Below are 72,089 nucleotides of genomic sequence, written 5' to 3' on the forward strand. Positions count from 1 at the left end.
TCATTTTTGACAGAAGAGTTCATGTGATTTGAAGGGTTTCACTAACAAATTATTTCAACATTTACTCATTGACTTTGTATTAAATATAATCCTGATGTGGAAATATGGTATTGACCACAGCTATCAAAAATCCTTGCGCTTGTTGGATTTCCACATAGTGAGGATAGACAAATAATAAATGATAACAAAATGATAGATGAATGGTATGCCAAGCGTGAGTAGAGAGGAAAAATGGTATCAAGTATAATAGATTAGTAATAGCTGTGTGTGTTGTCATCTCTGAGAGATGCTCACAGAAAATCTCACTGACATTTAAGTAAGAACACCTAATTGGGGTATTGCACCAAAGTAAAAGACTCTGGGGGTGTGTGTGGGTGGATGTGCGGTTCAGGTCATGGAACATTATGGCAGAATGGGGGTTGAATTGTTATGTGGAAAACTGAAAAATGTTATGAGGGTACAAACTATTATATTTTACTGTAAACTGTAAACCATTAATCCCGAAATAAGTTAAAAATAAATTTTAAAATATCTAAAGGGTGTGAAAGAGAAATCATGTAGAAATTAGAAGGGATGGACAGAGCACCAAAGTAGGAGTATGCCTGAGGGATAACAAGGGCACCAGTGTAGGCAGTGTAGCTGGAATGGTGATGTGGTCAGAATGGGTGATGTGGTCAGAATGGGTAAAGTGAGGCAGATTCTTGTGGACTTTCACAAAAGCTCAAGTAATACATGAAGCTACCAAATATTCAAGCAGAAATAATTTGTAGCTTCTATTTTGAGAGTAAATTAGTGGAAAACAAGGGTGGCAATAGGAAGAGTTGAGAGAATCACAGTCACTCTAGTGAGAGATGATAGAAAGGACTTAGTGGGTAGTATGATAGAAATAGGAATGAATTCTGTGTGAATCTTGAAAGAAAAAAAAACAGACATTGGGGACATGGAAAAACAGAAAACTAAAAGTCAGGAATAACTTCTTGACTTCTGATTTCAATTATTGAAAAAACAGAGTCTCCACTTACTAGTAAGTACTGCAGACAGACTCAATCTTCCAGTCAGGACAAATGTAGACCAAGTTTCTACAAAGCCCATTACCCTTCCCTTCAGTGCAAGTTTAACTTGACTCAGTGAAGCCTCATGTAGCTTATTGGAATATAAAAAAAAAAAAATCTCAAAGACAACTGGACCTGAAATGAATGCAGCCTAGAATTCCTAGCTATGCCCATTAAATGCAAGCTCAGACCTATAGGGATGCAGAGGTTACATAGGCTCCTGTGCTTAATATGGGTCCTAGGTCAGATGGATGGAGATTACAGTTAATGGTATTTATATACTATTCCCATATTTGGGAGCTATTCTCTGCCCTAATTCAGCTTTCTAGTCGTATTTCCAACTCTAACACTCCAGGTATTGTCTCCAGACAATACCTTTATCCCACCTGCATGGTAGCTATTGGGCTCAGGCAAAAGTTGTTAAATTCATGGGCCCAGTGAAATGTACATAAAACATATTTCCTAGAACCTTCCAACATGAAGACCCCAATTCTCATCTGTTATATTCTTACATTTTTCCTAACTTTTTTTTTTCAAGAATGGAAACAGCAAATCTCACCTTCTATATTCTTACCTTTAGGTTCCTGATTATTAAACAGTTTGTTTGGCTTTATATCTTAATGCTTTTCAATCACCAAATTGCAGATGCTACCATGACACCAAACATGACTTCCCTGGGCAGATGACCTCACCAATGTGTCCTGAAGCCCCACGTCTCCAGAGCCCTGCTCCACTAGGGAAAGATAAAGACAAGTTGGGAGTATGGATTGGTCTGCCAATACCCATGTCTAGAGGAGAAGCACTTATAGAAGCCATACCTTCCACCTTCTGCTCCCTATAATGATCCTGGGTCCAATACTCCCAGAGGGATTAATAATAGGAAAGCTAATGGGAATTTTGTGGAATTGTATGTCTCTTGTCAAACAAACTTGTTGATAATAATTGAATCAATAAAATAAGAAACAAAAATCTCTGGAAAATCTTGCTAGAAAACTACAAGAATCAGTGGAGCCAGAGACTTTAGGGGAATTGGTCCTTTCTTTGGGTCCTGGGCTTCTCATGGTTACTGTGAGGTGCACCAGCATCTTTCTTTGATTCACTTCATTTTAGCAACTCTTACAGTATATTGCTGCTAAAGGGCTTCATCATAACTGAGAAAGCTTAGAACCAGGTTTTCTGGCTAGAACCTGCTCTTTTATATTCAAGGAGTCAGAAGAATGGAACTGTGTCTTTTGGGGATAGAAATAGTTGGGAATGTTTCAGTTTGTGGGGATTTTGGGGTAGATTGCGATATTTACTGAAGAACGAAAAGTCCTTGGCAGAATGAATACCTATCTCTGAAATAAAGTAGAATTTGAGGCTGTGATTGTATTTCCTTTGACATCCCTACCTGCTTCCTTATAAGCCTGGTGAGGCAAAAAAGGAGTATATTCAGACCTGACTTGTTTATGACTACAAATCAAAGTTTATGATTACAATTCAATCCTGGAAAGACATCTATCATTCTTCTGTGTTTCAGAGCTTGCTGTACTCTTCCTTAGTAAAGATCACCAAGACATTAGTCCCCACTTGATCTAAGAATCAGGATCATTTGTTGTGGCCCCAGCAATAAATATGCATGAAATTATTTTCAGTCTCTCCCATTACCTTGGCACTTAGGGCAAGATGAACTTTAACAAAATTCATGTTTATTTATTGAGAACAATTTCTGTGCCTTTCATGGTTAACCAAGAGTTTTTCATGCTTCTCTTTTAAATAAGATGCACAGGTTATATGACAGCATACGTGGAAATTTTAAAATAATCCAACAGAAAACTCATGGACTTGCTAGAAATGTAACAAGGTTACAAAACATATGCAAAATATGTAGTATTTGTCTATGCAAGTAATAAACTAAAAGGAGAAGAAATCAAGAAGTCAATCCAATTCACAGTAACAGCAAAAACGACTAGTTATCCAGGAATAAATTTAACACAGGTAAAACACTTATGCAGTGAAAATCCTGTCATTACTAAAGAAGAAAAACACAAAGAAACAGAAGAATACCCCATGCTCCTGGAATGAAAGAATTGACACTGTTAAAGTGAATATTCTACCCAGAAAAATATAGTGAGTTAAGGTATTCCCTATCAAAGTACCACCAAAGTTAGTGAGAGAATAGAACAGAAATTGCATCTGTAACTATAAAATACTCAGAGTTGTTAAAGCAATCCTAAGAAAAATGGAAGCATCACACTGACTTTGAATTATATCACAAAGTATTGTGTGGTACTGGAACAAAAAGATAAACATAGATAAATGTAACAGAGTTGAAAGCCCAGAATAAGCCACCACACATACAAGCATCTGATTTATGACAAGGCAACCCAGAATGTTAAGTGGAGAGATTTTTTTTAATAAACGGTGCTGGGGAATTGGGTTGGGACATGCAGAAGAATGAAATAGGACCACCAAACACACAAAGTCAACTCCAAATAGATTAAAAACAAAGAAAACTTGGGCATTAAATCATCAAATGCATAGATGAAAATGTTGTCAAAACACTTCATGCCTACTTTAGAAACATCTTTGAAGACTTAATTCCAAAAACAGGGGACACAAATCCTATTGAACCAACTAGAAAAGGAGCAACAAAAATAACTAAAAACTAGCAGGAAACAGAAAAAATCAGACCATAAATCAATGGAATAGAAGAAAAAGAAAACATCAGAAAGCTTAAGGAAACCAAAGACTGGTACTTTGAAGAATAAATAAAATAAACTAAGAGAAAAAAAAAGTATCATAAAATAAGGGGGCCGTGCAGTAGGACAGCCAGTTAAAGCGCACATGGCATGAAGTACAATAATTACCCGTTGTAAGGATCCCGGTTAGAGCCCCCCCCCCGCTCCCCACCTGCAGAGGGTCGCTTCACAATCAGTGAAGCTGGCTTGCAGGTGTCTATATTTCTCTACCCCTCTCTGTCTTCTCCGCTCCTTTTCTCTCTGTCCTATCCAACAACAATGACATAAATAACAACAATAATAGTAACCACAAGAATGATAAAGCAAAAAGGGCAATGAAAGGGAAAAAAATAGCTCCAGGAGCAGTGGATTTGTGGTACAGGTACTGAGCCTCAGCAATAACTCTGGAGGCAAAAAAAATCACCTACAAACAAGAGAGAAGAAATAACAACTGATATAAATATACAAAGAATCAGGTGACACTATTATGGAAATCTATATGGAAATAAATTGACAACCTACAATAAATAGACACATTCTAAGAGTCATATGAACTGCCAACCTTGATACAAGAACAAGTAAATAAACTCAACAGGCCAATGACTAGTGCATAAATTTAAAAAGTAATCACAAGATTTCCCAAGAACAAAAGCCCAGTTCCAGATGGCTATACTAATGACTTCTCTAAGCCATTCAAAGAACTATAACTCATTGTTTCAAACGCTTCTAGAAAAGTGAAGACGAGGGAACATGCTCTATAAGGTAATATCATCCTGATCCCCAAAAGGAAAATATTCTACAAAAAAGTAGATAAATAATGTCTATATCCCTGATGCAAAGACCCTCAACTCCTTTGGTTTAGTGAGATCTTTTCTAACACACAGGACCATCCAATTCCGTTTTAGCTTGGCTGTTTTCCAAAAAAGTTATAGATCAAGGCCTAAACAGCTGGTCAAATAGTGATAGTCATTTTGACTATCAGGGTCCTTCATCACCTGGGATCATAATTAGAAAATCCTTGGATTCCCCTATAGTTACTGTCCTCTAACAGATCCCTCCTTTTTTTTCACCTCCAGGGTTATTGCTGAAGCTCAGTGTCTGCACTGTAAATCCACTTCTCCCGGAAGCTATTTTTTCCCTTTCTGTTTCCCTTGTTATTTACTGTTATTATTATTTTTGTTGCTGTTGTAGTCATTGTTGGATAGGGCAGAGAGAAATCACGAGAGGACAAGAATGCAGAGAGGGGGAGAGAAAGACACCTGCTGACCTGTTTCACTGTGAAGCAAACCCCCTGTAGCTGGGGAGACGGGGATTCAACCTGGATCCCTGTGCAGGTCCCTATATTTGTCTAATCTATTCTTACAAAAGAAGCTGGTGCCTCACGAGAAAAGAAAAGATATTCCCTGATACAAAGAGGTCTTGGCAGTTGTGAAAATTCCCTTTATAGAGTCAGTTAGAGGCAAGCACCTGGTACACATCTGGTGGTTGTTACCACTCTCAGTAAAGTGATCAGGTAGCCCTGGTTCATTTCCTCAGCCAACTATTACCAATTGGGAACTGAGAGAATTAAAGTGCCACAGGTACTCAGTTACTTCTGTCTGACTTATCCAAAATCTGATACAGGATGGAAGGTTTATTGCTTGCCACTTGGAACAGTCAACTATCCAAGAGCATGATTGGGTTCTAGTAAAACCTGAGATGGTGGCAGATGCATATCTCAAAAAATCCATCTTGCGTTCTTGTTGGGGTTCAGGTTTTACAGAGGGTAGTGAGTCAGTGGGAGGAAAGTGATCCAATCGCATGGACATCTGACTGATGTAAAGTGTCTGTCTGGTTGGAAGAAGCCCTTCTATAAAGAATAAATCATCAATACCTTGTGATCTTTATCTTGAAAACATTGGAGATATCATTAACCAAAACTTTTTTTTCCAGGATGTGTATGAGTCTCCTAGTTAGACTTTCTTTAGACTCAGGAGACAAGAAAAAGGGGCAGAAAGTAGTGAGAGCATATAAGAAATATATGGAGAACCAGATGGATTCTGTAACACTTGCTCACTGACACTGAGGCAACCCAGATTCTCTTTAAGGCCTTTCCTGGTAAGGTCTGCAATCCCAGGAACAAGACAGGATAAGTGGACTCCCATACAGTTCACAGTAGCCTGGGAGTAGAGGGGATTGCCTCTAAGACCTAACCCTGCACCCTAAAGCCTTCTGTTCTTCACTTCTTCCTGACATCATTTTTCTCTATCCAGTCTTTCTGAAATACATACCCTCTTCTATTCAACAGCTTTCATTTCTGCAATGTCCGTTAAACTACTCAACAGACTCTCCTTCACATTGTAGCCACTAGACCCCATGGTTTCCTCTTCCTTTGCAACAGAGCTAGAGTGGAAAGTAAACAGACTTGGAAGTCTCAGTTGAAGTTCTTTTGTATTCCAAGACAAATTTCCTGGCTTACCAGATCTCTATCTGGGAACATAATGCTGCTTATACCTTACAAGGGTTATTTGATGTTGACACAACCCTTGTGAAAAAAAATGAAAAGTATAGTGCCTGGTATAAATGAGAGGTTCAATAACCATTCTTTTTCTCCTGGATAGTGAGTTTACTGCCATCCTCACTCACTCTACCACTGGGTCTTCCAAGCTACCATGTCCTTGTCATCCCTAGTCCCATTTCAGGCATTCACACCTATATCTTTATGTGCCAGCACACACATATATACTCAACAGTATCCAGCATACATTCCCTGATCTTGCTAACATTCTTTCCTAGTACCTGTCCTTGATTTCACAACTTAAGTGTAGTGATAACAATGGGACTTGCTTCAGGAGCTTAAAGGCGACTTGATTAGGAAAAGATGGCTGGGAATGAAAGGGTAAGTATATCTGAAGACCATATAAAGAGTGAGAGCTTAGAGAATAAGGGTTTGAAGTGAACAAGGCACCACTCAGTCTATGTCTTTGACTGCACTAGGTACCATGCAAGGTGCATACGAACAAATATAGACATTCCTGCACCCATATTTTATATTAGATTTTACACTTCTAAAAGTGGGCAAGGAATGACTATCAAAATGCAGTCTTGACATATACATGTGCCTACACCCATTTTTAAAATGAGGAAACTGAGGCTCACAGAGCAAAAAGGTTTATTCAAGTTAATATTCCTATGGCTTGGCAGAATTGTGTTGCTTACAAGTTTAGGTTATTACAAACTGTTCTTATACGAACATTGTTGTGCATAGGTGTTTTTTGGATATATGTTTTTGTTTCCCATGGAAGAGAGATTGTTGGGTCATAAGGTCAAAACTCCATTTATACAGTTCTGGTGAATCTCCATACTGCTCTTCACAGGGGTTGTACATACCCCTCATCAATGCAGGAGAGTTCCGTTCCCCACACAGTCTCTCAAGTAGTTGCTGTTTCTGTCTTTTCATTTATTTATTTAGAAAAGGAGACATTAACAAAAACATAGGACAGAGAGGTACAACTCCACACAATTCCCACCACCCAATCTCCATATCCCACCCCCTCCCATGATAGCTTTCCCATTCTCTTTCGCTCTGGGAGCATGGACCCAGGGTCATCGAGGGTTACAGAAGGTAGAAGGTCTGGATTCTGTAATTGTTTCCCCGCTGAACATGGACGTTGACTGGTCGGTCCATACTCCCAATCTGCCTCTCTCTTTCCCTAGTAGGGTGTGTTTCTGGGGAAGCTGAGCTGCAGGACACATTGGTGGGGTCTTCAATCCAGGGAAGCCTGGCCAGCATCCTGATGGCATCTGGAACCTGGTTATTGAAAAGAGAGTTAACATATGAAGCCAAACAAATTGTTGAGCAATCATGGTCCGAAAGCTTGGAATAGTGGAGAGGAAGTGTTAGGGAGGTACTCACTGCAAACTCTAGTGCTTTCAGGTATATATTTTGCAGTAGTTTACGGATACGTATGAACATAAACTCTCTCTCACAGAAACTGGTGTATATCTAGGTTTTGAGACTTTGTTAGATAGTGAACCAACTGAGATGAAATTAGTGTGTACTATAAAAGGAAAGGTCTCACCCGAGTAATGAAGCGGAAGGGTAGTCATTCCACACGTGAAGTCTCTGGACACAGTCTGAGGTGAAGCATGTTGAGGTGGCAATTGTTGCGTTGGTTAGGTTGTGATCGACGGATGCAATATTATTTGGTATGGATTGGGAGAGGCATACGGGAAAGTGGGCCCTATCCAAGGGTTCCAGGACTGGGGGAAGTAAGGGCTCTATAGTGGAGATGTGAGGTTCCTGCTGTCTTACGGTTCAAAAAGACAATCGATAGTTAATGTTATCATCACATTATTTGGTAATTGGGTTAACTTTGAAAAGTCTTTTTGTTAGGGTTTGCTGTACAGTATCCAGTATCTTGTATATAGCTTTGCTATTGGATGCTTCTAATCTACTTGGTCTAGGCTTTTGAGAAAATCTGCATATCAAGTACACAGCCTACATATTAAAAAGATTCAGTAGTTTGTGTTTTGAAAAACTTTGAGACATACAATTGATTTTCCCCCTCTCATATTAATTAACTACTGATTTATATGTCTACATTTTGCTAGGAGTATACATAAACACCATTCCCACCACCAAAAGACTGTGACCCATCCCTCCCACCCACTCCCACCCCCCCACACACTGGCTCAGAAAGCTAAATGTCTACCCCTCACCACAGGGTTTTTACTTTGGTGCCCTACTTACAATTTGATCTGTTTCCCTTTCAGATCTTAATCAACTTCTGTTGATGAGTGGGATCATCCCAAACTCATCTTTATCTTTTTAACTTAGCTCACTTAATATAATTCCTTCTAGCTCCATTCAAGAATGGTCAGAGAAGGTGGGTTAATTGTTCTTAATAGCTGTATAGTATTCCGTTGTGTATATATACCACAGCTTTCTAAGCCACTCATCTGTTGTTGGGCACCTGGGTTCCTTCCAGGTTTTAGCTATTATAAACTGTTGCTATGAACATAGGTGTACAAATATCTTTTTGGTTGGGTGTTACGGAGTCCTTAGGGTATATCCCCAAGAGAGAAATAACTGGATCATATGGAAGGTTCATGTCAAGCCTTGTGAAAATTCTCCAGACTGCTCTCCAAAGAGGCTGGACCAATTTACATTCCCACCAGCATTGCAGAAGGGTTCTTCTGTCTCCACAGCCTCTCCAGCATTTGTAGCTGCTGTCATTTTTGATGTATGCCATTCTCAAAGAGTGAGGTGGTATTTCAATGTTGTTTTTGCTTGCATTTCTTTGATAATAAACCACCTGGAGAAATTTTTCATGTGTTTGTTAGCCTTTTGGATCTCTCCTGTAGTGAATATTCTGTTATCCTCTGACCATTTTTAGATGGGGTCATTTACTTTTTTGTTGCTAGGTTTGCTGAACTCTTTATATATTTTGGTGATTAGTCTCTTGTCTTATGTTATTGCATGGGAAGATATTCTCCCATTCTGTGAGAGGTCTCCTTGTTTGTGTGATAGTTCCTTTAGCTGTTCAGATGTTTTTCAATTTGATGTAGTCCCATTGATTTGTTTCTGCTATAGTCTTCCTTGTAATTGGGTTTGTATCATCAAAGATGTCCTTGAGGTTTAGGTGGGACAGTGTTCCACCAATGTTTTCCTCTATGTATCTGATAGTTTCTGGTCGAACATCCAGGTCCTTGATCCATTTGGAGTTGATTTTTGTTTTCAGTGAGTTAAGGTTCAGTTTCATTCTTCTGCATGTTTCAACCCAGTTTTCCTAGCACCATTTATTGAAGAGCGCCTCTTTCCTCCATTTAATACTTTGGGCCTCTTTAAGATTAGATGTCCATAGGTGTGGGGGTTTAGGTCTGTTCCACTTGTCTGTGTGCCTATTTTTGTTTCAGTACCAGGCTGTTTTGATGTTGATAGCCTTATAATATAGTTTATGATCTGGGAGTGTGATGTCTCCATTTCTGTTTCATTTCCTGAAGAATCCTTTGGCAATTCTGGGTGTTTTCTTGTTCCAGATAAATGATTGTAATTTTTGTTCTATTCTCTGAAAGAAGCTTGCTGGAACTTTGATAAGTATTGCGTTAAATTTGTATATGGCTCTGGGGAGAATATTCATTTTGATGATATTTATTCTTCCAATCCATGAGCATGGGATGTCTTTCCATTTCTTGGTATCATTTTCTATTTCCTTGAATAATGACTCATAGTTTTCAGTATATTTTCTGTCTTTTCTAATATGACATTCTTACTGGTGTAAAGTGTTATCTCATTGTTTCAATATGCATTTCCCTAACCATCATTGACTTTAAACATTTTTTCATATATTGGTTGGTTCTTTGTAACTCTTTTTTGGAAAAGATTCTTCCCATATCTTCCTCTCCAGTTTTCACTGCAGTTGTTTATCTTTTCATTGTTGAGCTTGATGAGTTATTTAGTTATCAGTTCTCTGGCCAATGTATAACACATAAAGACTATTTCCACTCCATGAGTGATCTCTTTGTTATGGTAGTGATTTCCTTTGTCATGTAGAAGCTTTTCAGTTTGATATAGTCCCATTGATATACATTTACGTTTGTTTTCCTTGAAATTCGATTTGAATCTGTGAACATTCAAACATATGGAAGACTTTTTTGCCTATGTTTCTCACTAGGTATTTAATGGTTTCTAGCCTAACTTCTAAATCTTTAATTTATTTGGAGTTGATTATTTTATATGGTGAAATATGGAAGTCCAGTTTTATTGTACATGTTCAATCCAATTTTCAGGACATTATTGAATAGGTTCTCCTTTTTTACATTTTATTATTTAGGCACCTTTGTCATAAATTTATTGACTATAACTGTGGGGGCTGATTTTTGGACTTTTGATTCCATTCCACTAGTCTGTGTGTTTATTTTGTTTCTAGTACCAGACCATTTTGATTTTAGTGGTTCTATAGCATGTTTTGAGCTCAGGAATTGTAATGCCTCCATTCTTAGTTTTTTCCCTCAGGGTTGCTTTGGTTATCTTGGGTAAGTTTCAGTTAAACTGTTGTATCTTTTGTTTTGCTCTATTGAGAAAATTTGGTGGGATCTTTCATTTAATTTGTATATGGCTTTAAGTAGAATTGTCATTCTAACCATGTTAATTCCCGCAATTCATAAACATGAATGTCTTTCCATTTCTTTGTATCTTTTTCTATTTTCTTGAGAAGTATCTCATAGCACCAGACGTGAATTTAATACTAGTGAGGCTCAAAGCCACTGACCCTGTACATGAGACACACTTCAACTGAGCCTATAATCTCAGAAGATAAGCACACAATCAAAATGAATGTAGTTATTTATTGTTCTGCAGCTGGTTCATATGTACTATTCATATGTACTCTTTGCCTTCTCCTTTTATTTTAAGTCATCTGACCTCCAAGGCTCCCCAACCTGCTATCTTACTTACAACTTATGGTAAAGTCATGAGATGACAAATATATGTGTGTATATATATATATGTGTGTGTGTGTGTATCTATATATCTAACTATCTATATGTACACGAACTCAGATTTATATTATGATATAAAACAGGTTTAAAAATCACAATATTAGTGGGGTACCAATTTAACTCGAGTTTATTCAGCCAGAAAAATAGTGCACTAATTACCTTCTGAATGACCTTTGACTTTCCATATGTCCTGTGATTAAGATAAATTAGATTTGGATTGTGCCCCACTGGCAGAGATCACACTAGGCACCATCTTAACCAAGAGCAAGGTCTCTACTTGAAGGAGGTATTATGTCAACCTGCTACTGCAGGAAGAAAGAAAAAGAAAAGGGATGCTAGCACAGCTTAAGTGTCTCTGTCACCATCTGCTTCTACTTGCTTTACATGGTTGGAACGAACCGGTTTACTCATAGAGAAGGCAATGCATGACCACAGACTATATGGGACTCCATAGAGTCCAAGCCAGATGAAATTGTCTCATTGTTCTCTTAAGAATTAAGAAATGGCACCCACTTGCAAGTCACCCAACTCCATATCACATATTAGATGCCCATCAATATCCACTCTCTCAGTCTCATAAAAACGATCGTCATATGTATATAAACTGAACAGATGAAGCTACTCAGTGCTTTGCTCTATTTCAAGACAATTCCTCTGAAAACCAAGCTCAGGATCAATGTTAGGCTCAAAGACAATAGTAGAACCTCCTGTCAAAGTGTCAATGGACCATATCATCAAAAAATAATGGCTCTATCTAATAGAGACCTGAGAACATAGTCCTCTCCATGTCTTCCCATGCATGTTAGGAAGTCATTGATGCTCAGGTCATCTCTCCTCCCCAAAAAATATATATAACAACAGTTTAGGAATAAAGGAGTAGATGGGATACTGAAATTCACTCTTCCTTTCTGGCTGTACAGAGGAATTTTGAGAGGTATGGAGGACAGTTAATGGAGGCTATGAGGGCCTGACTCTCCATCTAGATGCAGAATCTGGGGTCTGCACTTTGCTCACTCTGCTTATACCCTTAATGCCAGAAGGTCAGGGTGGTGCAATTCTGGGGACCTAACAAGTCTCACAACTTTGTCTCAGGGCAAGCTGTCTGCAGGGTCACAAAGTAGTCACGAATCTTTGCCACATCCATGGCAAAAAAGTGCGCAGTTTGTCATACCAGTCAGGAGAACGGCCCCTAGGGAATAAAAGCAAGTAGGCATTAATAATGGGCTCTTCCTTAAAGAGAGGAGAGATGCAACGGAGGCAAGATAGCTACTGAGAAGCTGCTAGTGGCTTGAGTGCCAACAACATCTGCTGGAAATGGTAGGATTTTTTACCTTTAGCAGGATAGTAAATAAGGGGCGCTAGCTGTGACACCAAGAATGTGACTATAACTCAATTTGGGTTAGAAAATAGAGGAAAAAAAAGGAAAAAAATTAAATTATTATTCACAAAGTGCGCCCTTGCCAGCCCCCAACCAGACCCTGGGGGCCAGAGGAAAAAAAAAAATCAGTGTACAAAAATCAGGCATTTCTTTATGCAAACACCAAATCTGAAGAAGACATCCAGAAATAACTCCCATTCACTGTTGCAGCAAAATCAATAAAATACCTTGGAATAAAGCTGACCAAAGATGTGAAAGACTTGTATACTGAAAAGTAAGTGTTGCTCAAGGAAATAGGAAACCTAATCACAGACAAATAGAGTTATTAAGACTCTAGCCAACAACAAAATTTCCGGACAAAATGGCTTCACAGATGAATCTACTAAACCTTCAGGAAACATTACTCATACTTCTAAAGCTTTTCCTTAAGATCGAAGAAACAGGGGAGTCGGGCTGTACCGCAGCGGGTTAAGCGCAGGTGGCGCAAAGCACAATGACCAGCATAAGGATCCCGGTTCGAACCCCAGCTCCCCACCTGCAGGTTAGTCGCTTCACAGGCGGTGAAGCAGGTCTGCAGGTGTCTATCTTTCTCTTCTCCTCTCTGTCTTCCCCTCCTCTCTCCATTTCTCTCTGTCCTATCTAACAAAGACAACAACAATAATAACTACAACGATAAAACAAGGGCCACAAAAGGGAATAAATAAATAAAATAAATATAAAAAAATGCTTTAAAAAGATTGAAGAAACAGGAACACTCCCTTCTACCTTCTATGAAGCCAACATCACCCTGATAACAAAAGCAGATAGCAACATGACAAAAAAGGAAAACTAAAGACCAATATCTTTGATGAACATAGATGCCAAAATATTAAACAAGATCTTGGCCAACCGAATACAGCAGCATATCAAAAAAATTATTCAACATGACCAAGTGGATTCATCCAAGGAATGCAATGCTGGATCAACGTACATAAGTCAATCAATGTCATTCAGCACATAAATAAAAGGAAAGCCAAAAACCACGTGAATATCTCAATAGACGCAGAGAAAGCCTTTGACAAAATTTAACACCCGTTCATACTCAAAACTCTACAAAAAATGGGAATAGATGGGAAACTCCACAAGATAGTGGAATCAATTTATAGTAAACCTACAGCCAACATACTCAATGGACAGAAGCTGAAAGCATTCTCCCTCAGAACGGGGACTAGATAGGACTATCCGCGATCACCATTACTCTTTTTAAAAATTTCTTTATTGGGGAATTAATGTTTTACATTCAACAGTAAATTCAATAGTTTGTACATGCATAACATTCCCCAGTTTCCCATTTAACAACACAACCCCCACTATATCATTTATCATCCTTCATGGACCTGTATTCTCCCCACTGACCCACCTCAGAGTCTTTTACTTTGGTGCGATATGCCAATTACATTTCAAGTTCTACTTGTGTTTTCATTTCTGATCTTGTTTTTCAACTTCTGCCTGAGAGTGAGATCATCCCATATTCATCCTTCTGTTTCTGACTTATTTCACATAACATGAATTTTTCAAGGTCCATCCAAGATAGGTTGAAAACGGTGGTCACCATTTTTTTTTTACAGCTGAGTAGTATTCCATTGTGTATATATACCACAACTTGCTCAGCCACTCATCTGTTGTTGGACACCTGGGTTGCTTCCAGGTTTTGGCTATTACAAATTGTGCTGCCAAGAACATATGTGTACACAGATCTTTTTGGATGAATGTGTTGGGTTCCTTAGGATATATCCCCAGGAGGGGAATTGCAGGGTCATAGGGTAGGTCCATTTCTAGCCTTCTGAGAGTTCTCCAGACTGTTCTCCACAGAGGGTAGACCAATTGACATTCCCATCAGCAGTGTAGGAGGGTTCCTTTGACCACACACCCTCTCCAGCATTTGCTGCTGTTACCTTTTCTGATGTATGACATTCTCACAGGAGTGAAGTGATATCTCATTGTTGTCTTGATTTGCATTTCTCTGACAATCAGAGACTTGGAGCATTTTTTCATGTGTTTCTCGGCCTTTTGGATCTCTTCTGTGGTGAATATTCTGTCCCAGTCCTCCCCCCATTTTTGGATGGGGTTATTTATTGTCTTGTTGTTGAGTCTGGCAAGCTCTTTATATATGTTGGTTATTAAACTCTTTTCTGATGTATGGCATGTAAAGATCTCCCATTCTGTGAGGGGGTCTTTTGGTTTGGGTAGTAGTTTCTTTTTCTGTGAAAAAGCTCTTTAATTTGATGTAGTCCCTTAGGTTTATATTTGCCTTAGTCTTCTTTGTAATTGGATTTGTTTCATTGAAAATGTCTTTAAAATTTATGCGGAAAAAGAGTTCTGCTAATATTTTCCTCTAAGTATCTGATAGTTTGTGGTCTAACATCGAAGTCCTTGATCAACTTGGAATTTACTTTTGTATTTGGTGAAATACAGTGATTCAGTTTCATTCTGGGATGCAATGGATGGACCTTCTAGTGGTGCATCCCGTGAGCACCCATTCATTGGGGAAACTGACGATCCTTCCTAGCCGACTGAATCCACATGGATCCCAGTCACTTTCAAAGCCAGCAACAAGCAGCTCCTGCCAGCTTTCAAGCTGTTGGTCCTGCTCTTCGAGTCCTCCAACTTAATGTTGAGGGGCTGTCCACTGCCAAACGCGTTCTTATTAGTCAATTGGCGATACGGCATCAGGCAGATGTTATCTGCCTACAAGAAACACATATAGCAGTCGATGAAGCTGCTCGATTTACCATCAGTGGATTCGATTTAATACGCTGTAATCTCCATCATAAACATGTCCGAGCTATCTACGCCAAATCGTGTCTTGCGGACGTTTACCATACGGCCTCTTCGACCTTCTACGACACCATTACTGTTGGAACTATTCAGCTCATCAACGTATATAAGCCTCCCAGTGCCTCATGGGATAACGAGGTCCTGCCTAGCCCGAATCACCCAGCCGTTTATGTTGGAGACTTTAATAGTCATCACCAAGACTGGGGATTTTCTTCCACTCGTGCTGACGGCTCTAAGCCGACTGGGCTTCAGCGAATGACCTCTCCCTATTTAATACGATCCCAAACAACCAGGCTCTTTTCACAGTGTTAGATGGAATAAAGACTCGTCACCCGACCTATGCTGGATTAGCACAGTCAACGGACAAGCCTTTCCTGCTACGAGACAAGTTCTCAGATCTTCCCGCACAGTCATCACCGCCCAATCATCCACATTGGTCTCCAGCTCCCACTGATTCTGTGCTCGGAGAAACTAAGATGGAACTTTCGGAAAGCAAACTGGCGTCTGTTCAGTGATCTTACCAAAAAATCTATTCCTGTAATTCCAATTAACTCTATCCCCTCTGAAGATTCCTACAGTCGCTTCCGCCAAGCCATCTTCAAAGCAGCTTCCCAAGCCATTCCTCGTGGGAGACGTGCTAACTATATGCCTTGTCTTGATGCTGAATGCGAGCAACTACTAAAGCAGTATGTCGGTCGACCCAGATGTGGCTGACCATCTCATTACCTCCCTGGATGCAGCACGCCAAGCCCGCTGGCAACAACTCATGGAAAGTCTGAACTTCACCCACTCAAGTAGGAAGGCCTGGAAGCTTCTTCACAGACTGGGTGCCGGAAGCCGGAACCCCTTCCCGTCTCCCATCCTCCCGTATCTCCAAACTCAGTGGCCAGTCACCTAACTCAAGTTGGACGTGCTAAGATCGACCCAGTCTGGAAAAGAGAAATTTTCCATGAGTGGTCATCCCACTTCAGATTATCTTGTCCATCTCCAAAACTCTCTCCCTTTTACACTGTCTGAACTGGAAGACGCTTTGAAGAGGGTTAAACTGGGAACAGCTGCTGGCTATGATAACATCACCCAGAACTCATTCTTAACCTGGGCCCCGCGGCAAAGAAGTGGCTCGCTTCATTCCTGTCCCACATCTTGGAATCTGAGTCTATGCCCAAAGTTTGGCGTCGTGCGAAGATCATAGTGGTTTTGAAACCAAAGAAAGACCCAACACTGGCTGCCAGCTATAGACCAATTTCTCTCCTCTCCGTGTGTTACAAACTCCTTGAGAGGCTGCTTCTATCACGTATTTCTCATCTTACAGAGAAATTCCTATCACCCGCCCAGGCTGGTTTCCGCCCAGGAAGATCTACCTGCGAACAAGCCCTGGCCCTCTCAACTTACATTGAAAATGGATTCCAGAAGAATTTAAAGACCGGTGCTGTCTTTGATGATCTCACAGCAGCCTAAGACACGGTCTGGCACCGTGGTCTCCTGGTCAAGATCTCAAGATGCCTGCCGCCATGGGTGGCCAACACTATACCGTTTCTTCTCCAAAACAGAAGATTCCGGGTACATCTGGGTGACAAGTCTAGCAGATGGAGACTTGTCTCAAGTGGCCTCCCCCAGGGCTCTGTTCTGGCTCCTACGCTATTTAATATTTACATCAATGACCTCCCAGAAACTTCTTCAAGGAAGTTCATCTACGCCGATGACATCTGCTGTGCAACTCAGGCATCAAAGTTCGACATCCTCGTGTCTCTGATATCTGATTACTGTAAAAAATGGCGACTAATTCCTAACACTGCTAAAACGTTATCATCTGTTTTCCATCTACACCATGCCTCGGCGTCATGTGAGTTTAATGTGCAGCTTGGCGATACGAGAATCCGGCATGAAGCCCAGCCAGTCTATCTTGGCGTTACTCTCGATCGCACTCTGTCATTTCACAAACATCTCATAAAAACTGCAGCAAAGGTGGGCGCAAGGAATAACATCATTGCAAGACTGGCCAGCTCCTCATGGGGCGAGAGAGCTTCCACACTACGATCATCATCTCTGGCATTATGCTATTCCACTGCTGAATACTGTGCCCCAGTATGGTTCCGTAGCCCCCATGTCCACTTGGTTGATTCCAAATTATATTCCTCCATGAGGATAATTTCTGGAACCATCCGTTCCACCCCGGTTCCATGGCTGCCAGTTCTTAGCAACATCGCCCCGCCAGATATTCGTCGGGATGCGGCATCATCTAAGTTCATTTCCCACGTCTACGCTCGACCGGACCTGCCAATATATGTGGATATCTTCGCCCACGTCAACGCTTGACGTCTTGTCACCCAATCTGGTCCCCTACGCCTTCACTGAAGTTCTCTGTTCCAGTCTCTTGGAAACAGAGCTGGCAGTCAGCTGAGGTAAAGAACAAACATCTCATCACAGATGAGAATGGCAAGATATCTATCGAGAGCTCAATAAGAAAGACTTTCAACCAAGACTACTGTATCCTGCTAGACTGTCATTCAGATTAGATGGAGGCCTACAAACCTTCTCAGACAAACAGTTGAAAGAATCAACTATCACTAAGCCTGCCCTGAAAGAAGTTCTGAAATGTCTCCTATAAACAATCAGACCACCATAAATAGGACATATATAAGAACACTCTAAAACTCTACAAGAATGGCGTTAAACTATCTTCAATCTTTGATACCAATAAAGGTCAATGGCCTGAATTCAACAAAACATCAAACTTCTACTGAAAGAGCTACAGCAATATATTAACAGCAACACAATCATAGTAGGGGACTTCACCACACCACTCTCTCAATTTGACAGATCATCCAGGTGGAAAATCAATAAATACATAAGGGAGCTAAATGAAGAGATAGATAAACTAGAACTATTGGACATTTTCAGAGTCATTCATCCCAAGAAACTGGAATACACATTTTACTCAAATCCACATGGGTCATTCTCAAGGATAGACCATATATTAGGCCACAAAGACAGCATCAGCCAATTCAAGAGCATTGAAATCATCCTAAGTATCTTAAATCAAACCGGCTTTGACCTAGCACGTTATGATTGGGCCCTCCTCAATCGCTATCGAACAGGCCATGGCGGGTGCGCCGCTATGTTCCATCACTGGGGAGCCAGAGACTACCCGAACTGCCCCTGTGGCTACAGACAGACTATGACCCACTTAGTCAACGACTGCCACCTCTCCACATTCAAAGGAGGTCTCAAAACTTTACATCAGGCTCAACCTGATGCTGTTGACTGGCTACGGAAGAAGGGCAAACGCTAGAAGAAGTTTCATTCTTTTGCATGTTTCAACCCATTGTTTCCAACACCATTTGTTGAAGAGACTCTGCTTTCCCCATGTAATAGTCTGGACCCCTTTGTCAAACATTAGATGTCCATACGTGTGGGGCCTCATTTCTGGGCTCTCAATTCTATTCCACTGGTCAGTGTGTCTGTTCATGTTTGAAATCTGGGAATGTTATGCCTCCGGTTCTGTTATTTTTTTTTCCTCAAGATTGTTTTGGCAATTCTAGGTTTTTTTCTGGTTCCAGATAAACATTTGTAGCATTTGTTCTATTCTCCTAAAAAATGTGCTTGGGATCTTGATGGGGATAGCATTAAATTTGTAGATGGCTCTGAGTAATATATTAATTTTGATTATGTTAATTCTTCAAACCCATGAACATGGAATATCTTTCCACTTCTTTGTGTCTTTTTCAATTTCTTTGAGTAGTGACTCATAATTTTCAGTATACACGTCTTTCACTTCTTTGGTTAGGTTTCCTAGATATTTTATTGTTTTTGTTGCTATAGAAAAAGGAACTGATTTCTGGATTTCAATTTCTTCTAACAGTGTTTGCATAGAGGAATACCACTGACTTTTGAATGTTAATTTTGTAGCCTGACACCTTACTGTATTGCCTGATGATTTCCAAAAGATTCTTGCTGGATATCTAAGGTTTTCCATGTATACTATCATGTCATCTGCAAATAAGGAGAGTTTGAATTCTTCTCTTCCAATCTGTATCCCTTTAATTCCTTGCTCCTGATTGCTATGACAAGAGCTTCCAACAACTATGTTGAACAGTAATGGTGATAGTGGGCTGTACCTGATCTGAGGGGAAATGCTTCCAGTTTTTCACCATTGAGTATGATGTTAGCTGTAGTTTTGCTATACATAAACTCCACTATCTTCAGGAATTTTCCATCTATTCCCATTTTTTGTAGTGTTTTGATCATAAGGGGATGTTGGATGTTGTCAAAGGCTTTCTCTGCATCTATTGATATGACCATGTGGTTTTTGGTCTTGCTTTTGTTGATGTGGTGGATCACATTGATTGATTTATGTATATTAAACCAACCTTGCAAGCATGCCTGGGATAAACCCCACTTGGTCATGATGAACAATCTTTTTGATATACTGCTGTATCCAGTTGGCTAGAATTTTCTTCAATATTTTCGCATCTATGTTCATCAGAGATATTGGTCTGTAGTTTTCTTTTTTGGTTGTGTCCCTGTCTGCTTTTGGTATCAGAGTGATGTTGGCTTCATAGAAGCTGGCAGGGAGTATTCCAGTGTCTTCAATCTTCTGGAAGACTTCTAAAAGTAGAAGTATTAATTCTTCTTTGGAGGTTTTGTAGAATTCATTTGTAAAACCCTCTGGTCCTGGACTCTTATTTGGGTGGATATTTTTGATAACTGTCTCAATTTCATTAGCTGTGGTGGGCCTGTTCATGTTATCCACTTCCTCTTTACTTAATTTTGGAAGTTGGTAGGTATCTAGGATATCGTTCATTTCTTCCAGGTTCTCTAGCTTGGTGGTATATAGTTGTTCATAGAAGCCTCGCATGATATGTTGAATTTCTGCAGTGTCTGTTGTGATTTCTCCTCTTTCATTTACTATGCTATTTATTTGGGTCTTCTCCCTTTTTTTTTTGTGAGTCTGGCTAAAGGTTTGTCAATTTTGTTTACTCTTTGGAAGAACCAACATTTACTTTCGTTGATCTTTTGTATAGTTTTCTTATTCTCAGTTATTTATTTCTGCCCTAATTTTAGTGATTTCTGTCCTGGTTTCTTTAGGCTTCCCTTGTTCTTCTTCTTTTAGGTCTTTAAGATGTGCAATCAGGCTGTTTATTTGTGATTTTTTTCCTATTGTGTGCTTGTATAGCTATGAACTTCCCTCTTAGTACTGTTTTAGCTGTGTCCCAAATATTTTGATAGCTTGTGTCTTCATTTTCATTGAAGTCTCGAAACATTTTGATTTCTTCCTTGATTTCCTCTTTGACCCAGAAGTTGTTAAGAAGTGTACTGTTGAGCTTCCACATTTTGGGACTGTTACTAATCTTTTGTTGATAAGTGTTAGTTTAATTCTACTGTGGTCAGAGAAGATACTTGGGATGATTTCAACGCTCTTGAATTGGCTGATGCTGTCTTTGTGGCCTAATATATGGTCTATCCTTGAGAATGACCCATGTGGATTTCAGTAAAATGTGTATTCCAGTTTCTTGGGATGAATGACTCTGAAAATGTCCAATAGTTCTAGTTTATCTATCTCTTCATTTAGCTCCCTTATGTATTTATTGATTTTCCACCTGGATGATCTGTCAAGTTGAGAGAGTGGTGTGGTGAAGTCCCCTACTATGATTGTGTTGCTGTTAATATATTGCTGTAGCTCTTTCAGTAGAAGTTTGATGTTTTGTTGAATTCAGGCCATTGACCTTTATTGGTATCAAAGATTGAAGATAGTTTAACGCCATTCTTGTAGAGTTTTAGAGTGTTCTTATATATGTCCTATTTATGGTGGTCTGATTGTTTATAGGAGACATTTCAGAACTTCTTTCAGGGCAGGCTTAGTGATCTAAGTATGATATGTCTTGTCTTTAGGTCTGGATTAATTCTGTTTGGGACCCTCTGGTCTTCTTGAATCTTTGTCTTTGATGTTGTCTATATTAGAGAAGTTTTCAGCTGTTATTGGCAAATGCTTTCTTCCTCTCCTTCTCTTTCTTCCTCTGGTATGCCAATAATGCGTATATTGTTTCTTTTGAAGTCCTTCCATGGGACTCTGTTGTTGTTTTCAGCATCTCTTAATCTCTTTTTGAGATCTCTTACTTCTTTTTTAGTTGTCTCTAATTCATCCTCAATCTTGATCAGTACTTTTCAAATTATTGATCACTATTACCTGGATTGACTTGTATCTAAGTAAGGACTCACAGTGGTGGAAGTTAACAGCTGTTTCAATAGTTCTTTAATCCCTGAGTTGGAGCTCAGTGGTTTAAAAGCCTCTTTTTTTTTCTTCCCTGTAGGCTATGGGAGCCTGAGGGCTTTTAAATTATCAATAGGCTTCTTAGCTTAATCACTGACTCCTGACCAAGAGATAAGGTAGGGTGTGGCAGAGATAATCCAGTGGTTATGCAAGGAGACTTTCACAGCCCCTCAGCTATGCCACCGAGGTCTTCTCCTGAGTTTCCCGGTTAGATCTCTGTCCCCTGGTGTCCCTCCTTGTCACGCTCCAGATTCTGAGGGCAGTAGCAATGAAGACTCAGAGTTGCACTTGGTGAGTCACTGGGGAGTCCTCTCCTCCCCTCAGCTGTGCCCTTGTTGGTGGAGCAGAGTGGAGGTGGTGTTTCAACTGATAAACTGCTGGACATTTAATCTCTCCTTAGGCTCCTCTCTCCTCTCTGTCTCCAGCCACACGTGTTTGTACTCACTGGTGATTTAGTGGGTTCCTGTGGTCATTCTTGTCCTGTCTTGTTTCGGTCCCAGGTGGTCTCCTTTCCACCATTACTCTTTAACATAGTATTGGAAGTTCTTGCCATATAATGTGATTATAACAATAACTATCCATTGTCTTTTTGAACCCTAAGACAGCAGGAACTTCACATTTCCAATATAGAGCCTATATTTCCCCCAGTCCTGGAACCTTATGGTATGGCCCACTTTCCCGCATGCCTCTCCCAATTCATATCAAATAATATTGCATCTGCTGATCGCAACATAATCAATGCAAGACTTCAGGTGTGGAATGACAACCCTTCTGCTTCATTACTCAGGTGAGACCTTTCCTTTCATAGTATTCTCTAATTCCATCCCAGGTGGCTCACTTCCTAAGAAATTCCCAAAACCAAGATGTAGACCAGGTTCTGTGAGATAAAGCATATGTTCACACGTATCCATAAACTAGTGCAAAATATATACCTGAAAGCAGAAGTACACTAGAATTTGCAGTAAGTACCCCCCCAACACTTCCTCTCCATTATTCCAACCTTTGGGTCAACAATTTGTTGATTGCTCAACAATTTGTCTTTGTATGTTAACTCTCTTTTCAGCCACCAGGTTCCAGATGCCATCAGGATGCCGGCCAGGCTTCCCTGAACTGATGACGCCACCAATGTGTCCTGGAGCTCAGCTTCCCCAGAGGACCCCCCCCCTTATAGGGAAAGAGAGAGGCAAACTGGGAGTATGGACCAACCTGTCAACATCCATGTTCAGTGGGGAAGCAATTACAGAAGCCAGACCTTCCACTTTCTGCAACCCACAAAGACCCTGGGTCCATGCTCCCAGAGGGATAGGGAAAGCTATCAGGGGAGGGGCCATGCTCCCAGAGGGATAGGGAAAGCTATCAGGGGAGGGGATGGGATATGGAGATTGGGTGGTGAGAATTTTGTGGAGTTTTACCCCTCCTATCTTACGTTTTGTTAATGTTCCTTTCTTAAGTAAAAAAAAAAAAAAAAAAAAAAAAACAATAGAGAGAGGAGAGAAAGCACTTATCCCAGTCCTGAGAGCTCACTGTATTGAGACAGAGGCAGGGATAGAGAGAGACCTAAGGAAGCATGGTACCTGAGGTCAGCTTGACAGATGTGAGTGAGCTGGGAGCAAGCCAGGCCACAAGGTTCCATGAGATACTGAGAAGTAAGCATCAGAGCCTGCACACCTGACTCTGTCACAGGTTGTTCCGGGTCCAAGGATTGAGAGACCAACAAGCAATCCCCACTGGGCAGGTCAGAGTGCCACATCCCGTGGAGAAAGAGACATACATGCTCAGATTAGTGATGTTGTTCTCCTCTCCTTTCACTCAGGTTCCTAGAGCCTGGCCAGCCAACTAAACTGTGTTTGCTCTTGATCCTGGAAGGAAGGGTGAGGAGAAAAGGTTGAAACAAAGGCTTATGGATGACAATATGGCAGAAAGTTATCTTTCAGCTCCCCAAAATTTAGCTTGAGAGTCATAAACAAAATTAAGTGCCTCTTAGAAGGCACAACATCTTGAAGGATTTTGAGTTGTCAGGTTGACCCCTTGTGCTTATATAAGTTTGGGAACAGTAGTTCTAAAGGATCAAAGAGGGCAAACCTTTGGAGTCTGATCTTACCCTTTCCTGCCCTTGTTTACCTGGGTAAGGGGCTATTCTTCTTAGAAATGTTGAGATGGAAGATAGAAGGTGCCAGGCACACTGTCAGGTTTCCAGCTGTCATCTGGTTTTCCTCAGCACAGGCAATATCAAATAGGAAATAGAGGAGAGTCTGTAGCACCTCTCAATTCTCATCAGGAAGCAGCAAGGTGGCAGCTTGAGCTGCTGCAAACCATTGTTCCTTGGGGAGCACTGTGAGGAAGTAATAGCAAAAGGACTTCCTTACTCCCCCTAAAGTCTCCTGATTCTAGGAATGCAGAAGACACAGCATTGCCAAAGAAAGTCACTAATAAGGAAGGCAGCATATAGGCTCTAGGAGGTCTCTGGGTGATAAGTATATTCCCTGCTGATAATATGCAGGTTATCATGAGACCTCAGGGTTCCAGTTCCAATTTGGAGTTGGAGGAATAGTTTGTGTCCTACAAGAGCCTTTCTAATTCTGCTTGGATGATGTTCCAGTGGGCTCAAAAGTATGGCTCTACTACCCCATTCTATGTTTATCTTCCACTAGGATTCAGGGAGGTTGAGAAGGAAGCAGATTGATGGGGACAGGTAAAGGCAACTCACACTGGTAGATCTGTAGGAAAGTTGTAGTGAGCTTGGTGGTGAAGATAGGTTCAGGCAGTTCTCTAAAACACTGCTTCAGCAAATCATCCACATCATAGGTTGACTGGCCCTCATAACAGATATGGTCAGGGGAGGTTTCATTCATTTGACTCAGGTTCTAGATCCTAGACTTCACTCCAGACATGCAGAAGATGCCCACCTGGCTCATGCAGGGAAGAGAAGAGGAGGCATGCAGGGGCTAGAGGGAAACTATGAAGATACTCCTAGAGATCAGGATGCTAGAACTGTAGGCTTTCTGGCGGTCTGATCTCCAGCAGAAAGGCAACCGATTGGTTCTTTCTCGCTCGCTCAAGGGACGAAAAATGAAGCAAAGACACCGGGGAGATGAAGCGTGCTCAGATCTCGTTTGTTAGCAGGTGGGCAAGAGTTTAAATAGAAAAACAAAGAACATATTTCAAACATGTCAGAAATTACAGGTTTCTTAAAGGTCAGCTTGCCCCTATGGTAGGGGGCTGGTATGACAGGAATTGATGAGATACAAGACAGTTATTCTCCATGATGCAAGCAACTTAATTCTCCAAAGGTATTTGAGAGAAGCACAGGGGTTAAACCAGTAGGGTGAGACAGAGAGAAGATGGATATCAAAAGGCCATATAGTTTGGAATGTCTCTTGTCTGGGGTCTGAGGTGTATGATGCAGCGTGTGATAAGGTGTGTTCTCCTCTGTGATCAGAAGGTGAGGTGAACTTTGAGTAAATGAATCTTAAAGTAGGCGGCCATGTGGCCTGTAGTTAATGGAGAGAAGTATTGAGGTTTCTGTGGGCTTGAGAGTCAATAAGAGAAGAACTTAGTCTGAGAGACGGTTTCTCCCCTTTGCTCACCTTGGTTGAGGGAGACTAACAAGAGAGTATCTTCTCAGACCTCCATCCAAGGATGGGGGAGTTCTCCCTAAGCTCTATCAAGCTTACACATAGCCCCACGTAGAACACCTCCATGTATTTCCAAACCTTCCAGACTGGCCCACTGGGTAGAAGTGACAAAATTAAAAAGAAGGCATTTTATAAGCTAAAGACTAAGGTGAAAGATGGTTTCCAAGGAGATGAGTAGGAAAAGGTAGATATAGGCAAAAACAGGCTCTGGAAGATGCCTGGGCCAGAAAGCTCACACAAAATTGGGCAGAAGGGCGCCTGATCACTATTCTGAAGATAGACGAAGTTGCTGGTGGGCCTGCCCAAACCAAGGAAAGAACAAGAACAGAGAAATCCCCCTTCTTAACTCCTCAGTCACAAACCTCCCCCAACTGGCTCTCCAGGAAGGCTCACCTGACCCAGACACTGGCTATGTAAATAACGCATGGCTTGCTGAATGCTCTGTGGCAGTGGCTGGCCTGTGGGCTGCACATGGATGAGGGGTGGCACCCAAAAAACATGTCGGTAGTCTGGGATCTTGTTCCTCTTCATGAATTTGGGCATTGGCCTATTAATAGAAATGGAAGCAGATAAAGGGTGGTGTAGGATAGGTTTGAACATAAGCTCTTGGACACTGTCTTCAGTCGTTAGGTGGGCATTTTAGGTGGAAATGAGCTGGCTAAAAAACACAACATTCCCGTCATTAGCATTCATTTGGCACCTGCATTGTCAGCCCAATGAAGTCACAGAGGAACAGAGAGAAGACTCAGTCTGGTCCAGAAGATAATGCTAACAATGCATGTGATCAAGCCGGTAAAACAGTTCACTTAGGTGCTGCATTGCCAGGAGGTGACCCAGGTTTGAATACAGCCCCCATGTAATCGAAGAAAGTTTTAGTGCTGTAGTCTCTTTCTCTTTCACCCTCATTCCCTCTCTATCTCTGTCTGTATAAAGGAAAAATGCATGTGTTCAGCAGTGGGCCAAGAATTTAGGGGGGGACCATGGTGGACAGGAACTACACTTAACATATTAGGAGACAGGGTTCCAGAGTGGAGGTAGAAATTAAGCAGGTTCTTGGGGGATAGATAGGTATGATCCAAGAGGATAGATAAGAAATACCATTCCGGTTAGATAAAAGGGAATAGACAAGTGCAAAGAGGCAGGGAAATGTGCATGATATACTCAGGGAAGGGCAAATTAGTCCAGTTGCCTGTAAATGGGAATAGCAGGTCGAAAAGCCTGATGGAGTATTGCAATAACATCAAAGTGTCAACAGAAGAAAAGATCCTGAACCTTAGTCCTTGACAATAGGGAGGCACAGACAGAACAGACTTTTCCTGAAAAATGGCAATTAAAGCTCCATTTTAAGACAATCTCACTGGTGATAGTAAAGATTGAGAATGTAGCCTACAAGAGCCTTTCTAAGTCTGCTTAGTTGATTTTCTAATGGGCTTATAGATATGGCTCCATTACCCCATACTAGGTTTATCTTCCACATACACTAGGATTCAGGGATGCTGAAAAGGAATCAGGATGTTGGGGACAGGTACAGGCAACTCACATAGGAGCAGGGTATATGGGGCTGAGTGATTGCCTACAGGAGAAGTCATAAAATAACATGAAAGTCATAAAATAACATGACTCCAGAACCCAGAGTGTCAAGTTAAGACTTGCTTCTGCTGTGACCTTGAGCAAATTGAGGGAATTGTAGCAGAAGCAGGTCTTAACCTGACACTTGGGATTCTGGAGTTATATATATTTTCATTTCTTTTATGACTAAGAAATTGATTCCAAGGGGCTGGGTGGTGGCACACCTGATTGAGTGCACAAGGACCCTGGCTTGGGCCCCCAGTCCCCACCTGTAGGTGGAAAGTTTTGCAAGTGGTGAAGCAGTACTGCAGGTGTCTCCCTCTCTATCAATCCCTTCCTTTTCAATTTCTAGTTGCCTCTATACAGTAAATAAAGATAATTGAGAAAGGAAGGGGAGAGGAGAACAAAAGAAAAACCTGCACCTGCTTCCACCTGCCAATTGACTTCTTATTCTCAGTAGTCACCCAAGATTCTAGGCTGTACTTATAGGTTCAAATCATATTATAGAATTCTGAACCTGGAAATACATTTGAGATTTTCTAGTTTGTCTCTTCCTTTTCGAAGTGGAGAAACAGATCCAGAATCTGACAGATCTGTGGAGACAAATGATGACACCCACCCCCAGTTCATTGTAAAAACTGAATATCAGAGAAATGAGACCACAGATATGGAATCCTCAGACCGTACTCTTTAAAATGTATTTGTCTTTCTCTGCCCAAAGATTTTTTTTGCCATCACAGAGCAGTTATGGAAGAAGGCAGATTTCCCTACAGAAAGGCAATAACTGAATCAAACTGATAGAAAACTTAGGAGGAGGTGGGCTGAGGGGATGAATGAAGCCATGGTCCTGGACACATTCTGATATTAAAGCCTCTAGGCCAGGCTTGTCAAATTTTAGTTGCCTCGGATTCGACTTCCGGAGGCGGAGCTACGAGCAGCAGATCGCTTTCTCTCCTCTACTCTCCTCTCCCGGATCAACTAGGAATACCAAAGGAGACCACCCGGACCGAAACAAGACATGACTGGAATGACCACAGAAACCCAGTAAATCACCCGTGAGTACAAACACGCGTGGCTGGAGACAGAGAGGAGAGAGGGGCCTAAGGAGAGATTAAGTGACTGCTAACAGTTCGACAGTTTGTCAGTGGAGACACCACCTCCAGTCTGCTCCACCAACAAGGGGACAGCTGAAGGGAGGAAAGGACTCCCCAGAGAATCACCAAGTGCAACTCTGAGTCTCCATTGCTACTACCCTCAGAATCCTGAGCAGCAACACGGAGGGACACCAGGGGACAGAGATCTAACCGGGAAACTCAGAAGACCTATACCTCGGTGGCATAGCTGAGGGGCTGTGAAAGTCTCTTTGCATAACCACTGGATTATCTCTGCCACACCCTGCTTTATCTCTTGGTCAGGAGTCAGTGATTAAGGTAAGAAGCCTATTGATAGTTTAAAAGCCCTCAGGATCCCATAGCCTATAGGGGAAAAAAAAAAAAGGGCTTTTACATCACTGAACTCCAAATCAGGGATTGAAAAAAACTGTTAACTTATATAAAATGGTTAAAACAACAAGAAAAAATATTGGAGACTCGAACCAGGACAAGAGTCCAGCTAAAAGTCCTCCAGAGGGTGAAGCACAAAACAACGAGTTCAACATCCAAACATTAGCTAAGGAAATAATAACAGGAGTGAGTAAAGAATTTGAAAAAATTGTAATCAGAAATGCAGGAATTCTCATTTGTTAATGAGAATATGGAAGAAAATTCTAATAATCTCATGGTTATTAGAGAGCTGAAAGCTGAAATCGCTGAGCTAAGAAGGCAACTAGTTGAACAAGCTAAAACAGTATCAGAGCAGGGCAACAAAACAGATGAACTCCAGAAAACAGTAGAGGGCAGAGAGAATAGAATCTATGAGGCTGAAGACAGAATTAGCAAAATTGAGGATGAATTAGAGACAACTAAAAAAGAAGTAAGAGATCTCAAAAAGAGATTAAGAGATGCAGAAAACAACAACAGAGTCCTATGGGATGACTTCAAAAGAAACAATATACGCATTATTGGCTTACCAGAGGAAGAAAGAGGAGATGAAGAAAGCATTCTCCAGGCCATAGTAGCTGAAAATTTCTCTAGTCTAGACAACACCAAAGACATAAAGATTCAAGAAGCCCAGAGGGTCCCAAACGGAATTAACCCAGACCTAAAGACACCAAGACATGTCCTACTTAGAATGGAAAGGAATAAGGATAAAGAAAGGATCCTCAAGGCTGCAAGAGAAAAACAAAGAGTCACCTACAAAGGAAAACCCATAAGATTAGCAGCAGACTTCTCCATACAAACACTACAGGCCAGAAGAGAATGGCAAGATGTATATCGAGTGCTCAATGAGAAAGGCTTTCAGCCAAGAAAGCTAGACTGTCATTCAGACTAGATGGAAGCATCAAAACCTTCTCAGACAAGCAACAATTGAAGTAAGCAACCATCCCCAAGCCTGCCCTGAAAGAAGTTCTGCAAGGTCTCCTATAAACAACCAGACCACCACAAATAAGACATATATCAAAACACTATAAAACTCTACAAAAATGGCGTTAAAATATCTTCAATCTTTGATATCAATAAATGTCAATGGCCTGAATTCACCTACTAAAAGACACAGAGTAGGAAGATGGATCAGAAAACACAACCCAACAATATGTTGTCTACAGGAAACTCACCTAACTCAACAAGACAAACACAGACTTAAAGTGAAAGGATGGAAAACTATCATACAAGCCAATGGCCCACAAAAAAGGGCAGGAGCAGCTATTCTTATATCCGACATGATAGACTTTAAAATAGATAAGATTAGAAAAGATAGGAATGGACACTACTTAACGCTCAGAGGATCAGTCAATCAAGAGGACTTAACAATTATTAACATCTATGCACCCAATGAGAAGCCATCTAAATACATCAAACTTCTACTGAAAGAGCTACAGCAATATATTAACAGTAACACAATCATAGTAGGGGACTTCAACACCCCACTATCTCAACTTGACAGATCATCCAGGCAGAAAATCAGTAAAGACATAAGGGAGCTAAATGAAGAGATAGATAAACTAGAACTATTGGACATTTTCAGAGTAATTCATCCCAAGAAACTGGAATACACATTTTACTCAAATCCACATGGATCATTCTCAAGGATAGACCATATGTTAGGCCACAAAGATAGCATCAGCCAATTCAAAGAGCACTGAAATCATCCCAAGCATCTTCTCAGACCACAGTGGAATTAAACTAACACAACAATTAACAGTCCCCAAATGTGGAAGCTCAACAGTACACTTCTTAACAACTTCTGGGTCAAAGAGGAAATTAAGGAAGAAATCAAAATGTTTCGAGACTTCAATGAAAATGTAGACACAAGCTATCAAAATATTTGGGACACAGCTAAATCAGTCCTAAGAGGAAAGTTCACAGCTATACATGCACACATTAGGAAACAAGAAAAGGCACAAATAAACAGCCTGATTGCACATCTTAAAGACCTAGAAGAAGAACAACACGGGAATCCTAAAGCAACCAGAAGGACAGAAATCACTAAAGTTAGGGCAGAAATAAATAACATTGAGAATAGGAAAACCATACAAAAGATCAATGAAAGTAAATGTTGGTTCTTCAAAAGAGTAAACAAAATTGACAAGCCTTTAGCCAGACTCACAAAACAAAAAAGGGAGAAGACCCAAATAAATCGCATAGTAAATGAAAGAGGAGATATCACAACAGACACTGCAGAAATTCAACATATCATGTGAGGCTTCTATGAACAACTATATGCCACCAAGCTAGAGAACCTGGAAGAAATGAATGATTTCCTAGATACCTACCAACTTCCAAAACTAAGTAAAGAGGAAGTGGATAACATGAACAGGCCCATCACAGCTAATGAAATTGAAACAGTTATCAAAAATCTTCCCAAAAATAAAAGTCCTGGACCAGATGGTTTTACAAATGAATTCTACAAAACTTTCAAAGAAGAATTAATACCTCTACTTTTAAAGTCTTCCAGAAGATTGAAGACACTGGAATACTCCCTGCCAGCTTCTATGAAGCCAACATCACTCTGATACCAAAAGCAGACAGGGACACAACCAAAAAAGAAAACTACAGACCAATATCTCTGATGAACATAGATGCGAAAATATTGAAGAAAATTCTAGCAACTGGATACGGCAGTATATCAAAAAGATTGTTCATCATGACCAAGTGGGGTTTATCCCAGGCATGCAAGGTTGGTTTAATATACATAAATCAATCAATATGATCCACCACATCAACAAAAGCAAGACCAAAAACCACATGGTCATATCAATAGATGCAGAGAAAGCCTTTGACAAAATACAACATCCCTTTATGATCAAAACACTAAAAAAAATGGGAATAGATGGAAAAATTCCTCAAGATAGTGGAGTCTATATATAGCAAACCTACAGCCAACATCATACTCAATGGTGAAAAACTGGAAGCATTTCCCCTCAGATCAGGTACTAGACAGGGCTCCCCACTATCACCATTACTATTCAACATAGTGTTGGAAGTTCTTGCCATAGCAATCAGGCAGGAGCAAGGAATTAAAGGCATACAGATTGGAAGAGAAGAAGTTAAACTCTCCTTATTTGCAGATGACATGATAGTATACATGGAAAAACCTAAGGAATCCAGCAAGAATCTTTTGGAAATCATCAGCCAATACAGTCAGGCTACAAAATTAACATTCAAAAGTCAGTGGCATTCCTTTATGCAACACTAAGTTAGAAGAAATTGAAATCCAGAAATCAGTTCCTTTTTCTATAGCAACAAAAACAATAAAATATCTAGGAGTAAACCTAACCAAAGAAGTGAAAGACTTGTATACTGAAAATTATGAGTCACTACTCAAAGAAATTGAAAAAGACACAAAGAAGTGGAAAGATATTCCATGCTCATGGGTTGGAAGAATTAACATCATCAAAATGAATATATTACCCAGAGCCATCTACAAATTTAATGCTATCCCCATCAAGATCCCAAGCACATTTTTTAGGAGAATAGAACAAATGCTACAAATGTTTATCTGGAACCAGAAAAGACCTAGAATTGCCAAAACAATCTTGAGAAAAAAGAACAGAACCGGAGGCATCACACTGCCAGATCTCAAACTATATTATAGGGCCATTGTCATCAAAACTGCTTGGTACTGGAACATGAACAGACACACTGACCAGTGGAATAGAATTGAGAGCCCAGAACATCTAATCTTTGACAAAGGGGCCCAGACTATTATATGGGGGAAGCAGAGTCTCTTCAACAAATGGTGTTGGAAACAATGGGTTGAAACATGCAGAAGAATGAAGCTGAATCACTGTATTTCACCAAATACAAAAGTAAATTCCAAGTGGATCAAGGACTTGGATGTTAGACCAGAAACTATCAGATACTTAGAGGAAAATATTGGAAGAACTTTTTTCCGCATAAATTTTAAAGACATTTTCAATGAAACGAATCCAATTACAAGGAAGACTAAGGCAAGTATAAACCTATGGGACTACATCAAATTAAAAAGCTTCTTCACAGAAAAAGAAACCACTACCCAAATCAAGAGACCCCTCACAGAATGGGAGAAGATCTTTACATGCCATACATCAGATAAGAGTTTAATAACCAACATATATAAAGAGCTTACCAGACTCAACAACAAGACAACAAATAACCCCATCCAAAAATGGGGGGAGGAATTGGACAGAATATTCACCACAGAAGAGATCCAAAAGGCCGAGAAACACATGAAAAAATGCTCCAAGTCTCTGATTGTCAGAGAAATGCAAATCAAGACAACAATGAGATATCACTTCACTCCTGTGAGAATGTCACACATCAGAAAAGGTAACAGCAGCAAATGCTGGAGAGGGTGTGGGGTCAAAGGAACCCTCCTGCACTGCTGGTGGGAATGTCAATTGGTCCAACCTCTGTGGAGAACAGTCTGGAGAACTCTCAGAAGGCTAGAAATGGACCGACCCTATGACCCTGCAATTCCCCTCCTGGGGATATATCCTAAGGAACCCAACACATCCACGCAAAAAGATTTGTGTACACATATGTTCTTGGCAGCACAATTTGTAATAGCCAAAACCTGGAAGCAACCCAGGTGTCCAACAACAGATGAGTGGCTGAGCAAGTTGTGGTATATATACACAATGGAATACCACTCAGCTGTAAAAAATGGTGACTTCACCGTTTTCAGCCGATCTTGGATGGACCTTGAAAAAATCATGTTGAGTGAAATAAGTCAGAAACAGAAGGATGAATATGGGATGATCTCACTCTCAGGCCGAAGTTAAAAAACAAGATTAGAAAAGAAAACACAAATTGAACCTGAAATGGAATTGGAGTATTACACCAAAATAAAAGACTCTTTTATTTTGGTGGGTAGGGAGAATACAGGTCCATGAAAGATGATGAATGACATAGTGGTGGTTGTATTGTTAAATGGGAATCTGGGGAATGTTATGCATGTACAAACTATTGTATTTACTGTTGAATGTAAAACATTAATTCCCCAATAAAGAAATAAATTATTTTTAAAAAATTTTAAATAATACAATTAAATCAAATTAATTCAAAAATAAAGTAATAAAAAACTTTCCTTTCACTGCTCTTTAATTACAGCTCTTTTTCTTATCTTTTCTTTTTTCTCTCTCTTCTCTTCCTTCCTTCCTTCTTCTTTGCCTATCTGAATTTAGGAGTTATTTTGAGAAAGAAATATGACTCAGAGTGGACTCTCTATGTGTGTATCTCTGCTCTACTTCCCTTTCCCCTATTGTTACCCCTAGAATATACAGTGGATAGTAGATTTACATAACTGTCTATTCTTGCTATCACTTCTTTCATTTCTCTTTCTTCTTCACTGGGATTTGGTTACTATTTTTTCATGGACTGGAGACATTGTTTGGCTAACTGGTAGTGATTAAACTGCTTCAATACTTGCTTCAGTTGCTATTGTAATTCCTGAGGTTGGTGAGTGCAATTGTCATAAAGATATTTAGTACAGTGACAACTGAGGAACAACAGAACATAAGAAAAAAGAAACACATAAATCAAAAAAATGGGTAGATCAAAAACAAATAAACTGCTACTCCAATGAATGAAGACAAGAGCCCAGAAGAAACTACAAATCAGCCAGCAGTAACTATAGATAAGAAAAGTATGCAAGCAATAATAAACATATTAATCACAGAAAATGAAAAAAACATTGGAGGAAAGAAATGGCAGTATTAGGGAAACAACAGTTGAGACCCCCAAGGAAAATTCTGATTATCTTGAAGCAATTAGAGAACTGAAAGCTGCAATAGCAGTAATGAAGAAAGAAGCTGAGGAAAGGTAGACTAACAGAAGCAGAAAACAGAATTAGTCAGACAGAGGATGAGTTAGAGAAAACAAAGAGGTGAAAGAGCTCAAAAAGAGATTGAGAGACACTGAATACAACAACAGAGACATATGGGATGATCTCAAAAGAAGTAACATTCGTATAATTGGCCTTCCAGAGGACGAAAGAGAGGAAGCGGAAGCAAACATTCTAGAGGAAATAATAGAAGAAAACTTCTCAGACCTGAATAACAGAAAGGACATCAAGAATCAAGAGGCCCAGAGAGTTCCAAACAAAATCAACCCAGACCTGAAGACACCAAGACACGTCATAGTCACAATGAAAAGGAGTAACAAAGAAAGGATCCTAAAGGCTGCAAGAGAGAAACAAAAAGTCACATACAAGGGAATACCCATAAGATTATCTGCAGACTTCTCCACTTAAACTCTAAAAGCCAGAAGAGAATGGCAAGATATCTATCGAACCCTGAATGAAAAAAGGGTTTCAACCAAGGATAATATATCCAGCTAGACTTTCATTCAAACTAGATGGAGGGATCAAAACCTTCTTAGACAAACAACAGTTAAAGGAAGCAACCATTACCAAACCGGCTCTGAAAGAGGTTCTAAAAGACCTCTTATACACAAGAACATCACTATAATACTTGCAATATATATAGTGGGAGACTTCAATACCCCACTCTCACACTTAGACAGATCAACAAAGCAGAGAACCAACAAAGATAGAAGAGAATTGAGTGAAGAGATTGACAGACTAGACCTATTGGACATTTTCAAAGTCCTTCACTCCCGAAAACTGGAATACACCTTCTTTTCAAATCCACATAACACATACTCAAGGATAGACCACATGTTAGGCCACAAAGACAGCATCAATAAATTCAAAAGCATCAAAATCATCCCAAGTATCTTCTCAGACCACAGTGGAGTAAAACTAACATTTAACAACAAACAGAAAATTATTAAAAGTCACAGACTTTGGAAACTAAACAACATGCTCCTTAAGAACCACTGGGTCAGAGATTCACTCAAGCAGAAAATTCAAATGTTTCTGGAACAAATGAAAATGAAGACACAATCTATCAAAATGTTTGGAACACAGCTAAAGCGGTACTGAGAGGGAAACTTATAGCCATACAATCACATATTAATCACCAAGAAAAAGATCAAACGAACGACCTTACTGCACACCTCAAGGACATAGAGGAAGAGGAACAATTGAAACCTAAAGCAACCAGAAGGACAGAAATCACTAAAATTAGAGCAGAAATAAACAACATCGAAAATAAGAGAACCATACAAAAGATCAATGAAGCCAAATGTTGGTTCTTTGAAAGATTAAACAAAATTGACAACCCCCTATCCAGGCTCACCAAACAAAAAGAGAGAAGACTCAAATTAATAGAATTGTAAACGATGGAGGAGATATCACAACTGACACCACAGAAATCCAGAGAATCCTGTGAAACTTCTATGAAGAACTATACACCACCAGGCTAGAGAATCTGGAAGAAATGGAACAATTCCTAGAAGCATATGCCCTTCCAAAACTGAACCAAGAAGAACTACAAAATCTAAATGCACCAATCACAGACAAAGTAATGGAAACCGTTATTAAGAATCTCCCCAACAACAGAAGTCCTGGACCAGATGGCTTCACAAATGAATTCTACAAAACTTTCAGGAAACAGTACCTATACTTCTTAAGCTTTTCCATAGGACTGAAGAAACAGGAATACTCCCTTCCACCTTCTAAGAAGCCAACATCACCCTGATACCAAAAGCTGATAGGGACACAACAAAAAAGGAAAACTACAGACCAATATCTCTGATGAACATAGATGCCAAAATATTAAACAAGATCTTGGCCAACCGGATACAGCAACATATCAAAAAGATAGTTCATCACGACCAAGTGGGATTCATCCCAGGAATGCAAGGCTGGTTCAACATCCATAATGACATCCAATGTAATTCACCACATCAATAAAAGCAAAGCCAAACACCACATGATTATCTCAATAGATGCAAAGAAAACCTTTGACAAAATCCAATTCCCATTCATGCTCAAAACTCTACAAAAAATGGGAATAGATGGGAAATTCCTCAAGAGAGTGGAGTCTATATATAGCAAACCTACAGCCAACATCATACTCAATGGACAGAAGCTGAAAGCATTCCCCCTCAGATCGGGGACTAGACAGGGCTGTCCACTGTCACCGTTACTCTTCAACATAGTATTGGAAGTTCTTGCATAGCAATCAGGCAAGAGAAAGAAATCAAAGGAATACAGATTGGAAGGGAAGAAGTCAAGCTCTCACTATTTGCAGATGATATGACAGTATACATAGAAAGACCTAAAGAATCCAGCAGAAAACTACTGGAAGTTATTAAGCAATATAGCAAGGTATCAGGCTACAAAATAATTGTACAAAAATCAGTGGCATTTATTTATGCAAACACTAAATCTGAAGAAGAAGAAGACATCCAGAAATCACTCCCCTTTACTGTTTCAGCAAAATCAATCAAATACCTAGGAATAAAGTTGACCAAAGAAAGTGAAAGACTTGTACACTGAAAACTATGAGTCGCTACTCAAGAAAATAGAAACTGATACCAAGAAATGGAAAGATATCCCATGCTCATGGATTGGAAGAATAAATATCATCAAAATGAAGATTCTCCCCAGAGTCATATACAAATTTAATGCAATACCCATCAAAGTTCCACCAAGCTTCTTTAAGAGAATAGAACAAACACTACAATCATTTATCTGGGACATGAAAACACCTAGAATTGCCAAAACAATGTTGAGGAAAAGAAACAGAAATGGAGGCATCACACTCCCAGACCTTAAAATGTATTATAAAGCCATCATCATCAAAACAGCATGATACTAGAACAAAAATAGGCACACAAACCCGTGGAACAGAATTGAAAGCCCAGAAATAAATCCCCACACCTATGGACATCTAATCTTTGATAAGGGGTCCCAAAGGATTAAATGGAAGAAGGAGGCTCTCTTCAATAAATGGTGCTGAGAAAACTGGGTTGTAACATGCAGAAGAATGAAATTTAACCACTTTATCTCACCAGAATAAAAAATCAACTCCAAATGGATTAAAGACCTGGATGTCAGACCAGAAACAATCAAATACTTAGAGGAAAACATTGGTAAAACACTTTCCCACCTACACCTCAAGGACATCTTTGATGGATCAAACCCAATTGCAAGGAATACTAAAGCAGAAACAAACCAATGGGACTATATCAAATTCAAAAGCTTCTGCACATCCAAAGAAACTATTAAACAGAGAGACCCCCTCACAGAATGGGAGAAGATCTTCACATGCCAGACAGCAGACGATTAGAAACTAATCGCCAAAATATATAAAAAGCTCAGCAAACTTAGCACCAAAAAAGTAAATGAGCCCATCAAAAAATGGGCAGAGAATATGAACAAAACATTCACTACAGAGGAGATCCAAAAGGCTAACAAACATATGAAAAACTGCTCTGGGTCACTGATTGTCAGAGAAATGCAAATTAAGACAACACTAAGTTACCACCTCACTCCTGTGAGAATGGCATACATCAAAAAAGACAAAAGCAACAAATGCTGGAGAGGCTGTGGGGACAAAGGAACCCTTCTGCACTGCTGATGGGAATGTAAATTGGTCCAGCCTCTCTGGAAAACAGTCTGGAAAACTCTCACAAGGCTAGACATGGAGATCGCTTTCTCTCCTCTCCTCTCCTCTCCCGGATCAACTAGGAATACCAAAGGAGACCACCCGGACCGAAACAAGACAGGACTAGAATGACCACAGAAACCCAGTAAATCACCCGTGAGTACAAACACGCGTGGCTGGTGACAGAGAGGAGAAAGGGGCCTAAGGAGAGATTAAGTGACTGCTAACAGTTCGACAGTTTGTCAGTGGAGACACCACCTCCAGTCTGTTCCACCAACAAGGGGACAGCTGAAGGGAGGAAAGAACTCCCCAGAGACTCACCAAGTACAACTCTGAGTCTCCATTGCTACTACCCTCAGAATCTGGAGCAGCAACAGGGAGGGACACCAGGGCACAGAGATCTAACCGGAAAACTCAGGAGAAGACCTAAACCTCGGTGCCATAGCTGAAGGGCTGTGAAAGTCTCTTTGCATAACCACTGGATTATCTCTGCCACACCCTGCTTTATCTCTTGGTCAGGCATCATTGATTAAGCCAAGAAGCCTATTGATAGTTTAAAAGCCCTCAGGCTACCATAGCCTACAGGGGGAAAAAAAAGGCTTTTACACCACTGAACTCCAACTCAGGGATTGAAAAAACTGTTAACTTATATAAAATGGTTAAAACAACAAGAAAAAATAATGGAGACTCGAACCAGAACAAGAGTCCAGCTAAAAGTCCTCCAGAGGGTGAAGCACAAAACAACGAGTTCAACATCCAAACATTAGCTAAGGAAATAATAACAGGAGTGAGTAAAGAATTTGAAAAAATTGTAATCAGAAATGCAGGAACAACAAATGAGAATATGGAAGAACATTCTAATAATCTCATGGTTATTAGAGAGCTGAAAGCTAAAATCGCTGAGCTAAGAAGGCAACTAGCTGAACAAGCTAAAACAGTATCAGAGCAGGGCAACAAAATAGATGAACTCCAGAAAGCAGTAGAGGGCAGAGAGAATAGAATCTATGAAGCTGAAGACAGAATTAGCAAGATTGAGGATGAATTAGAGACAACTAAAAAAGAAGTAAGAGATCTCAAAAAGAGATTAAGAGATGCAGAAAACAACAACAGAGTCCTATGGGATGACTTCAAAAGAAACAATATACGCATTATTGGCATACCAGAGGAAGAAAGAGAAGGAGAGGAAGAAAGCATTTGCCAATAACAGCTGAAAACTTCTCTAGTATAGACAACATCAAAGACAAAGATTCAAGAAGACCAGAGGGTCCCAAACAGAATTAATCCAGACCTAAAGACAAGACATATCATACTTAGATCACTAAGCCTGCCCTGAAAGAAGTTCTGAAATGTCTCCTATAAATAATCAGACCACCATAAATAGGACATATATAAGAACACTCTAAAACTCTACAAGAATGGCGTTAAACTATCTTCAATCTTTGATACCAATAATGGTCAATGGCCTGAATTCAACTACTAAAAGACATCAAACTTCTACTGAAAGAGCTACAGCAATATATTAACAGCAACACAATCATAGTAGGGGACTTCACCACACCACTCTCTCAACTTGACAGATCATCCAGGTGGAAAATCAATAAATACATAAGGGAGCTAAATGAAGAGATAGATAAACTAGAACTATTGGACATTTTCAGAGTCATTCATCCCAAGAAACTGGAATACACATTTTACTGAAATCCACATGGGTCATTCTCAAGGATAGACCATATATTAGGCCACAAAGACAGCATCAGCCAATTCAAGAGCGTTGAAATCATCCCAAGTATCTTCTCTGACCACAGTAGAATTAAACTAACACTTATCAACAAAAGATTAGTAACAGTCCCAAAATGTGGAAGCTCAACAGTACACTTCTTAACAACTTCTGGGTCAAAGAAGAAATCAAGGAAGAAATCAAAATGTTTCGAGAGTTCAATGAAAATGAAGACACAAGCTATCAAAATATTTGGGACACAGCTAAAGCAGTCCTAAGAGGGAAGTTCATAGCTATACAAGCACACATTAGGAAACAAGAAAAGGCACAAATAAACAGCCTGATTGCACATCTTAAAGACCTAGAAGAAGAACAACAAAGGAATCCTAAAGCAACCAGAAGGACAGAAATTACTAAAGTAAGGGCAGAAATAAATAACATTGAGAATAGGAAAACCATACAAAAGATCAATGAAAGTAAATGTTGGTTCTTCGAAAGAGTAAACAAAATCGACAAACCTTTAGCCAGACTCACAAAACAAAAAAGGGAGAAGACCCAAATAAATCGCATAGTAAATGAAAGAGGAGATATCACAACAGACACTGCAGAAATTCAACATATCATGCGAGGCTTCTATTAACAACTATATGCCACCAAGTTAGAGAACCTGGAAGAAATGAATGATTTCCTAGATACCTACCAACTTCCAAAACTAAATAAAGAGGAAGTGGATAACATGAACAGGCCCATCACAGCTAATGAAATTGAAACAATTTGAAAAATTGAAAAATCTTCCCAAAAATAAAAGTCCTGGACCAGATGGTTTTACAAATGAATTCTACAAAATTTTCAAAGAAGAACTAATACCTCTACTTTTAAAAGTCTTCCAGAAGATTGAAGACACTGGAATACTCCCTGCCAGCTTCTATGAAGCCAACATCACTCTGATACCAAAAGCAGACAGGGACACAACCAAAAAAGAAAACTACAGACCAATATCTCTGATGAACATACATGCGAATATATTGAACAAAATTCTAGCCAACCGGATACGGCAGTATATCAAAAAGATTGTTCATCATGACCAAGTGGGGTTTATCCCAGGCATGCAAGGTTGGTTTAATATACGTAAATCAATCAATGTGATCCACCACATCAACAAAAGCAAGACCAAAAACCACATGGTCATATCAATAGATGCAGAGAAAGCCTTTGACAAAATACAACATCCCTTTATGATCAAAAGACTACAAAAAATAGGAATAGATGGAAAATTCCTGAAGATAGTGGAGTCTATATATAGCAAACCTACAGCCAACATCATACTCAATGGTGAAAAACTGGAAGCATTTCCCCTCAGATCAGGTACTAGACAGGGCTGCCCACTATCACCATTACTATTCAACATAGTGTTGGAAGTTCTTGCCATAGCAATCAGGCAGGAGCAAGGAATTAAAAGAATACAGATTGGAAGAGAAGAAGTCAAACTCTCCTTATTTGCAGATGACATGATAGTATACATGGAAAAACCTAAGGAATCTAGCAAGAAGCTTTTGGAAATCATCAGGCAATACAGTAATGTGTCAGGCTATAAAATTAACATTCAAAAGTCAGTGGCATTCCTCTATGCAAACACTAAGTTAGAAGAAATTGAAATCCAGAAATCAGTTCCTTTTTCTATAGCAACAAAAACAATAAAATATCTAGGAATAAACCTAACCAAAGAAGTGAAAGACTTGTATACTGAAAATTATGAGTCACTACTCAAAGAAATTGAAAAAGACACAAAGAAGTGGAAAGATATTCCATGCTCATGGGTTGGAAGAATTAACATCATCAAAATGAATATATTACCCAGAGCCATCTACAAATTTAATGCTATCCCCATCAAGATCCCAAGCACATTTTTTAGGAGAATAGAACAAATGCTACAAATGTTTATCTGGAACCAGAAAAGACCTAGAATTGCCAAAACAATCTTGAGAAAAAAGAACAGAACCGGAGGCATCACACTGCCAGATCTCAAACTGTATTATAGGGCCATTGTCATCAAAACTGCTTGGTACTGGAACATGAACAGACACACTGACCAGTGGAATAGAATTGAGAGCCCAGAAATGAGGCCCCACACGTATGGACATCTAATCTTTGACAAAGGGGCCCAGACTATTATATGGGGGATGCAGAGTCTCTTCAACAAATGGTGTTGGAAACAATGGGATGAAACATGCAGAAGAATGAAGCTGAATCACTGTATTTCACCAAATACAAAAGTAAATTCCAAGTGGATCAAGGACTTGGATGTTAGACCAGAAACTATCAGATATTTAGAGAAAAATATTGGAAGAACTTTTTTCCGCATAAATTTTAAAGACATTTTCAATGAAACGAATCCAATTACAAGGAAGACTAAGGCAAGTATAAACCTATGGGACTACATCAAATTAAAAAGCTTCTTCACAGCAAAGAAACCACTACCCAAACCAATAGACCCCTCACAGAATGGGAGAAGATCTTTACATGCCATACATCAGATAAGAGTTTAATAACCAACATATATAAAGAGCTTACCAGACTCAACAACAAGACAACAAATAACCCCATCCAAAAATGGGGGGAGGAATTGGACAGAATATTCACCACAGAAGAGATCCAAAATGCCGAGAAACACATGAAAAAATGCTCCAAGTCTCTGATTGTCAGAGAAATGCAAATCAAGACAACAATGAGATATCACTTCACTCCTGTGAGAATGTCACACATCAGAAAAGGTAACAGCAGCAAATGCTGGAGAGGGTGTGGGGTCAAAGGAACCCTCCTGCACTGCTGGTGGGAATGTCAATTGGTCCAACCTCTGTGGAGAACAGTCTGGAGAACTCTCAGAAGGCTAGAAATGGACCTACCCTATGACCCTGCAATTCCCCTCCTGGGGATATATCCTAAGGAACCCAACACATCCATCCAAAAAGATCTGTGTACACATATGTTCTTGGCAGCACAATTTGTAATAGCCAAAACCTGGAAGCAACCCAGGTGTCCAACAACAGATGAGTGGCTGAGCAAGTTGTGGTATATATACACAATGGAATACTACTCAGCTGTAAAAAAAATGGTGACTTCACCGTTTTCAGCCGATCTTGGATGGACCTTGAAAAAATCATGTTGAGTGAAATAAGTCAGAAACAGAAGGATGAATATGGGATGATCTCACTCTCAGGCCGAAGTTGAAAAACAAGATTAGAAAAGAAAACACAAGTCGAACCTGAAATGGAATTGGAGTATTACACCAAAGTGAAAGACTCTGTGGTGGGTGGGTGGGTGGGTAGAATACAGGTCCATGAAAAATGATGAATGAAATAGTGGGGGCTGTATTGCTAAATGGGAATCTGGGGAATGTTATGCATGTAAAAAAAAAAAAGAAGTAGAAACGCAAAGCAGAAATTGACTGAGTTTGGAGTATGGCACCAAAGTAAGAAAGCAGAAGTATACTAGAGTTTGCAGTGAGTACCTCCCTAATACTTCCTTTCCACTTTTCCAAGCTTTGGGTCCATGATTGCTCAACAATTTGTTTGGCTTTGTATGTTAACTCTCTTTTCAGTCACCAGGGTCAAGGTGTCATCAGGATGCCGGCCAGACTTCCCTGGATTGAAGACACCACCAATGTGTCCTGGAGCTCAGCTTCCCCAGAGACCCATCCTACTAGGGAAAGAGAGAGGTAGACTGGGAGTATGGACCGACCAGTCAACGCCCATGTTCAGCGAGGAAGCAATTACAGAAGCCAGACCTTCTACCTTCTGCAACCCTCAATGACCCTGGGTCCATGCTCCCAGTGGGACAGAGAATGGGAAAGCTATCGGGGGAGGGGGTGGGATATGGAGATTGGGCGGTGGGAATTGTGTGGAGTTGTACCCCTCCTACCCTATGGTTTTGTTAATTAATCCTTTCTTTAATAAAAAAGAAAAGAAAAAAAGAAAAAAAAAAGGGAAAAAATAGCTTCAGGAGCAGTGGATTCATAGTGTAGGCACTGAGTCCCAGGGGGTGGGGTGGTGGCGCACCTGCTTGAGTGTAAATGTTACAGTGTGCAAGGACCCAGGTTCAAGCCCCTGGTCCCCACCTGCAAGGGGGAAGCTTTGTGAGTGGTGAAGCAGGGGTGCAGGTGCCTCTCGATGTCTCTCTTCCTATCACCCCATTTCCTCTCAATTACTGGATATCTATCCAATAAATAAAGATTTAAAAAAAAACTTATTCATAAAATAAAAGACATTGACAAGACCATAAGATAAGAGGGGTACAGTTCCACACAATTTCTGCCACCAGAGTTCCATATCCAATCCCCTAGAAAGATTTCCTAGTCTTTATCCCCCTGGGAGCTTGGACCCAGGATCATTATGGGGTGCAGAAAGTGGAAGGTCTGGCTTCTGTAATTGCTTCTCCATGGAAAATTGGAGTTGTCAGGTTGATCCATGCTCTCAGCCTGTTTGTCTTTTCCTAGAGGGGCAGCGCTCTGGAGAGATGGGGTTCCAGGATATACTGGTGAGGTTGTCTGCCCAGTGAATTCAGGTTTGTGTTATAGTGGCATCCAGAACTTGGTGGCTGAAGAAGCTTTAAGATATAAAGCAGAGCAAAGTGTTTACTAATCAGGAAACTAAACACAGAAGTATAGCAGATGAGATTTGGGTCTCCATTTTGGAAAAAAGCTAGTAGGTCTACTTTAGGTATATTATGGGGGGGCTATGATTTTTTCAACATTTTAAATTTATTTATAAGATGGAAATATTGACAAGACCATAGGATAAGTGGGATACATTTCCACACAATTCCCACCACCAGAACTCCGTATCCCATTCTCTTCCTTGAAAGTTTTTCTATTCTTTATCCCTCTGGGAGTATAGATCCAGGGTCATAATGGAGTGCAGAAGGTGGAAGGTCTGAGTTCTGCAATTGCTTTTCCATTGAACGTGGGCGTTGGCAGGTCAAGCCATACTCCCAGCCTGTTTCTATCTTTCCCTAGTGGGGCAGGACTCTGGGGAGGCAGGGTTCCAGGACATATTGGTGGGGTCATCTGCCCAGGGAAGTCAGGTTGTCATCATGGTAGCATCGGGAACCTGGTAGCTAAAAAAGAGTTGAAATATAAAACAGAACAAATTGTTGAGTAAAACTGCTGAACCTAAATGCAGGAATATTGCAGATGAAGATTTGTGGAGGGTCTCTGATTTGAACTAAAAAAAAACTAGTAGGTCTATTTTAGTTATATTCCAAGGGGTCCATGACTTCACTAGTTTTTGCTTGAGCCTGACATCTAATATGCAGGTGGACCCAGTTTATTGTCTGGAGAGATTGTGTCATAGTTATAAAAAGGACTAGAATTTTGGATTAGGGAAGAAATTAGTTTCCAAATATGGTAAAATATGTAAATATTATTAACTGGAAACCCCATCGATTAGATCTGAGGCTCATAGTCATTACAGGAGCCTATGTAACCTCTACATCTCTGTACGTCTGAGCTCACATTCTGTGGTCATGTCTAGGAACATTCCAGGCTGCACTAATTTCATGGCCCATCTTCCTCCAGTGGTAGAGTATGTTTCCCAACCTTCCTTTGGAGAATGGAGCAGTCCCTACCATTGTTGATCCATGTTGAGGGCAAGGTCCTGTAGGGACACAAAAAGGGGTTCATTATGTTGTTCCTGATAGAGCTCACCAGTGGTAGTAGAGGGATCTGTTAGAGGTCTGGGACCATCATGTCTGTGTGGGAATCCCAGAACCCCCTGACAAGAGGGGGGGGCATTATATTACTATTTTTTGCCTAAGCCTTGGCAGCTAATGTAAAGATAGGGTATTGTCTGGGGAGATGGTTTCAAGGTTGGAAAGAGGACTAGAAAGCTGGATCAGGGAAGAGAGTATCTCCCAAATATGGAGGAAGTATATAAATATGCTTAACAGAAAAATCATATCGATTTGATTTGCATCTCATAATCATTGTATGAGTCTGCGTAACCTCTGCATCCCTGTAGATCTGAGCTCGTATTCTGTGGTCATAGCTAGGAACATTCTAGGCTGCACTCATTCCAGACCCATCTACTACAAGTGATAAGAGTATTTTGGTCCAACCTCACTACAAAGAATGGGGCAGTCCCTACCATTGTTCATCTACATTGATGGCAAGGTCTTATAGGGGCCCACAAAAGGGTCCATTATTCTGTTCCTGATTGAGATGACCAGTGACAGTGGAGAGAGGGATCTGGAGAGGTCTAGGTCCACCATGCCTATGTGGAAGTCCCAGGCTTACCTGACTATGGCTCTGGGTGAGGGGTTGGCCTGGTAGTAACTAAAGAGTACTGGAGTTGAAGGTTGATGTCATAAGCCTGGCTTCAGTAGACATAGTTCAAAGTGAAACAAATCGAGGTGGTACTGGCTGCATTGATTAGGTTGAAATCAGCAGATGAAGCATCAGTTGGTATGGGTTCAGAGAATCCTGCTGGGTAACAATCTCCTCAGCAGAGGTTCCAGGACTGGGAGAAATATGGATTTTATAGAGAATGGGAGGGGTTCTTACTGTCTTTGGGACTGAGAAGGGAATAGATACTTATGATTATAACCAAGTTACTTGGAAATTTGGTTTGCTTTGAAAATCCCATTGTTACAACTTTCTTTTTTTATAAATATTTATTTATTTTCCCTTTTGTTACCCATGTTGTTTTATTGTTGTAGTTATTATTGTTGTTACTGAAGCCGTTGTAGTTGGATAGGACAGAGAGAAATGGAGAGAGGAGGGGAAGACAGAGAGGTGGAGAGAAAGACACCTGCAGACCTGCTTCACTGCTTGTGAAGCGACTCCCCTGCAGGTGGGAAGCCGGGGGCTCGAACCAGGATCCTTATGCCGGTCCTTGTGCTTTATGCCACTGCCCGACTCCGTTAGAACTTTCTACATCATACAAGACCTCACCATGGTTCATGTCATTTAATGATATTTACATATAGCTGTATCTTAAATAATGATGCAACCAGTTGTTTCTAGTCTCTCTGTTCTAAGATTATAGGTGATTTAATATTTCAAAAAAGAGACATTATTACAAATATATTAATTTATTCCCAGTGTTGAGAGTCAATCAGGTTACTAATTTGGAGCCTTGAGCACTTAGATTAAAGGAATATATACTCAGAACTGGGATCTATGTATTAAAACTTTTTGAGACATCCAATATATTTCCCCCTCATATTGAATAGTTATTTATAAGACTAGAAATTAATAGGAATGTGTATTAACATGATTCCTGCCACCTGTGTAGAGTAGCTGAGAATATACCCTCCCTCACCACCTCCCCCCAGAGATTTTTACTTTGTTTTTATTTTTTTAATTTATTTTCATGTTACAGGATTACATGTTGACAGGAGTTTGAATCCACACCATCCCCACAACCAGAGTTCCTATTTTTCACTCTTCCCACTGCAATCTACCACAGTTCCCCTAAGGTTGTAGACATGGGCCAACCATCATCTCTACAACTATCTGCCCAGATTTATACATAATTATCTCCCCCTTTTTTCTGATTCCATCCTCTCTTCCATTCCAAGCCACTCATGACAACATAACTACCTACATACATCCCTCTCCTTTTCCTTCTGTCTCTCTGGGTGCTGATGGAGCTGGAGTTCAGAGTCCTTTTATCTTCATCCTATCACTTCTCCCCCACTAGGATTATGGAACAAGGTTGCTTATAGGGACCAGAAGGTAGGAGTTCTCACTTCTGTAATTGATTCTCGGCTGAGCATAATTGTTGACAGGTCTATACACCCCTAGCCTGTTTGTATCTCTCCCTAGTGGACCAGAGCTCTGGAGATGCTAGGGTCCAGAACACAGTGGTGAGGTTGTCTTCCCAGAGAAGTATGGATGGAGTCATGGTAGCATCTGTAGCTTGATGTCTGGAAGGTGAGATGACCTAAATTGAGACAAAATGGTTAATGAGCAGGAACCAAAAAGTAGGATTAGAACAAATGATATTAGGGATTTTACTGTAGAAGAAATCTAGGGAATTCATTTTAGGCATGTTCCTGGGAGCACATAACTATGATAGTTTTGCTTGAGTTTGGTAGCTGGCCTGAGGTTGAATAAGAATATAATCTGAGAGAATGGTGTCAGAGTGGAGAAAGGGGCTAGAAAGTTGGACTAGGGCAGGGAGTAGCTCCTGTTCTTGGAAAAAAAATCTGTGGCTGAAAATAACTATTTAATTCCATCCAGCTGCTCCAGGGCATATATATAATTTAGCATCAGACTCTGTGTAACCTAAGTCCCTGTTGGTCTGAGCTTATGGTCACATGTGAGGAACATCACAGGCTGCACTCATTTCAGGACCACTCTATTTTGAGTAGCAGGTCAGGCTACACCCCAGCCTCCCTTAAGAGACTGGGGCTATCCCTGCTGTCACTGCTTAATGGTGAGGAAAAGATTCTGGGAGGGCCCACAGTGTCCAGTGGTAGTGGAGAGAGAGAGAGAGACCCTTTAGAAGTCTTGGCCTATTATATGTATATGGGAATCCAAGGATTCCCTATCCAGGGCCCCAGATGATGAGGTGGTGTGATATTGACCAAACTGGCCATTATTAAATGGTCCAGTCTTTTTCACTTATGCAACTTTTGTAGTCCTCTCTTTAGCTGATGATTTTAGATTTTTCTCTCAGTTGTTTAGGCACTGAGTATCATTTATTTGTTGAACCCAGCCACAGTTTGGATTTTAGACTGTCTTCTTTGGGCCTTTCTGCTAGGCTGCCCAGCTAATTTGGTTTAAGTGTAATCAATTAGATAATTTTTATAAAGTTTTTATTTATAAAATGGAAACACCAATAAGATCATAGGATATGAGGGGTACAATTCCACACAATTCCTGCCACCAGAACTCCATATCCCATTCCCTTCCTCGATAGCTTTCCAATTCTTTATCCCTCTGGGAGTATGGACACAGGATCATTATGGAGTACAGAAGGTGGAAGGCCTGGCTTCTGTAATTGCTTCCCCACTGAAAGTGGGCATTGACAGGTTGATCCATACTCCCAGCCTGTCTCTCTCTTCCCCTAGTGGGGCAGTGATCTGGGGAGGTGGGGCTCCAGGACACATGGTGGGGCCATCTTCCCAAGGAAGTCCGGTTGGCATCATGGTACCATCTGGAACCTGGTGGCTGAAAAAGAGTTAAGATAGAAAGCAGAGGAAATTGTTGACTGAATAATCATAAACCTAAAGGCAATAATATTGTGGGTGGAGATTTGGGATCTCCATTTTGGAAAAAGTTAGTAGGTCTATTTTAGGTATATTCCAAGGGACCCATGATAGGCCTAGACCTCTAACAGATCCCTCTCACAACTGTCACTGGTTATCTCCACCAGGAACAACATAAGGGACCTCTCTATGGGCCCCTATTGGATCTAGCCTTCAATGTGAATCAACAATGGTAAGGAGTGTTCCATTCTCTGAAGAGAGGTTAGATAGCATATTCTGCCTATCACCCAAAGATGTTCCCAGGCATGGGAATGTTCCCAGGCATGACCATGGAATGCAGAGGTTACATAGGTTCCTATGCTGACTAAGGGTCCCAGATAAGATGGATGGAGTTTACAGTTAACAATTAGAGAACTGATGATGACTTCTTTAGGCACTTCAACCATTATTGAGTACTTTGACTCTGAATTATATAATTACCCCTTTGCTCGTGGATATGTGTACACTTCTATCCAGTACCCTAAACACTAGCTTATATCTGGTATCTGTTACCTAGTCAAACGACGTGCCATCAAACATAGATGTAGGTAGTCCTGTGTGTTAGAAAAGGTCTCATCAGATTTGAAGAGCTGTGAGGTTGATTGCTCAGATACAGTGTCTCTGGGTACAGTCCATAGTAGGATTTCAGTAGCAGCATAATGTGGGGTGGCTGCACCAATATTGATTTGGTTAAAGGTGACAGAAGTGGTATGGCAGCAAGGAATCATAGAGAAGAACTATCAAGAAGTATGGACATATCCTAGATGTACCAGGACTAGGAGAAATGAGGGTCTTAAAGAGAATGCAAGTGGTCTGTTATAGTCTTAAAAAGAGTTAAAATATCAATAATTAACTATTTTGATAACCAGGTTAGTTGGGGGGGGTTGTTTTAAAGAGAATGCAAGGTTTTTATAGTCTTATAAAGATTTAAAATATCAATAATTAATCATTATTATAACCAGGTTAGTTGGATGTTGGTTTCTATGATAATCCAATGGTTATTACCTATATTAATATACTTGACTTCACTATGCTTTGTACCCTTTTACTGACATCTGAACCTCTTTGTAATTCAGATGCTTAGATGACCAAAAGGTCTTGATCTGTCTGGCCTAAAGCTTTAGTTGACTTATGTGTTTGCAGAACTATATTTTCAGATACATTTTTAGAGCTCCATGAACAATTAAACCCGATTATCAGAGTCAGATCATCTTGCAAATCTAAGATATTAAATGCTTAGGCAAAAGTTAGTATTTCTGCTTAGGGTTATGGTGTATGCAGTTAAAGAACCTGAGATATTAAATCTGTCCCCCCCTCCCTGATATGTCTTATTACTAGTGATAGAACTAAATAGTGATATGACTAAGATTTCACATCATTCTCACCACTGAAAGTCTGTGCCCTCCTCCCTTGCTCCTAGGTAACCACTGTAGTTTTCCAACTTAAATATGCATTGTGTTGGGTCTGGTTGTTTATTTTAAGTGTGTGGATGTTCAGTTCTTCAAATTCTACATATGAGTGAAACCATCCTCTAGCTTTCCTTTGCCACTTTGTTTATTTCACTAAGCACTTATTTCACAAAGCATATTTCACTATTTCTTGAGCCCCACACATTTTACCCCAAAGGATGTAAAATCATCTTTTTATACTGCTGAGTATTACTCCACTGAGTATATGTCTCATAACTTTTTTTTTAATTTAAGAAAGGATTAACAAAACCATAGGGTAGGAGGGGTACAATTCCACACAATTCCCACCACCCAATCTCCATTTCCCACTCCCTCCCCTGATAGCTTTCCCATTCTCTATCCCTCTGGGAGCATGGACCCAGGGTCATTGTGGGTTGCAGAAGGTAGAAGGTCTGGTTTCTGTAATTGCTTCCCCGCTGAACATGGGCGTTGATTGGTCGGTCCATACTCCCAGTCTGCCTCTCTCTTTCCCTAGTAGGGTGGGTCTCTGGGGAAGCGGAGCTCCAGGACACATTGGTGGGGTCTTCAGTCTAGGGAAGCCTGGCCAGCATCCTGATGACATCTGGAACCTGGTGACATACAAAGCCAAACAAATTGTTGAGCAATCATGGACCCAAAGCTTGGAATAGTGGAGAGGAAGTGTTAGGGGGGTACTCACTGCAGTCTCATAACTTTTTAACCAGTCATCTGGAGGGGCATTTTAGTTGCTTCCATTTTTTGCTATTATGGATAATAGCATTGTTGGGCCTTAAAGCCGCCTCCTCCACCCGCTCTGCTCCATGCTCCATGTTCTATGGTCTGTTTACATAATCATTGTTTTGCCTGAAAGATCCCCACCATGTTATCTCCTCAGGGTACTGCTAATTCAGTTAAAACCATCGCAACAGCTGCTAAGGACGCTTTTCCCTCCCCAGCATGTTTTTTGCCTCTCTCCACTCCCTTTCCTAGCCATTTCTGTTTCCATCTTACCACTCCCGGTTTTTTACCAGCTGCTGTTCTGGTTTCGCTCTCTCTTTCTCTTCCACGTCCCAACCTGGAGAAGACCTAGAGAAGGGCTGGCGTGCATAGCGGGGGGCAGCCTTTTTGCTAGCTCTAAGTGGCCTAAACCACTGTGCTCAACCAGACTCTGGGACCCAGCATCAATAAAGAATTGTATTACCATACCTCCATGAGTTCCCCCTCTCTCCCCAGCAAAGCTAGCCTGGCCGCTATGAACATGGGTGTACATATATCCCTTCAAATTAGTGCTATTATCTCTTTTGGACAATAATGCCTAGGAGTATAATTGCTGGGTTGTAAGGTATTTCCATCTGTATTTGCTTAAGGATTCTCCACCAACAATGTATTAGAGTTCCCATGGATGTGAATCTGTGGATGCGAGGGGATCTGGCTGTGACAGCTGTCATCCCATTGATCCCCAGGGTTGATTCCGCTGATCTGGTTGGCTAGGTGGGGGTCCCCTTCCTCCCTCAACACTCCATGTGCATCCCTCCTGAAGTTGCACACTCAGTCAAAAAGGCCGGCCTTCCCTGAATAGAGATGGACTGGTACTAGTAGAGGATATACGAGTGACTGCTAGAACCTCCAACAAGCTCTCAAGATTCTTTCTCTTCACATCCTTTCCAACATTTATCCTCTCATGTTTTGTTGATGAAGGCCATTCTTACAAGTATGGGGTGATATTTCAATGTGGTTTTAATTTGCATTTCCATGGTGATGAATGCATTAGAGCATGTCTACTTATTCTTTGGAGAACTGTCTATGCATGTCCTCTACCCACTTTTTTGTTGGGTTATTCTTTTTCTTTGTGTCTGTCTGTACGAGTTCTTTAGAGACGTTTGATATCAACTGCTTGTCAGTTTGCCCCTTTGTTTCCACATGTATGGTGTTGGTTATTGTTGCCCATCAGGTGGTGCTGTTATGATCTCTGGGATTTTCTTGTTTATATAATCCATGGTGGTAGGTGGGGGATATCTTGTGGGATATTTGATTTTTGTGTATGTCATAAACTCAGACTAGAAAAAAATTGAGTCAAAGATTGAGAGGTTTTAAGCTCCAATTTCTTTTCTTCTGGAAGGTCTGATAACTGCATTAATGTCCAAGGGTTGGCACCGAGCTGCCACTGGTTTGACCTTGTCTTCCAACTCACGCCCCTATTTTTTCCTAACTGCACACCTGAAGCTGTAGGTTTTTCAGCTGTAGATTATATTGTCCAATTCGATCTCTTGTTGTCTTCAATAGTTGTTTCAGGGAGAGTGGAGGTCATATTGAGGCTACTCTATAAACCATGCCTCCCAGAAGCCAGAGTGTTTTACTTTGATGCAATATTCCAAACTCAGACAAAATCTACTGTGTGTTTCCCTTACTGTTTTTGTTTCTCAATTTCTGTTTATGGGTTATATCATCTTTCTCTTTCTGAATTATCTCAATCAGCATAATTTCTTCTAGCTTCAACCAAGATGGGTCAGAAAAGGTGGATCCATTATTCTTAATAGCTGAGTAATATTCCATGGTGTATATATGCCACAACTTCTCAGCTACTTATCTCTTCTTCGGCACCTGTGTTGCTTCCAGGTTGTAGCTGTTACAAATTATGCTACTTTAAACATAGGTGTACACATATATTTTTGGTTTGGTGTTAATAGAGTCCTTAGGGTAAATTCCTAGGAGATAAATTACTGGGTCAGTATTACCTTTTTTAGTGAGTCTGGCTAAGGGTTTGTCAATTGCTTAATTTTTTTAAAGAATCAACATTTGGATTCATTGATATTTTTTATGGCTCTCTTATTTTCAATGTTGTTTATTTCCACTCTAATTTTAGTGACTTCAGTCCATCTGGTTACTTTAGAGTTCCTTTGTTTCTCTTCTTTGAAGTCTTTAAGACATGCAGTAAGGTCATTTACTTGGACATTTCTTGTTTTCTAAAGTGTGTTTTTATGGCTGTGAGTTTCCTCTCTAAGTGGTGCTTTAGATGTGTCCCAAATATTTTCGTAGTGTGGATCTTCATTTTTATTTCTTTCCAGGAACATTTGATTTTCTTGTTTGAGTTCTTCTTTGACTCAGTGGTTATTCAGCAGTATATTATTGTGTTTCCAAATTTTGTGACTTTTAGTAATTTTCTGTTTGTTGTTAAAAGTTAGCTTTACTCCACTGTGGTCTGAGAAGATGCTTGGGATGATTTCAATGCTCTTGAATTTGTTGATACTGTCTTTATGGCCTAACATATGGTCTATCCTTGAAGATGTACCATGTCGATTCAAAAAGAATGTATATTCCAGTTTCCTGGAGATCTAGACTATCCAGCTCTTCAATTAATTATCTTTTTTCTTTGTTGATTCTCTGCTTAGTTTAATTGTCTATGTGTGAGAGTGGGGTGCTGAAGTCTCCTAGTATTACTGTGTTACTATTGATGTATTTTATAGCCCTTTTTGTAAGTATTTGATGTGTTTCGATGGGCCTTCATCGGGTGCATATATGTTAATAATTGTTAAATATTCTTGGTTAATTGACCCTCTGATGACTGTGTAATGACCATGCCTATATTTCATTATTTATTTAGTTTAAACTCTGTTATGTCAGAAATGAAAATAGCTTGTTCCTGCCTTTTTTGTGGTCCAATAGCTTGTAGATAGTTTTCTTTTTATTTATTTATTTATTTATTTATTTATTTTGTATTATTTAAGAAAGGATTAATTAACAAAACCATAGGGTAGGAGGGGTACAATTCCACACAATTCCCACCACTCAATCTCCATATCCCACCCCCTCCCCTGATAGCTTTCCCATTCTCTATCCCTCTGGGAGCATGGACCCAGGGTCATTGTGGGTTGCAGAAGGTAGAAGGTCTGGCTTCTGTAATTGCTCCCCCGCTGAACATGGGTGTTGACTGGTTGGTCCATACTCCCAGTATGCCTCTCTCTTTCGGTGTCTGGGGAAGCAGAGCTCCAGAACACATTGGTGGGGTCTTCACTCTAGGGAAGCCTGGCTGGCATCCTGATGACATCTGGAACCTGGTAACTGAAAAGAGAGTTAACATACGAAGCCAAACAAATTGTTGTGCAATCATGGACCCAAAGCTTGGAATAGTGGAGAGAAAGTGTTAGGGGGGGTACTCACTGCAAACTCTAGTGTACTTCTGATTTCAGGTATATATTTTGCAGTAGTTTACTGATACGTGTGAACATATGCTCTCTCTCTCACAGAAACTGGTGTATATCTAGGTTTTGGGACTTTGTTAGAAAGTGAACCACCTGAGATGGAATTAGATTATACTATAAAGGAAAGGTCTCACCCGAGTAATGAAGCTGAAGGCTTGTCATTCCACACGTGAAGTCTCTGGACACAGTCTGAAGTGAAGCATGTTGAGGTGGCAATCATTGTGTTGGTTAGGTTGTGATCGGCAGATGCAATATTATTTGATATGGATTGGGTGAGGTGTAATGGAAAGTGGACCCTATCCAATGGTTCCTGGACTGGGGGAAGTAGAAGCTCTATAGTGGAGATGTGAGGTTCCTGCTGTCTTAGGGTTCAAAAAGACAATGTTAAATGTTATCATCACATTATTTAGTAATTGGGTTAACTTTGAAAAGTCCTTTTGTTAGGGTTTGCTGTACAGTACCCAGTATCTTGTATATAGCTGTGCTGTTGGTTGCTTCTGATCTCCTCGGTCTAGGCTTTTGAGAGAGTGTGAATATCAATTACACAGCCTATATATTGAAAAGATTCAGTTTGTGTTTTGAAAAACTTCGAGACATACAATTAATTTTCCTCCTCTCGTATTAATTAACTAGTGATTTATATGACTACATTTTACTAGGAGTGTACATAAACACCATTCCCACCACCAAAAGACTGTGACCCATCCCTCCCATCCACTCCTACCCCCCACCGGCACAGGAAGCTGTATGCCTACCCCTCACTACAGGGTTTTTACTTTGGTGCCCTACTTACAATTTGGTCAGGTCCTGCTTTTAGTTTCCCTTTCAGAACTTCTTTCTCAACTTCTGTTGATGAATGGGATCATCCCATACTCATCTTTATCTTTCTGGCTTATCTCGCTTAACATAATTCCTTCTAGCTCTGTACAAGATGGGTCAGAGAAGGTGGGTTCATTGTTCTTGATAGCTGCATAGTATTCCATTGTGTATATATACCACAGCTTTTTCAACCACTCATCTGTTGTTGGGCACCTGGGTTGCTTCCAGGTTTTAGCTATTATGAATTGTGTTGCTATGAACATAGGAGTACACACTTCTTTTTGGTTGTGTGTTATGGAGTTCTTGGGGTATAACCCCAGGAGAGGAATTACTGGATTATATGGAAGGTCCATGTCTAGCCTTGTGAGAGTTTTCCAGACTGCTCTCCACAGAGGTTGTACCAATTTACATTCCCACCATCAATGTAAAAGGGTTCCTCTGTCCCCACAACCTCTCCAGCATTTGTTGCTGCTGTCCTTTTTGATGTATGCCATTCTTACAGGAGTGATGTAGTATCTTTTTGTTGTCTTAATTTGCATTTCTCTGACAATCAGTGACCTAGAGCAATTTTTCATATGTTTGTTAGCCTTTTGGATCTCCTGTAGATAGTTTTCTATCCTTTCATTTCGAGTTTTTATTTATTTTGTTGGATCAGGTGGGATTCCTGCAGACAGTATATGTTTGGGTTGTGTTTTATGATCCATCCTTCTTCTCTTTGCCTTTAATTTGTTTATTTTAGTATTTCAAACTTTAATTCACTGTTTTGTGAAAGGAAGCAGACACTGCTTTGGAAAGCTTAAGTCCAATAGTAATGAACACATAAACAAATCAATGGGGAGTACATCAAACTGAAAATCTTCTTCACAGTAAAGGGAAACACCAGCAAAGTAGAAACAGGTGAGTTTCAGCCATTGACATTTACTCATGTTATAGATTTAAGGTATTTCAGTGCCATTATCCAACATTTTTTGTTTGTTCTGATATATGGTGAGTTTTTGGCGATGTTCATGTTTATAAGAGGACATTTAGAACCTCTTTCAGGGCAGGCTTGGTGATGATTCTCTCCTTTAACTGTTGCTTTTTAATTTTTTTCTCCTTCCATCTAATCTGAATGACAGTCTAGCAGGATATATTATCCTTGCTTGAAACCCTTTTTCATTGAGAGCTCAGTAGATATCTTCTCATTCTCTTCTGGATTTTAGGAGGCAGCCATCACTCAGATAGAGCTCCAGCCCCCTTCAAAAAGAAAAAAAAAGATCCTTGCTTGTGGAAATATCCCCCTCCTTTGATGACTCCTAGGCTGATCCTGGAATCCTGATAAAGAAATGAGCTCTGCAGGAGGCCTACCAGAAGCAGCTGGCTCCCTCACCTCTCTGGTGTGGGTATTGGTCTTAGGGTAGGGGAGTGTAGAGAGAAATAAAACCTAAAGCCCCCAGCAGAATCCATGTTTCCTTTGTCCTTTTCAGCCTCCATTTGCCAGACTAAGTGTGGGTAATAGGACTCTTCCTTCATTCCACCTTGACCATAGCCCTGCTCTCCTCCTCCATCACTTACCTGGAAATCCAATCCCCAACTGAAATTCCCAGGTTTCGAGAAACCTCCTTGCAGGGCTCAAACCATGTATTGTCTTCAAGATGTCATCTTGGCCCCACACTCTTCCTCTTTCTTTCTAAGTAACACCTACACCTATTACTGACCTCACTGGGCAGATAATCTTTTGAATATGTCCCAGAACCTCACGTATCCAGACCCCTACCCAACTAGGGAATGATAGAGACAGGCTGGGCATATGAATCAACTGACCAACATCAATAAGTAGAAGAGAAGCAGATATAGAAGCCAGAACTCTTTCTGCACTGTAAAGAGAATTTTGGTCCATACTGCCAGAGTGGGGAAAGGATAGAGAGAGATGGATAGAAAGCTATGAACCCCAATTCCATCAGAATGCTCAAGCTGGATTAAATATATTAGACCTGAAAGTATTTTTTCTCTTTTTTTTACATTTATTTTCCATTTTGTTGCCCTTGCTTTTTTTTTAATAATTTATTTCTTTATTGGGGAACTATTGTTTTACATTCAACAGTAAATACAATAGTTTGTACATGCATAACATTCCCCAGATTCCCATTTAGCAATACAACCCCCACTATTTCATTCATCATTTTTCATGGACCTGTATTCTACCCACCCACCCACCCACCCCAGAGTCTTTTACTTTGGTGTAATACTCCAATTCCATTTCAGGTTCGACTTGTGTTTTCTTTTCTAATCTTGTTTTTCAACTTCGGCCTGAGAGTGAGATCATCCCATATTCATCCTTCTGTTTCTGACTTATTTCACTCAACATGATTTTTTCAAGGTCCATCCAAGATCGGCTGAAAACGGTGAAGTCACCATTTTTTACAGCTGAGTAGTATTCCATTGTGTATATATACCACAACTTGCTTAGCCACTCATCTGTTGTTGGACACCTGGGTTGCTTCCAGGTTTTGGCTATTACAAATTGTGCTGCCAAGAACATATGTGTACACAGATCTTTTTGGATGGATGTGTTGGGTTCCTTAGGATATATCCCCAGGAGGGGAATTGCAGGGTCATAGGGTAGGTCCATTTCTAGCCTTCTGAGAGTTCTCCAGACTGTTCTCCACAGAGGTTGGACCAATTGACATTCCCACCAGCAGTGCAGGAGGGTTCCTTTGACCCCACACCCTCTCCAGCATTTGCTGCTGTTACCTTTTCTGATGTGTGACATTCTCACAGGAGTGAAGTGATATCTCATTGTTGTCTTGATTTGCATTTCTCTGACAATCAGAGACTTGGAGCATTTTTTCATGTGTTTCTCGGCCTTTTGGATCTCTTCTGTGGTGAATATTCTGTCCAATTCCTCCCCCCATTTTTGGATGGGGTTATTTGTTGTCTTGTTGTTGAGTCTGGTAAGCTCTTTATATATGTTGGTTATTAAACTCTTATCTGATGTATGGCATGTAAAGATCTTCTCCCATTCTGTGAGGGGTCTCTTGATTTGGGTAGTGGTTTCTTTTTCTGTGAAGAAGCTTTTTAATTTGATGTAGTCCCATAGGTTTATACTTGCCTTAGTCTTCCTTGTAATTGGATTCGTTTCATTGAAAATGTCTTTAAAATTTATGCGGAAAAAAGTTCTTCCAATATTTTCCTCTAAGTATCTGATAGTTTCTGGTCTAACATCCAAGTCCTTGATCCACTTGGAATTTACTTTTGTATTTGGTGAAATACAGTGATTCAGCTTCATTCTTCTGCATGTTTCAACCCATTGTTTCCAACACCATTTGTTGAAGAGACTCTGCTTCCCCCATATAATAGTCTGGGCCCCTTTGTCAAAGATTAGATGTTCTGGGCTCTCAATTCTATTCCACTGGTCAGTGTGTCTGTTCATGTTCCAGTACCAAGCAGTTTTGATGACAATGGCCCTATAATACAGTTTGAGATCTGGCAGTGTGATGCCTCCTGTTCTGTTCTTTTTTCTCAAGATTGTTTTGGCAATTCTAGGTCTTTTCTGGTTCCAGATAAACATTTGTAGCATTTGTTCTATTCTCCTAAAAAATGTGCTTGGGATCTTGATGGGGATAGCATTAAATTTGTAGATGGCTCTGGGTAATATATTCATTTTGATGATGTTAATTCTTCCAACCCATGAACATGGAATATCTTTCCACTTCTTTGTGTCTTTTTCAATTTCTTTGAGAAGTGACTCATAATTTTCAGTATACAAGTCTTTCACTTCTTTGGTTAGGTTTACTCCTAGATATTTTATTGTTTTTGTTGCTATAGAAAAAGGAACTGATTTCTGGATTTCAATTTCTTCTAACTTAGTGTTTGCATAGAGGAATGCCACTGACTTTTGAATGTTAATTTTATAGCCTGACACATTACTGTATTGCCTGATGATTTCGAAAAGCTTCTTGCTGGATTCCTTAGGTTTTTCCATGTATACTATCATGTCATCTGCAAATAAGGAGAGTTTGACTTCTTCTCTTCCAATCTGTATGCCTTTAATTCCTTGCTCCTGCCTGATTGCTATGGCAAGAACTTCCAACATTATGTTGAATAGTAATGGTGATAGTGGGCAGCCCTGTCTAGTACCTGATCTGAGGGGAAATGCTTCCAGTTTTTCACCATTGAGTATGATGTTGGCTGTAGGTTTGCTATATATCGACTCCACTATCTTGAGGAATTTTTCCATCTATTCCCATTTTTTGTAGTCTTTTGATCATAAAGGGATGTTGTATTTTGTCAAAGGCTTTCTCTGCATCTATTGATATGACCATGTGGTTTTTGGTCTTGCTTTTGTTGGTGTGGTGGATCACATTGATTGATTTACGTATATTAAACCAACCTTGCATGCCTGGGATAAACCCCACTTGGTCATGATGAACAATCTTTTTGATATACTGCTGTATCCGGTTGGCTAGAATTTTGTTCAATATTTTCGCATCTATGTTCATCAGAGATATTGGTCTGTAGTTTTCTTTTTTGGTTGTGTCCCTGTCTGCTTTTGGTATCAGGGTGATGTAGGCTTCATAGAAGCTGGCAGGGAGTATTCCAGTGTCTTCAATCTTCTGGAAGACTTTTAAAAGTAGAGGTATTAGTTCTTCTTTGAAAGTTTTGTAGAATTCATTTGTAAAACCATCTGGTCCAGGACTTTTATTTTTGGGAAGATTTTTGATAACTGTTTCAATTTCATTAGCTGTGATGGGCCTGTTCATGTTATCCACTTCCTCTTTACTTAGTTTTGGAAGTTGGTAGGTATCTAGGAAATCATTCATTTCTTCCAGGTTCTCTAGCTTGGTGGCATATAGTTGTTCATAGAAGCCTCGCATGATATGTTGAATTTCTGTAGTGTCTGTTGTGATTTCTCCTCTTTCATTTACTATCCGATTTATTTGGGTCTTCTCCCTTTTTTGTTTTGTGAGTCTGGCTAAAGGTTTGTTGATTTTGTTTACTCTTTCGAAGAACCAACATTTACTTTCATTGATCTTTTGTATGGTTTTCCTATTCTCAATGTTATTTATTTCTGCCCTTACTTTAGTAATTTCTGTCCTTCTGGTTGCTTTAGGATTGCTTTGTTGTTCTTCTTCTAGGTCTTTAAGATGTGCAATCAGGCTGTTTATTTGTGCCTTTTCTTGTTTCCTAATGTGTGCTTGTATAGCTATGAACTTCCCTCTTAGGACTGCTTTAGCTGTGTCCCAAATATTTTGATAGCTTGTGTCTTCATTTTCATTGAACTCTCGAAACATTTTGATTTCTTCCTTGATTTCCTCTTTGACCCAGAAGTTGTTAAGAAGTGTACTGTTGAGCTTCCACATTTTGGCACTGTTACTAATCTTTTGTTGATTGTTAAGTGTTAGTTTAATTCCACTGTGGTCTGAGAAGATGCTTGGGATGATTTCAGTGCTCTTGAATAGGCTGATGCTGTCTTTGTGGCCTAACATATGGTCTATCCTTGAGAATGATCCATGTGGATTTGAGTAAAATGTGTATTCCAGTTTCTTGGGATGAATTACTCTGAAAATGTCCAATAGTTCTAGTTTATCTATCTCTTCATTTAGCTCCCTTATGTCTTTACTGATTTTCTTCCTGGATGACCTGTCAAGAAGTTGGGATAGTGGGGTGTTGAAGTCCCCTACTATGATTGTGTTACTGTTAATATATTGCTGTAGCTCTTTCAGTAGAAGTTTGATGTGTTTAGATGGCTTCTCATTGGGTGTATAGATATTAATAATTGTTAAGTCCTCTTGATTGACTGATCCTCTGAGCATTAAGTAGTGTCCATTCCTATCTTTTTTAATATTATCTATTTTAAAGTCTATCATGTCAGATATGAGAATAGCTGTTCCTGCCCTTTTTTGTGGGTCATTGGTTTGAATGATAGTTTTCCATCCTTTCACTTTCCAGTCTGTGTTTGTCTTGTTGTGTTAGGTGAGTTTCCTGTAGACAACATATTGTTGGGTTGTGTTTTCTGATCCATCTTCCTACTCTGTGTCTTTTAATAGGTGAATTCAGGCCATTGACATTTATTGATATCAAAGATTGAAGGTATTTTAACGCCATTCTTGTAGACTTTTAGAGTGTTTTGATATATTTCCTATGTGTGGTGGTCTGGTTGTTTATAGGAGACCTTTTAGAACTTCTTTCAGGGCAGGCTTGGTGATGGTTGCTTCCTTCAACTGTTGCTTGTCTGAGAAGGTTTTGATGCTTCCATCTAGTCTGATTGACAATCTAGCAGGATATAGTATTCTTGGCTGAAAGCCTTTCTCATTGAGCACTCGATATACATCTTGCCATTCTCTTCTGGCCTGTAATGTCTGTATGGAGAAATCTGCTGCTAATCTTATGGGTTTTCCTCTGTAGGTGACTCTGTTTTTCTCTTGCAGCCTTGAGGATCCTTTCTTTATCCTTATTCCTTTCCATTCTAAGTATGACATGTCTTGGTGTCTTTAGGTCTGGATTAATTCTGTTTGGGAACCTCTGGGCTTCTTGAATCTTTATGTCTTTGGTGTTGTCTAGACTAGAGAAATTTTCAGCTATTATGGCCTGGAGAATGCTTTCTTCCTCTCCTTCTCTTTCTTCCTCTGGTAAGCCAATAATGCGTATATTGTTTCTTTTGAAGTCATCCCATAGGACTCTGTTGTTGTTTTCAGCATCTCTTAATCTCTTTTTGAGATCTCTTACTTCTTTTTTAGTTGTCTCTAATTCATCCTCAATCTTGCTAATTCTGTCTTCAGCCTCATAGATTCTATTCTCTCTTTCCTCTACTGCTTTCTGGAGTTCATCTATTTTGTTGCCCTGCTCTGATACTGTTTTAGCTTGTTCAGCTCGTTGCATTCTTAGCTCAGCGATTTCAGCTTTCAGCTCTCTAATAACCATGAGATTTTCAGAATTTTCTTCCATATTCTCATTTGTTGTTCCTGCAGTTCTGATTACAATTTTTTCAAATTCTTTACTCACTCCTGTTATTATTTCCTTAGCTAATGTTTGGATGTTGAACTCGTTGTTTTGTGCTTCACCCTCTGGAGGACTTTTAGCTGGACTCTTGTCCTGGTTCGAGTCTCCAATATTTTTTCTTGTTGTTTTAACCATTTTTATATATTATGTTATGAGTTCCCTTTATCAGAATTTTTCAAATTATTTATCACTATTGCCTGGATTGACTTGTGTCTCAGTAATTTAATTAAAGGATTTACCGTGGTGGAAGTTAACAGTTTTTTTTTCAATCCCTGAGTTGGAGCTCAGTGGTGTAAAAGCCTCTTTTTTTTCTTCCCTGTAGGCTATGGGTGCCTGAGGGCTTTTAAACTATCAATAGGCTTCTTAGCTTAATCACTGACTCCTGACCAAGAGATAAAGCAAGGTGTGGCAGAGATAATCCAGTGGTTATGCAAAGAGACTTTCACAGCCCCTCAGCTATGCCACCGAGGTATAGGTCTTCTCCTGAGTTTCCCGGTTAGATCTCTGTTCCCTGGTGTCCCTCCAGATTCTGAGGGTAGTAGCAATGGAGACTCAGAGTTGCACTTGGTGAGTCTCTGGGGAGTCCTTTCCTTCCTTCAGCTGTCCCCTTGTTGTGGAGCAGCCTGGAGGTGGTGTCTCCACTGATAAACTGTTGAACTGTTAGCAGTCACTTAATCTTTCCTTAGGCCCCTCTCTCCTCTCTGTCACCAGCCACGCGTGTTTGTACTCACGGGTGATTTACTGGTTTCCTGTGGTCATTCTAGTCCTGTCTTGTTTTCATCCCGGGTGGTCTCCTTTGGTATTCCTAGTTGATCCGGGAGAGGAGAGGAGAGAAAGTGATCTGCTGCTCGTAGCTCCGCCTCCGGAAGTTGAATCCTAGAAATAGTTTTTAAAGCCATATGGTCCTGGACTTTTGTTGTTGGGAAGATTCTTAATAACTGTTTTAATTTCTTTGTGATTAGTCCATTTAGGTTTTCAGTTGTGTAGTGTTGTATGCTTCTAGAAACGTTTCCATCTTCTCCAAGTTATCTAACTTGGTGGTATATAGTTGTTAATAGAAGCCTTACATGATATTTTGATGTCTACAATATCTGTTGTGAAATCTCATTAATTTACAATCCTATTATTTGAATCTTCTCTTTCTTTTAGTGAGTCTGGCCAAAGGTTTGTCAATTTTATTTACTTTTTCTAAGAACCAGCACTTAGCTTCTTGATCTTTTCTTTGGTTCTATTAAATTTGATTTTATTTATTTCTGACCTAATTCATATTATTTTAGTTCAAATGCTTACTTTAGATTTCCTTTATTTTTCTCCCAGCTCCCTGAGGTATGCAGTCAGGTTGTTTAATTACACTTTTTCTAGTTTCCTAATGTTTCCTCCATGGTCATGAATTTCCCTTTTAACACTTAGCTGTCTCCTGAACATTGTGATAGCTTACAGGTTCATTTTCATTTGTTTCCAGGAACATTTTAATTCCTTTCTTAATTTCCTTTTTGAATCAATAATTTTTAAGTAGCGTACTGTTGATTTTGCAAATTCAGGGACTATTTCTAATTTTGTTTGTTGTTGAATGTTAGTTTAATTTCTCTGTGGTCTGAGAAGATAATTTGGATGATTTAAATGTATTTTAATTTACTAACACTCTATGGTCTATCCTTGAGAACTGTTGATGTTTACTTCCAAAATATCTAGTCCAGTTTCTTGGAGTGAAAAGTTTTTAAGATACCCAATAGGTCTACTCTATCAATTTAGTTTAGTAGACTCTATCAATATTCATTTAATTTTCTTGTCTCTATTAACTCTTTCCTGGATAATTGGTCTATTTGAAGGAATGAGGTGTTAAAAATCTTCTACTATTACTGTGTCCCTAAAGATGTATTTTCATACTTCTTTTAGCAGATGTTTGACATATTTTGATAGCCTCGCCTTGGTTGTGTGGGTGATAGTTATTAAATCCTCCCAGTTGACTGATACTCTGAACATCATGTAATATCCATACTTATTTTTATTATTTTATCTATTTTAAAGTCTGTTGTATCAGATAGAAGGAGCCCGTTCTTCCTTTTCTGGCCCTTTAGCTTGTATGATGATTTATCATCCTCTCAATTTGAATCTGTTTTTGTCCTGTCAAGTTAGGTGGGATTCCTGCAGACAATATTTAATTGGTTTGTGTTTTCTGATCCACCATTCTACTCTCTGCTTTATAATGAATGAATTAAAGCCACTGGCATTATCAATGTGGATTTAAGATATATCATTGCCTCCCCCAGTCCTGGAACCTCTAGGATGGGGCTCTCAATCATACCAAATGCATGCTTCTCTCAAATCATACCAAATGATATTGCATCTGCTGATCCCGACCTAATCAACACAATGAGTACCACCTCAGCATGCTTCATTTCAGACTGTGTCCAGTGACGTCAGGAATGGAATTTAACCCTTCACCCTCATTACTCGAGTAAGACCTTTCTTTTCATAGTATTCTCTAATTCCATTCCAGGTGGTTCACTTCCTAACAAAGTTCCAAAACCTAAATATAGACCAGGTCCTATAAGATAGAGCATATGTCCATATGTATCCATAAATTAGGGCAAAATATATACCTGAAAGAAAAAGTACACAACAGTCTTCAGTGAGTCAGTATAAAGTTCCTAGTGAAATAGTATCTCATTAGACTTAGATACCCTCCTCACCTACTTCCTATTATACTTATCTCACTCACTCCAAAGCTAACTTTATCAAAGCTAGGTCTGCAAAAGCTGAATAAGGGCAAGAGACTGGCATACTTTAATGATGACTCTTTAGTCACTATCAGACCACCCCATTAGCTGGAGCCCTATTTGGAGAGTCCTGAGATTCCCGAACAGACATGATGGGCCTAGACCTCAAATAAAGCCCTCTCGCCTTCTTACTGGTCATCTCTATCAGGAACAACAAAACAGACCATGAGACCTTGCCCTCAACCTGGATCAACAATGGTACTCTATACTACACCAGCGGAAGATGGGTCAATATTGGGGCAGCTTGAAATGTTCCTACTCATGACCACAGAATGTGAGCTCAGATCTAGAGGGATGTAGTGGACACATAGGCTCCTAAGCTGAATATGGGCCCCAGACAAAATCAAATCGATGGAGTTTACAGTCAACAATATTTATACCCCTTTTCCATATTAGTGAGCTACTCTCTTCCCTGATCCAGTTTTCTGTTCCTTTTCTAGACATGACATTATCTCCCCAGACAATAACTTGGATCCACCTGCATACAAGATTTCAGACTGAGGGGAAAAAAACCAGTATAGCCACAGGTCCTTTGGAATATAACTAAAGTATGCCTACCAGCTATCTACAAAATGGAGTACCCCCTCAACTCTTCATCTGCACTATTCCAGCCTTTAAGTTCATGATTGATCAACAATTTTTTTGGCTTTGTATGTTAACTCTCTTTTCAGCACCCAGGTTCCAGATGCTAGCAGGATGCCGACCAGACTTCCCTGGAAAGACAACCCCACCAATGTGTCCTGGAGCTCTGCTTCCCCAGAGCCCCACCCTACTAGGGAACGAGAGAGACAGGCTGGGAATATGGATCAACCTGTCAACGCCCATGTTCAGTGGGAAAGCAATTATAGAAGCCAGACCTTCAACCTTCTGCATCCAACAATCACCTTGGATCCATATTCCCACCAGAAGGTTAAATAAAGAGTAGGAAAGCTATCAGGGAAGGGGATGGGATATGGAGTTCTGGTAGTGGGAATTGTGTGGAGTTGTACCCCTCTTATCCTATGGTTTTGTCAATGTTTCTCATATATATATCAATGCCATTATTCTAAACTTGTCTTGGGTGTTCTTATTTATGGCATTTTTTAAATGAACCTGAACCACTATCTCACCAGAAAAAAAAAAACCCAAATGTATCAAGAACCTGGAAGTTAGACAAGAAACTCAAATACTTTGAGGAAAGTATTGGTATAACTCTTTCCCACCTAAACCTCAAGGGCATCTTTGATGATACAGACCCAAATGCAAGGAAGACTAAAACAAAAATAAACCAATGGTGCCATGCAGATGTTTCCCCAAGGCCCTGCCACCCTACACAGAGACATATGGTATTTTCAAAGCTTTCACCAACCAATAATGTCCCGACACGTCACTCCGGGGTGTTGACCAAAAAAGTCCGCCTACTCTCTCTCCCCATGAGCCCTCTCTCTTGCCTGGTGGTGAGGTAGCAGGAAGCAGCCATTTTTTTGGCTGGCTCCACATTGCCTGAACCACCTGTCTGACCCAACAATAAAGATTTGTGTTCTCTCTGCACTTGGATTCTCTCTCCATCACACCCCACTGCTGCGCGTATCAATACCTGGTGCCCAGATTGGGGCTGATAGGCCCACATTCCCACCGGCCGGCCTGAGGTCCAGAGAAGCCGCCCCGCTGGTGGAGCCGGGGTACTGGGACATGCCTGCAGCCAACCCGCTCTCAGTGCTGGGCCAGACTGTCTTTGGGTGACTGTTCGTGCAGCCGTCTGAAGAGACGAGGGTCCCCGCTGCAGCCTTAGGAGACGCAAGACCCTGCCCGACCCTTCTGCTGCCTAGACACAGGTAAGTAACAGCTGCCTGACTGCAGCCACCATGGGTTTCCTTCTGTTTTATGAGGAGGCATCCCAGACACTCTATTCTTTTCTCATGGGACAGGCTCTCTATCTCAGAGACACTTTGATTGGAGCTGCACCATGGGTTCTCTTGGCTATATTTGCAATTTTTGGGATATGTATAAGGCGTCCTGCCAAAAGGTTAAGAGACATTGAGGCAGAGATACAAGAGTTAAAGGATATGTTCTTGGCACTTAAACACCCTAAGCCTTCTGCAGTTTGCCCTGAGAGTTCTGTTTCTGTTTTGTCAGACACATGTTTGGTTTCTCCGGCAGCCACTACTCCAGTGGCTTCCACTTCCGTGACTCCTCCCCCCGTTGATACCTCGTCATTAAGAGACCTTGAGGCTGAGGTACATGAGTTAAAGGATATGTTCTCAGAGCTTAAACACCCTAAGCCTTCTGCAGTTTGCCCTGAGAGTTCTGTTTCTGTTTTTTCAGACACGTGTTTGGTTTCTCCGGCAGCCACTACTCCAGTGGCTTCCACTTCCGGGATTCCTCCCCCTGCTGATACCTCGTCATTAAGAGACCTTGAGGCTGAGATACAAAAGTTAAAAGAGATGTTCTCGGTGCTTAACCACCCTAATTCCTCTACAGTTTGCCCCAAGAGTTCTATTCTGGCAGACACCCATTCGTTTTCTCCGGCAGCCACTTCCCCAGCGGCTTCCACTTCCATGACTCCTTCCCCTGCTGATACCTTGTCATCAAACCAAGTCCACACCTTCCTAGTAAATATGGCCCCCAATAAACAAAACCCTCAGGTGTGGCATCCATACTCCTCCAAAGTACTCAGAGGACTCAAGCAGGCAGTGAAGGAGGACGGGTTTCATGCCCCATGGACAAAGTACATTTTACGAGGCTTTTTCCAGCACCTTAATACCCCCCAAGATTGGAGGGACTTAGCTCTTGCTGTGCTCCCAGATCCCCTCTACCTACAATGAGAGGCATGCTTTCGTGATGAATGCTCAAAACAATCCCAGAAAAATAGTCACAAACAGCTAGAATGGAATTTTAATGCACTGTTTGAAGTGGGAGAGTTTGAAACTGGAATTCAGCAGGCAGAAGCCAAGTTTCCAACTGGTTATTTTGAACAGGTATGCATCTGTGCAACACAAGCATAGGAGAGATTAACCCTATCCACAGGAGAGGCCTCAGTCCCCATTAACTCCCTAAGCCAAGAAACCGATGAATCCCTAGCTAACTTCATTGCCAGGGTGCGGTCAATCTTAGAGAGAAAGATTTATAATCCTGAAGTCCGTTCTCTCCTCCTGCATTCTATTGTCTGGGATGGCATGATTCCAGAATTCCATCAGGCATGCCTCAGTCTTAAACACCAACACCCAGATAATTAGATTTTAGCGACACAGGAACTTAGATCAGGCTTTTATGGGACACCCATTATGACACAGGCTTATGCAGTTACCCCACATAATCAAAACGGGGCCTGCTTTCAATGTGGTTGCCAAGGGCATTGGCATAACCAATGTCCAGATAATCTGTGACAACACCTCCAGTTAGGACAACCACGCCTCCAGTCAGGCGACCCCACCTCCAGTTAGGACAAACACGCCTCCAGTCAGGGCAACCCCGCCTCCACTCAGGGCAACCCCGCCTTCAGTCAGGGAGCCAGAGGCCACAAACACCTTGTCCTAGATGTCAGAAAGGTTTTCATTGGAGGAGAGATTGTTGGTCCAAGTTTCATAAAGATGGCACGCCCCTGAATGGTACAAATTTGGGGCCTGAGATTTTGTGGACCACTCTTGTTTTAAAACGAGGTCACCCTATTTTGACAGTAAGGATTGGCAATATTCCTTTTAAATATTTGATTGACACGGGGGCAGAAAAGACTATTTTAAGGCAAGCAGAGGTTCCCCAAAATTGGGAACTCCTCCAGGACCCCATTTACATGGAGTTGGAGGGTTGACTCAAGCCTATCTCACAAGAGATTCACTCATGTGGGAAGACCCTGAAGAGACTACCGGACACTTTCACCCTTTGGTAGCTGATATTAGCACCAACATACTGGGCAGGGATCTTCTGGAATGTCTTGATGTTAGGATATCCACAGATGCCTCTGCAGAGTGTAACACCTGCTCCTGTGAGACTAGATCTAATCAGCACCCCCAATACTAACTGCCACTTTTCGTAACCAAACTCCCTGCTTAGACTGGCTTTCTAAGAGCCTGTCTGTGTGGAACAGTGGCCTTTGTCTAGGGATAAGCTAGAAATTTTAAAAGAGCTCATCCGAGAGCAGTTCTCCTTGGGACACATTCGTCATTCCCAAAGCCCATGGAATACTCCTGTCTTTGTGATAAAAAAGCGCCCAGGAAAATGGCGCCTCCTCCAAGATCTCCGTGCAGTAAATCAAACCATGCAGGTTTGGGCCTACCCCAAAGGGGTTTGCCTCTTGCTTCTACAATTCCCATGGGAATTCCAATCATAGCTATTGATATACAAGATTGTTTTTTCTCTGTTCCCTTGCATCCACAAGATTGTAAGCGTTTTGCCTTCTCTGTTCCTTCTATTAATAACGCCAGCCCTGCTGACAGATTTGAATGGGTGGTGCTGCCCCAGGGCATGGCCAATAGTTCTACAATTTTTCAAGAGGTTGTTAAATCCACCTTTTCCCCATATATTCATAAGGGCCTTAAGGTTTTTCATTACATGGATGACTTCTTACTATGGGGAGAATTAGATACAGATCTCTGTGCCCTACGTGATTTTCTCATTCCTACTTTAAAGAAAAGTGGCAGTAATGTAGCTCCTGAGAAGATACAGCTAATTCCCCCAATATCTTTCTTAGGTTCAGAGATTTCTCTAATGAAAATTCATCACTTAAAACCTAGTGTTACTTTTCCTTCTAACCTTACTCTTGTTTCTTTATAAAGTTTTCTTGGAAATTTAAATTGGCTTAGGATACTGCCTTTATCTGCCTACTAGCTGCCTCCAACCACTGTTTGACCTGTTAAAAGTAGACAAGCAGCCCTCCTCAAAATGAATGTTAACTCCCGAGGCCTCCTTGGCACTGGAAAGGGTTGACCAGGCCCTCCAGGACATGCACCTTGTCGATTCTCTCCCTCCTCTCTGGTAAACCTTCTAATCTTTAACTCCACCCCCACAGTAGTGGGAACACTGTGGCAGAACCACGGGGTTCTCGAATGGCTTCACATGCCAGTAGGCAGAGCTCCAAGACTCCTCACTGAGATAGACGCGTTAGTATTCATGGTTCGCCAAGGAAGAAACAGGTCTGTGCAGGTCTTAGGGAAAGAACCGGATTTAATTATTCTTCCTTTTCCTTTCACAGATACAGAGTGGCTCATATGCCACCATTCCCATTTTGCCATAAGATTCATGCAGTTTCCAGGACAAATAGACAACCATTTTCCTTCTAATAAACTGATAGCTTCTTTACCTCTTTTGCCTCTACTAGTACCTAAACTTTTCTCTCGAGATCCCATCCCTTCTGCTCCTACAGTCTTCACTGATGGTGGAAAAAAGGGAGCTACTGCCATTATATATTACCCAGACAAACCATCCCCTAAACGTCCCTTTACTGAGCTTCCTGATAATTACCCTCAGTACAAAGAATTTTATGCTGCTTTCCTTGCATTAAAAGCTGTTCCAGAATCCTTCAACCTTTTTTCTGACAGTGTGTATACTGTTAACTTACTTCCATGGCTTGCTCGTTCTTATGTGAGAATTGATGACAACCCACTTTCCCTTCTCTTGATTCAAATCGCCTCTATGCTCTGTTCTCGAACCCAAGCACTGTATGTTCAACACCTTCGTTCCCACAGCCATCTTCCTGGTTCCCTGTCCGAAGGGAATGCTGCAGCCTTGCCTCCACAGGAACTCTCCTAGTCTCTGTCTCTGATCCTGCTGACTTTCATTCCCTAACCCATATTAATCTTAAAGGCCTTCGAGCTCAATTTCCTGATGTTCCTTTACCACAGTTGAAACATATCCTTACTACATGTTCTTCCTGTGCAAGTCTCGTAAAAGCACCTGCTATTCAAACTCTTGGGGTCAACCCCCAATGCTTAAAAGTCAATGCTCTTTGGCAAGTCACCCTCATACCAAACTTTGGCAAACAAAGATATGTGTTTGTCTCAATTGATACCTTTTCTAAGTTTATGTGGGCGACAGCTCAGACGGGAGAAAGCTCTAAAAGGCTTATAAAGCATATGCTCTCCTGCTTTGTTGTAATGGGCTTACCTCTTCAACTGAAAACTGACAATGGCCCTACATTTATTAGCAAACAATTTAAAGATTTTTGTTCCCTTTGGAACATTACTCATACCACAGGCATTCCCTATAATCCACAGGGACAAGGCATTGTTGAGAGGGCCCATCAAACCCTTAAGGCTCAATTAAACAAAGATAAAGGAGGAATGTACCCCCCAATATCCAGCTAGCAAAAGCCTTAGCTACATTAAATCTCTTTAAAATTTACAATAATTCGGACCTACCTCCTATTATGCTTCACTGGCAAACACCATCTACCCTCCCAGCTATTAAGATCAAATGGAAAGACCCACTTGATAAAATCTGGAAAGGGCCTGACCCCCTATTAACCATGGGGAGGGGTTTCCCATGCGTTTTTCCACCTAATTACTCCAAACCTGTCTGGGTTCCTACCCGCATGATGGTGCTGCTATCTCTGAAGAACAAGAAATACTACAAGAGGACTAGATGCAGGATGCATCCCAGGATCCATATTACAACATGGCAGAATCTGGAAAATCTGGCTCACAGAGCCCTCTCTCCTACCCCTTCTCTGGATGTCTTATGTTATGACTGGCCAGTTGTGTTTTGTGAGTGTGTTAAACGACCAAAAATTTTCATATAACCCATCTGGTCAGAGTACTCTAAAACTTAATTGACTTTATATAAAAATGCTGGATGCAGCAAAGGTTTCTGGAGACATCCAGAAACATTCCAAAAATTTTTATATTTTTCTTTCTCTTTTGATTTTTTATTTATAAGTCTTGGTATATATGTAAAGTGCTTAGTCTTAAACTGTGTGAGTAAAAGA

The 72,089-nt window shown here is 40.5% G+C and overlaps 1 protein-coding gene across 1 annotated transcript; it reads right to left on the reverse strand.

Moving 5' to 3' along the window:
- Nucleotides 1-12,122: 12,122 nt before the first annotated feature.
- STARD8 (StAR related lipid transfer domain containing 8) lies at nucleotides 12,123-25,898 on the reverse strand. Its single transcript, XM_060182666.1, is given in 6 exon segments — nucleotides 12,123-12,412; nucleotides 12,415-12,443; nucleotides 23,295-23,478; nucleotides 23,530-23,579; nucleotides 23,842-23,972; nucleotides 25,749-25,898. Coding segments are annotated over 6 exon segments (627 nt in total). The 3' UTR covers nucleotides 12,123-12,329.
- Between the last annotated feature and the right edge of the window lie 46,191 nt (nucleotides 25,899-72,089).

This window comes from Erinaceus europaeus, chromosome X (assembly GCF_950295315.1).
Source record: "Erinaceus europaeus chromosome X, mEriEur2.1, whole genome shotgun sequence".
Lineage (NCBI taxonomy): Eukaryota > Metazoa > Chordata > Mammalia > Eulipotyphla > Erinaceidae > Erinaceus > Erinaceus europaeus.